Source organism: Triticum aestivum, chromosome 3D (genome assembly GCF_018294505.1).
Source record: "Triticum aestivum cultivar Chinese Spring chromosome 3D, IWGSC CS RefSeq v2.1, whole genome shotgun sequence".
Lineage (NCBI taxonomy): Eukaryota > Viridiplantae > Streptophyta > Magnoliopsida > Poales > Poaceae > Triticum > Triticum aestivum.
The window spans coordinates 586,952,887-587,024,975 of NC_057802.1; the positions used below are offsets into that span (position 1 = coordinate 586,952,887).

At 46.7% G+C, this 72,089-nt stretch overlaps 1 protein-coding gene and 1 pseudogene across 1 annotated transcript; both read right to left on the reverse strand.

Moving 5' to 3' along the window:
• Window positions 1–23,248: 23,248 nt before the first annotated feature.
• On the reverse strand, window positions 23,249–24,436 carry LOC123075671 (germin-like protein 1-4). The gene is made up of 2 exons (XM_044498225.1): window positions 24,228–24,436; window positions 23,249–24,127 (listed from the first exon to the last, which is right to left on the reverse strand). Exons 1-2 carry the CDS (start codon window positions 24,358–24,360, stop codon window positions 23,574–23,576), a joined length of 687 nt encoding a protein of 228 aa, XP_044354160.1. The 5' UTR covers window positions 24,361–24,436; the 3' UTR covers window positions 23,249–23,573.
• Window positions 24,437–28,154: 3,718 nt separating this feature from the next.
• Window positions 28,155–55,888, reverse strand: LOC123075672 (germin-like protein 1-3; annotated as a pseudogene).
• Window positions 55,889–72,089: the final 16,201 nt, after the last annotated feature.

The following is a 72,089-nucleotide window of genomic DNA, read 5'->3' on the forward strand; positions in this document are numbered from 1 at the left end:
TGGCGCTGGACTTGAAGGGAGGCGGCGACGGCGGCAGTGCATGCAGATCGAGTCGCGGGGGAGGAGGAGGGCTCAGGGTGAGGAGCGCTCGAGGGTGGGAAGGAATGCTTTACCGGTAGGGGGTGGGGGGTATCGAACGATCACTATCCCGGACCTGATTACGGAGGGACCTGATTACATAAGGTCGCCACCAAACGCACGAAACGTTGTCCGTTTACAACGTATAAACAGGTGATAGAAGAAAATTGCTGAAACAAACACCTCCTTAAAGTAATCTGTCCCACAGCAGTAAATATCCTACCTTAGAAACACGTAATCTAAGCAATTATACACTGTAAAAAAATGGATGGTAAAAGATAAGGTCTAGCAGTGCACGTGAAGTAATTACCTACTCTAGAAGCCATTGGAGATATGAGCTGAGAATTCTCGAAATAAAAAAAATGCGACAACCAGTCTCCAAGATCCGCCCGAATCAATTGAGCATAAGCCAGTATGAAGAACACCTGTACAAATTTTTGATTGAGAGGAAATTAGCACAATATAATCCTGTGATGGATGGAATCATATATGAATGAGGAAAAAAAAGGAAGATTATAGGGGAACCTAGCAGAGCACCATGTTGATGGATGTTTTGTCGCCAGATCAAAAAAGGTTGGGGAGGAAGCATATATACACGGCAGCTGATGGATTATTTTAGATACAGATTCTTTTGACAATGAGACGGTGAAAAGAAAAAATACAGCTAGCCAAATGGAGCGTGGTTTGTAGGCAGAAAGACCAAGGAGGGCTCGGAATTGATGACTTGCAGGTGAAAACTGAGGCCCTACTCAATAAATGGTTGTTCAAACTTCTTACTGAGTATGGTGTTTGGCAAACAATGTTGCGCAACAAGTATCTAGATCAAAAGGCGGTGTCGCAGGCATTTTGGAAACCTGGCGATTCGCACTTTTGGGCTTGCCTAATGGCGGCAAAGAAACATCTCTTTCGCTTTGGGTCTTTCGCGATAAAGGATGGATCGGAGATTCGTTTTTGAGAAGACATCTGGCTAGGCAATGCTAGTCTCGGAGAACAATATCCAGGCTTATACAACATTTTTGCGATAAGAATAATACTATTGCGCAAGTGCTCAATTCATCCCCGCCGAATATTTCGTTCAGGCGGGATTTGATAGGCCCCCGACTTGTGTCATGGCATAATCTTTTATCCCTACTGGATTCGATTAACTTCACACAAAGCCCGGGATGTGTTTCGCTGGAACCTTACTACATCAGGGTCTTTCACTTTAGACTCTATGTATCGTGCGCTCACACATTCTGAGGTACCAGTGAGTAATAACAAGAAAATTTGGAAGTCCAAGATTTCACTAAAAGTGAAAATTTTCATGTGGTATCTTCGCAGTGGAGTTGTGTTAACCAAAGACAATCTCGCATGACACAACTGGCAAGGGAGTAAGAAGTGTTGTTTTTGTACTCATGACGAGACAATCAAACATCTTCTTTTTCAATGCAAATTTGCATGTTCTACGTGGTCAGTCATCCAAATAGCGTCAAATTTGTATCCCCACAAGTGTTGCCAATATTTTGGTCATTGGTTGGATGGTATTTCAAATAGGTTCAAAACGCTAATAAGAGTGGGAGCGTATGCCTTAATTTGGTCGTTTTAGCTATGTAGAAATGATTTGGTTTTTAATGAAAAAAATACTTCTCCTCTACAGGTTATTTTCCGGTGTACGCAATTGCTACGTATGTGGTCTATGTTACAACGACCGGAGGACCAACCGCTGTTCAAGGTGGGGTGTATGCGATTGGAGCAGGTGGCTATGGAGGTTTTTTTCCAACATGGGTGGCAACATAACCTTCGGATCGATCCACCACCTCCATCGACATAGGCATAGTGTCGGTCTATAGGGCTCTACTGTTGCCGATTTGTCGGTTTTTTTCATCAATTTTTGTCAGACCTTTAGACTGGGCCGTGTGCATCCTAGTTATGCAGAAGCCGGATGTTACTCATAATGCTTTGTATCCACTTGATGCTACATTTTGAGATACTAATTAAAATCGCCCTTTATCAAAAAAAGACATCATCCAACATGAATTCCTGAAGAGAAACTGAAGAGTATTTGTTTGCCTTCAATTCCCGGCGGAGCAATTTCGCTCGACGAACAGCGAGACGAGATTGGCATGAACGTGCATTGGCGTGCTGTCCGGAGGCCCGAATCATTCCAATCCCGCATAGTCGTACGCCGTATCGCCTGGGCTAGGTCGCCATCTTGGCTGACCTCTCCAGCGCCTCCTGTTCGCTCACATTCAGAGAAAAAACATAGACGATGATGGGTTTGACTGAAAGATGGAGCACTCGGGTTCTGAAAAGTTTGTCTGCAAAATGTGTGTACGTATGTGCCACTGTACCTCTTGCCCAATAACGCCATCACCAAACCTTGGTTCCCTGTTTGGAGATGTGCATATATAAAAATCTAAGCACTAACATGAGTTCCACCGACAAAAAGCAGAGTTGGTGATCAACTCATCCGGCACTAACCTTGTCTCTGAAGCTCGTCAACCCACCTCTTCTTTGCTCGGATGTAAGAGTCCTGATGCCCACACAGGAAATATCGAATAGATTAACGTGAAACAGGAAGCAGGCGATCAACTCATCCGGCACATATTCACAGAAGATCACTAAACGAAGTACCAAAGAGAAGAGAAGATCTCTGTCACCGTGCTAGTGATGTCGTAGACGACTACCGCGGCGGCGACGCCGCGGAACATGGGGGTGAGGCTGTGGTAGCGCTATTGGCCGGCAGTGTCCCAGATGTCGAACCCTCGCTCGCGTACTGGACTGCATCGACTGGACCCGGATCCCGCTCCTCCTGTTGATCCCAGCGCACGCATCGACTTTCTCGATGCTGCACCTCCGGTAGATCCAGTGAGCGACGCACACCTGCCGCTCCTCTATCGCTCTGGGTCCTACGACTCCCAAGCCCAGTAGACCTCCTTTTAGTGTTGGAATGGGCTGGCGGCTGGCAGACGGCCCAATGCACCAGAGGCGTCCGTTTCGGCCCGGGGAGCAGTAGCCGATAGGACAGCTGGTCCAGATTAGCCACACTGCAAAACAGATCTCTTTTCACATTAAATCTGACGGCCAGAAACTCCCAGATTAATAAAACGAACGGCCAAAAACCCAAATCGCTATGAGGGCAGGGATTAGGTGCGTACTAGATCATCTAAGGCGCGTGTTGCCGCGCCCATCCATTGTTACAATATAATGATAGTATGTACTTAATACCAAATCCTCAGTGTATTATTAACAAGAACCGGAAGGTTTGGGACTAAACTTATAAGAATTGCATATAAATAAGATAGTACACGTAACATTGAGGTTACAATTACCGAGAAGTAAATATCAAAAATTTGAGGGCAAGATATTCAAGTGAAAAGTATTAATTATATATTGTTGTAACAGACTACTTTAAGATGAATTAATGCTACAAATTTTCCATGTCAAATATGTATCATGCAATCTCATAAATACAAAGCTCACTCCGGCCTTTATGCAAAATAAAGATCTGCAATTAGCTTGCTGACGTGCCAGGCTTCAAAAGACATCAAACATTTCACATGCCTTTTTTACAGGCCGTACTACCAAATCAAGCACTCAAAGAGACCTTTGAAAAGTAAACAATCATACATCGACAAACTTTGATATAGCCCCCTGCCACACCACAAATCGCAAGCTCTAATATATGTCAACTGCTGCTGCATCTGTTCTTAAGCAGATCATTTGAAGTTCAGTCTTCATTGGAGATTTGGAGTTATATCGTCTACCACCACAAAATTTTCTCAAGTCAAAAACACCAACTTCTGTTCCAAGGTGAACTTGATGTTTTCAGCCTGTTCAAAGAGAGGGAAAAATAAATGAATCCATTTGAACCTTGGTAACAGGATTAAAGGTGCATAAAGATAGTTGTATAATTTGCAACCTTTCAGAACCCATGAAGCTCCCCTTCATAAGCAACAAAACACATCACACAAAAAAGTAGTACCATATTTTCACGTTTCAACTGTGGTATTATAGGAGCATACCACATCACCTTGGCAGGAATCTTCTTCCTGGGGCGCTCGCCCTCGACATCACCAGGGTCATCGCGCCTGATCTTATAGCGCAATGCACCGCATACTGGGCAAGCGTTCAAATTCTCGTACTCACCGTGGTAGAGGATGCAGTCATTAGGGCATGCCTGTATCTTCTGCACCTCTAACCCTAGAGGGCAGACAACCTTCTTTGCTTCGTACGTACTCTCGGGCAATTCGTTGTCCTTTGGAAGCATATTCTTTATCATTACCAGCAACTTTCCAAATCCCTTGTCAGATGCACCATTCTCTGCCTTCCATTGCAGCAATTCATGTGTGGTGCCCAACTTTTTCTTGTCAGCTTTGCAATTCGGGTACAACAATTTCTTGTGATCCTCTAACATGCGCTGCAACTTCTTATTCTCCAAATCACTTGCGCAGTTTCTCTTTGCATCAGCAATGGCCCGACCTAGATCATCAGCGGGCTCATCTGATGCCTCTCCTTCAGCTTCTTCCCGCATTGCCGGCTCAGCTTCTTCCCCCATTGTTGTATCATCGTATTCAGGGAACCCATGGCCAGGATAGCTGTCGTCATCCTCTTCTTCTTCATTGTCTTCCATCATAACCCCTCTTTCTCCGTGCTTGGTCCAAACATTATAGTGGGGCATGAAACCGGACTTAAACAGGTGGACGTGAATGGTTCTTAACGTAGAGTAATTGTGATCATTCTTATAGACTAAACATGGACAAGGCATAAAACCATCCGCCCGCTTGTTTGCCTCATCCGCAAGCAGAAAACTTTGCACGCCATTAATGAACTCGGGAGAGCATCGGTCATCGTACATCCATTGTCGGCTCATCTTCATTACACAACACCGAAAAGACCAAATTAATACAAGTTCATACATAAAGTTCATACAAGACTTAAATGCAACAAACAAATAACTCTCTAACTAAAGCATTTAAATGCAACAACAAATGCGATCAAGATCGCAACTAAGGTAACAATTGATCCAACAGCATAATGATACCAAGCCTCACTATCAATGACATATTATCTAATCTTTCTAATCTTCAAGCGTATTTTCTCCATCTTGATCTTGTGATCATCGACGACATCGGCAACATGCAACTCCAATTCCATCTTCTCCCCCTCAATTCTTTTCAATTTTTCTTTCAAATACTCGTTTTCTCTTTCAACTAAACTTAACCTCTCGACAATAGGGTCGGTTGGAATTTCCGGTTCACAAACCTCCTAGACAAAAATATCTATGTCAACTTGATGGGCATAATTTGTCATAAACACGAAATGCAACAACTAGTTTTAAAAGAGAATATACCACATCCGAATCATAACAAGGACGAGGGCCGACGGGGACGGATATCAAAACCATGGCACTATGTATAACAAACAACGCACGGCTAAGATAATTATACGAGTAATTATATATCCAAATCACACAAACATCAATTTGGTAATGTAAAACATTCATGAACAAGAGGCTCACCACAAGGTGGTGCCGGCGACGGAACGGTGCGGGCGATCGACTGTGGTTACGACAGAGATTTAGAAGGCACTAAGTAAACCACACCTACATATGCAAACTAAGTGTTATTTTTGACCTCAAATTGCATATAAATCAAATACTAGCACATATATTTCCTCCCAAATTACTAAACTCATAAATTAATCACTATACAAAGCATTGCAAGAGCTAATCTAGCAATGAGAGATGAAAGGACAAAGTTGCTAACCTTTGTGATCATTTGAATGGATGGGGGCCTTCAAATCTTGACAAATTTTGGGCAAAATGTGTGATGAGCTCGAGAGGAAGAGGGGAAGAACCGAGAGGAGAGGGGGAAGGGGAAGAACAGAGCGAGCTCGGGTGGACGAAGGGTTTATGTAGGACGACCTTTAGCACCGGTTCGTGCCACGGACCGGTACTAAAGGTGCTGGAGGGGCCCCGGACTGACAACGTCCTGCCACCACTCACTTTAGTACTGGCCCGTGGCACAGACCGGTGCTAAAGGTTAGCCACGAACCGGTACTAATGAGAGCGGCCGGCTAGCCGTTGAAACCGGCACTAATGCACACATTAGTGCCGACTCAAAATCAAACCGGCACTAATGTGGTTGACATTTGACCCTTTTTCTACTAGTGTATCAATCCTAGGTGGACTTGGATACATGCACGTTCCGTGCAAGTCGTGCTTAACTCTAACACTACGATCCACTCACGAGCGAAACCAGCGTGAGGGGATCGAGCAGAAACGCCGGATCCGGGTGAACCGAGGGCAGGTCGATCCAGCCGTCGGACGATCCGCCTGCAAAGGTATGAAGGTGTGGGGGACGCGGGAGATGATGGCGCATTATCTCCTGGATACTACTCCACCTAGACTTAATTAACACAATCATACTTCAGTTTTCAAGCAGGCATTCATGCCTGGGGGCGATGTCTCGTCTGCACACTTCAGTTTCCAACTGTTGCGTGTATATATGCTTCCTCCCTGGCCACTCTAAGCTCACCCTCTCTACTCCAGCAGCACAAAATACTAAACATCATGCTTGGGTAGATCTCCCTGTGTTCTTCCTTATGCGTATGTGTCGTGGAGATTGATGCCCCAAGGTGAGCAGATCAAATCTTATTTTGTAGTATCCCAGTTCTTATTATATATGATAAAGATGGTGAATACCAATTCTTCGGTTTTGATCAAGATCTGAGAATGGCATATGTTCCAGCCTCCATGTGAAAAATTGTTAAACTTTCAACTTATTCAGTTTCGTACGTTTATCGTTCAAAGCTTATGTGTTAAGCTGTGTATAAGTAACAGTTTACTTGTACTACAACCGATGCTAATCAAGCTAAAGGATTTATGAGTCGGTAGCAGGTAAAATTGTTTTGTGAAAAGGGTTAGCAGGTAGATATGAACTCATGGAACATTTTTACAAGTATGATTTCATCCTCTCCGATGACTAACGAATATTAAGGTTTTTAGTCATATAAAAGAGCTATGACATCTTAACTGAAACAAGTAGATAGGATACTATTTTCTGTCCTTCATCTATGTCATCCTAAAATCTGTTCAGGACATCGTGTTACTAAATAACTAACATATATATTTTGAAAGAATGTAGGATGCATTTCCATTTTTCCTGATGGTGCATTTTTTTACTGTCCTAAATTTCTTCAGATTTAGTTTCATGTAATTTAAGCCTGACATATTCAAGGATTTCTGTTTAATATTATCGATTATTAATTTCAATGTAACTATATGTATACTTCACACGCACAAAAAATGGACGATCATGTCAGAACTTCATGATTTTCAGAACCTAATTAGATTGGGCTTGTACAAGAACAACACTTGGGAACTTGGAATGTCGGTTGTATGCTTGTCCACCCGTGTTTAATCCACATGGCCCCAATAACCTGAAATTGTTGTTGCTTCCAAATAACGATTTGTCGGCATGGGTACATGGTTTTAAGCTCACCCACCCACATTTGATCCACAAGGGTGCATCTTCTACCTAACAATGTACACTTAAGGGAGGGAATTTCCCCTTTAACCACGTTTTGTGTGTGTGTGTGTGTTTCCAGTCACTTGCGTGAATGAAGTTTGCCTTGAGATACCACAGTTGAAACGTTCGTTCCAAAACAAAGAGCATGCCAAGGCGATGCGATGGCACAGAGAAGACCGTAAGAAAGACGGAAAGTTGAGAGTACCCGCTGACGGGTCGCAGTGGAGAAAAATCGAGAGAAAGTATGGGAAGGAGTTTGCAGATGACGCAAGAAACGTATGGTTTGGTCTAAGCGCAGATGGCATTAATCCTTTTGGGGAGCAGAGCAGCAACCATAGCACCTGGCGTGTGACTCTATGTCTGTATAACCTTCCTCCTTGGTTGTGCATGAAGCGGAAGTTCATTATGATGCCAGTGCTCATCCAAGGCCCTAAGCAACCCGGCAACGACATTGATGTGTACCTAAGGCCATTAGTTGAAGAACTCTTGTAGCTGTGGAATGGAACAGGTGTACGTGCGTGGGATGAGCACATGAGGGAAGAATTTGACCTAAAGGCCTTGCTGTTCGTGACCATCGATGATTGGCCTGCTCTCAGTAACCTTTCAGGACAGACAAACAAGGGATACCGCGCATGCACGCACTGTTTGGATGATACCGATAGTATATATTTGGACAATTGAAGGAAGAATGTGTACCTAGGACATCGTCAATTTCTTCTGAGCAGGCATCCCGTAAGAAAGAAAGGCAAGCATTTCAAAGGTGAGGCGGATCACCGGACAAAGCCTCACCATCGTACTGGTGCTGATATACATGATATGGTCAAGGATTTGAAGGTAGTCTTTGGAAAGGGTCCTGGCGGACAACCTGTTCCGAATGACACTGACGGACGCGCACCCATGTCGAAGAAGAAATCTATATTTTGGAACCTACCCTATTGGAAAGACCTAGAGGTCTGCTCTGCAATCGACGTGATGCACGTGACGAAGAATCTTTGCGTGACCCTGCTTGGCTTCTTGGGCGTGTATGGGAAGACAGAAGATACACCTGAGGCACGGGAGGACCAGCAATGTATGCATGGAAAAGACGGCATACATCAGGGTCATGCCAGCTACGCTCTTACCAAAGAAGAGAAGGAAATCTTCTTTGAATGCCTGCTCAGTATTAAGGTACAGTCTGGCTTCTCGTCGAATATAAAGGGAATAATAAACATGGCACAGAAAAAGTTCCAGAACCTAAAGTCTCATGACTGCCACGTGATTATGACGCAACTGCTTCCGGTTGCATTGAGGGGGCTTCTACCGGATAACGTTCGATTAACCATTGTGAAGCTATGTGCATTTCTCAATGCAATCTCTCAGAAGGTAATCGATCCAGAAATCATACCAAGGTTAGAGAATGATTTGGTGCAATGTCTTGTCAGTTTCGAGTTGGTGTTCCCACCATCCTTCTTCAACATCATGACGCGCGTCCTAGTTCACCTATGCGAAGAGATTAACGTTTTGGGTCATGTATTTCTACACAATATGTTCCCCTTCGAGAGGTTCATGGGAGTCTTAAAGAAATATGTTCATAACCGTGCTAGGTCAGAAGGAAGCATCTCTAAGGGCCATGAAAATGAGGAGGTCATTGAGTTTTGTATTGACTTTATTCCTGACCTTAAGCCGATTGATGTTCCTGAATCGCGGCATAAGGGCAGACTGAATGGAAAAGGCATGCTAGAAGGGAATCAAAAAATATGTATGGACGGACATTCTCTCACTGAAGCACACTACATAGTTCTACATAATTCCGCCTTGGTGGCTCCGTATATGGACGAACACAAGAATTTTCTACGCTCCAAACACACAGAGCGGTCTGATGACTGGATTACACGTAAACAAACCAGGAGTTTCGCCGGCTGGTTGCAGACCCATACCATGCATGACGCCTCTATTGAAGATGACCTGTACTCGCTGTCCCAGTTACCATCTTCGAATATAATGACTTTCAAAGGGTACGAGATAAATGGTAATACATTTTACACGATCGCCCAAGATAAGAAGAGCACCAACCAAAACAGTGATGTCCGCTTTGATGCAACAACCAAGACGGGAAAGAAAACATATTATGGTTACATAGAGGAGATATGGGAACTTGACAATGGACGTGGTTTGAAGGTCCCTTTGTTTCGGTGCAAATGGGTCAATATGACACGAGGCGGGGTAACGGAAGACCCGCAGTATGGAATGACAACAGTGGATCTCAACAATCTTGCGTATGCAGACGAACCATTCGTCCTAGCTAATGATGTGGCACAGGTTTTCTATGTGAAGGATATGTCTACCAAGCCGGGAAAAAGAAAAGATAAGGAAGCGAATGCATCATACGATGAGCCAAAGTGCCACATAGTTCTTTCTGGGAATAGAAACATCGTGGGAGTGGATGACAAGACAGACATGTCAGAAAATTATGAAAAGTTTGATGAAATTGCTCCATTCACAGTGAATATTGACCCGAGCATCCAGTTAAATGATGAAGATTTTCCATGGCTACGGTGCAAAGGGACACAGGCGAAGAAAAAGTTTCACACCCAAAGATCTGGGATGTGATCGGCTTCACTATCCTCACTTTCTTCTGTGTTTCACACCCAGGAGGGAATCTCTGTAATAGTTAGGGTAGTTATGTGTTTTGGCATTTGAAACGCGAAGAAACTTTATGTGCAAACAAATTCTTTCGTGCATTTACTGATTTTTTCAGCTAAATGACCCTGAAATTGAAAAACATTTCAAATGAACTCAGAAAAGGTTGAAAGTTGGCATGATATCATAATTTCACCCACATAGCATGTGCAAAAAAGTAGAGTGGGTTACCGCAAAAACTGGATGCACTTCGTGTACAAAATGGACAATCTCTTTCGAAGTATCAGGGTTTCGGACGAAAACTCATCCATTACAAAGGCATTTCATTTTTTAAATAAACTAAGCATTACCAAATTGAATATAATGATAAAACGCACTAATATTAAACATAACAAAAAAGATTCAGTAAAAATTTATTTTCAAAGTTAAGTTATTCACAAACTAGTGATTCACACAAATTTCAAATAATTCAAAATATAAACTATTCAAATTTGTAAACTACCCGCACTAATAGAAAGTTTGTAATTTTTTGTACCTAAAGCAAAAATATTCCCAAAGAAACTCTAAATACAGCAAAAAACAACTCAAAAATAAATAAACCAAAAATAAGAAAATAAAAAAGCCCACCTACTGGGCCAGAGCGGCCTGCATATGACTAGAAATCCAACCTGTAGTTGGGCCAGGATGCAGGCCCGCAAGCCCAGTAGGACCACAGGCAGAGTAGGAGAGGTAGGCCCAGAAGGCCTGCTATTGAGAGGAGCTCAATGCAGTGCCCGCGTCGGGGCTTATAAACTGGTCCTGGCGCTCCTCAACTAGCGAGGTGGGACTAAACTTCTGCGCCCCTTGCCTGGCAGCGCACACCCTTTAGTACCGGGTCGTGGCTCCAACCGGTACTAAAGGGTGGGTCTTTAGTACCGGTTGGTGCCACCACCCGGTTGTAAAGGGTGTGCGCTTCCCGTCGCTTGGCCTGGCCAAAACAGACCTTTAGTACCGGTTGGTGGCTTCAACCGGTACTAAAGGTTCTTCTATATAAGAAAAAACTTCAAAAAAATTCAGTTTCTCATCTTTCCCTCTGCTTCTTTCTCCTCTGCCCCGTCGCCGCCGCCCCTCGTCGCCGCCCCCGTCGCCGTCCTCGTCCCCGTCGCCGCGCCCCGCCCCGTCCTCCCGTCGTACCCGCCCAGCCCGTCCCCATCCCCGTCGTCACCGCCCGTCTCCGTCCCCGTCGCCGCCCCCCGTCGCTGCGCCTCGCCGGTGAGCTCCTGCCCCGGCCGCCATGTCCACACACACACACACACACAGACACATTGTTATAGAAATGTTAGCAATTTTTCTGTTTTTTAGTTATAGAAATATTAGAAATGTTAGTTATATAGAAATGTTATAAATTTTTCTATTTTTTAGTTATAGAAATATTTATAGAAATTTTAGCAATTTTTCTGTTTTTTAGTTATAGAAATATTAGAAATGTTAGTTATATATATAGAAATGTTAGAAATTTTAGAGTTAGTTTTAGCTAGATGAATTAGATTAATGTCAAATTGCTAGAATTTGGATATAGAATTTTAGTTATCACAATCCAATCATTTAAAAAATGTTAATTTTTGCGGGCATATAGTATTTGTTCTCGACGATGCCCGGCCCACATCCTCGCCGTCGACCCGTTCGCCACGACGTCCGGCTGACCCATGTCCGGGACTGGGCTCCGCCGGGCTGGCACTGGGAGGTGCTACCTGGAGGGGCGCGTCGCTTGGTGAGGAACCCGGCCTCGGGTCCCGTCGTCGACCCTGATCTCCTTTGGTGGCGTTCGCGTGGGCCACATTCGGTGCAGAGGGAGCCGGCCCCGCCGGAGGTGGTGCGTCGGCGTGTCAGGGAGGAGGACGAGCACGTCCATCGCCACATGGCTGCTATGGACGTCAGGTTCTCCAATACCTGGCAGGTTCTCCAATACCTGGCAGGTTCTTTGGGCAGATGACCGGATATATGATCCTGTGATGGTTCCTTGTCTTTGGGTGTCCACCGCCCGCGCCCCAAGAACCGCTAGTGGCCTAGATTATTCTGTAGTATTCGATCTTTATTAGCTACCTAGCCAGTGATGTATTCGAGATTATATATTATTCGAGACGATGTATTCGAGATTATATATTATTCGAGACAATGCATATTATGTACTATATGATTCAGTTTTTCCTTATTGATTGCATCCATGCATTGTAATTTTAATACTAAATTGTTTTATATTTCTTCTGTATAAGTTAATTAAAAGCTATGGCGGACAATACCGGCAGAGAGGGAGAAGAGGCCCTGTTCGAGATCATACGCAGCCCTAAGAGGCCAGATGATCTGAATGAAGAAAATGACGGCTCCCAATATCTGAACAATACCGGGGAGGGTGATGATAAGATATTCGATCTCGACGACCGAGCTGATGAAGTCATGAACTATAATTATGATTATGATGCCGCAGACAATGATTATGATGACGAATACAACGTTGATCTTGAAATAACAAAGACTACCGGCGAGGTATATTTATATAAGCAGGCATCTAGTGATCATCACATGTTTTTTTAGTTGAAGATATATTAACAAATCGATCTTTCTTCTTTCAGCCCTCCGGATCGAGCAAATCTGCTTCTATAGACAGCGGGACAATGCGCGGCCCGGGCAAAAAGTTGAAGGAGGGTGTAAAGTACAACATCGATTCCATCAAAGCTAGTGGCGAGCCCCTCACGCCTAAGAACATTGCGTACAAGTTCGTTCGTCAGTGCGGAGTTCTTGTGAAGGATCAACTCCCGATCTCCATTCAAGAATGGAAAGAGCCAAAAACTAAAGGCCCAGATGTTACTTGGATCGACGACAGAGCAAAACAAAAGCTTTGGGAATCTCTGATGGAACATTGCACCCTACTAGATTATTTCACTGATGCAGATGTGCAGAAAGTCAAGGACGCTGCTCTTAAGAAGATGCCAATTGCATTCAACACCCACAAGAAAACTGTATGGGGCAACTACCTCGCTGCAGAAAGGAAGACTCCAGAATTCAAGGGAACACTGGAGAACCAAAGAGAACACTGGCCCGCTTTCGTGAAATTCAAGGAATCAGAATTATCTAAGGAACGATCGAGAAAAAACAAGGCCAATGCCGCAAAAAAGACGCAGTTCCATAGGCTGGGTCCAGGTGGCTACGCGGTGGCAATGCCTAAGTGGGATAAGTATAAGCAAGAGATGGAGGATGCAGGGGTCACTCCGGTTACTAGGAGCTGGCCCCCCAGGTGCAGAACTTGGTTCTATGCGCATGGGGGGGCGTTGGACCCGAAGACAGGCCTTGTTTCGAAGAAGGCAAGTCTAAAAGGAGCCGAACATAAGTTACTTGACACAATAGAAGATGCTCGAAAGGGGGTGTTCACGCCCAACAGAGAGAACGACGAGCTTACGCGCGCCCCGGGAAATCCTGAACACCCGGGAAGAACGCGAGGCAAGGGCGTTATTCCCTGGTATGAGGGCTTTTCGGAATGGAACGATGACTACAGGACCCGTGCAAGAAAGAAGATGGAGGAGGAGAAGAAGAGGAAGCTGGAGGAGGAACAGAGGAAGCAGGACGCGGAACGCCTTCAAGGCCTAGAAGCAAGGCACGCGGACTTGGCACTCAAATTCCAGCAGCAGCAGCAGCAGATCGACTCACTTAGCCAGGAAAGGGGGTCTCAGCAGCGGCAGCAACAAGCGGATGATCATCCAGCATTGGATAGCACCGTCCCATCCATGCCGAGAAGCAGCGTTGGTTCCGCCCTGGGCGACGCACTGCTGGATACATACCCTGTGGATGACAACATAGAGAACATTAACTGTGGGCTACACTTCAAAATGAAGAACATATCCATGAAGGTAGCAGACGTCGTTGCTTTTACAATTACCCCCGAAGCAACCTTCCATTGCGCCCCGATTCCAGCGAGCTATGTTCGTGTCTTGGTTGATGAGGTGGTGGACCCATATTCGGGGCTACAGCTTGACATTCCTGAAGGTGACGACGAGCACACACTGGGAGAGGCCATACATCGTATCATCCTATGGAGACAGGATTGCATCATCTTTCGAAGTCCACCGACACCGCGTCTGCCGACTCCTCCTCGAAGTCCGTCACCGTGTAAGCAGACTCCCGCTCCTCCAAGTCCCCGAACGCGTGAGCAGACTACTGCTTCAAGTCCGGCACAGCGTCAGGCCACTCCTCCTGTTTCAAGTCCGACACCGTGTCAAGCCACACCTCCTGCTTCAAGTCCGGCACAGCGTCAGGCCACACCTCCTGCTTCAAGTCTGACATCGTGTCAGGCCACACCTCCTGCTTCAAGTCCGGCACAGCGTCAGGCCACTCCTCCTGCTCCAACTCAGCGACGTCAGCCATCTCCGCCGCCTCAGCAATCGCAGAAGAGACCCGCCGCAGCTATGGTGCGTAGCGGTACGACTCGAGGTAGTACAGGAAGTACAGGCGGAGACAAGCGATATAAATATGGTCCAAGCAGCCTCGCTCCTCTTCCTTAGAGGCCTTACGACATGACCGAGGAGCAAAATGGTGCCATAGTGCAAGCCGAAGTGGATGCCCATTTTGGACCGAAACCGGCACCGCCGCCGAGGGAGAAAGTGCTTGACGAAAAGATTGACCACTTCATTCGTATGGCTAGACCACCAGCTCCCAAGCCTGTTGACTCAGACTATGAGCGCCAAATCAGGAAGGCACATCGAGCACGACTATAGAAAGAAGCGAGCTCGAGCTCGAGCCAACAAGCAACTATCAAAAAATGCGGGAAAACTGTACCCCAGCTGGGAGAACAGGCGGCAATGTGGTAATAATCGAGGATCATATAATGCAGGCTGAAATGCTCAAGATCACTATTGGACAACTCCTCGATATCGAGCCCATGTCTCCGCTTAGAGAGGAGGAAATAAAATGGAAATATGTCCGGGGCCAATCTTTGGTCGAGCCCGAGGAGGTCAAGAACCTCCCAACGAGAATGTATGAATTGCATGGTTGGTACATGAAAATTACCAAGAGTTCCAATCGAGAGTCCCTCATGGTGCAAGTCGAGGAAGATCATTACTTCCATAAGAAAGCTCTGTCCGTTGAGTATTTAGAACTATTTCAGTTATTCAATCAAGATGCACTCGACAAATCTATCGTCAGTTGCTATTGTCTGTAAGTGATTTCTTTCTGTAATTTAAGTCTCAAGCTAGCTCTAGTGCTCATTGATTGATCATTAATTACCTGTAATTATATATCCTCACTATATATTCTTTTCTGTGGTATTATGCAGGATAAAGATGTATGAAATGAAAAAAGTTGGACGCTATGGCATTGGGTTCATTGACACAAATACCGTTAATGAATACACATGGAAATTGAAATGGTGTAGACAAGATGTAGAGAAAAACATGCTAGAGTTCTTGAAGCACCTCAATAGCAATGAAGATATACTACTTCCTTACAACTTCGAGTGAGTCACACTGTCTTGTACTACAAATTCTGTTTTTGCTTACTAGCTAGATGTTAATAAGTGTATAGGGTTTAGGGTTATAGTTGATTAGTGTTATGCACATGCCCGCTTAATTTATACATCCAAACGTATGCGCATGCAGGTTCCACTGGATCTTGTTAGACATTAAAGTTGACATAGGAAAAGTTGAAGTACTGGACTCACTACTTAAAAAAGAAAGTGACTACAACATCGTAAAGGGGATAGTCAACAGGTAATTTCAATCATTATTAACTATATCTCGGCCTATTTAGTTCGTCATTTCCTGATATGAACTATTTTTAATAACCCCTTTATTAATTTTCTTTGCCGGCGGGCAGGGCTTGGGCAAAGTAAATCAAGGTGACTCCAGGAAAATGGCGAGAAAAGCTATTTTGGTATCGACCCAAGGTAAGTAATTAAGTAGTACTAGCTAGCTAGCTACCATCTCTTTAATTCTTGTTTCAATACCATTAATTAATTATCATGCTTGATTAATTATTATCTGATTAAATTCTATTCTCTTAAAGGCCCTGAAGCAGGTGCCGGGGACTGAAGTGTGTGCATACTACTTTGCGAGAACATTCGCATGATGGCATCCGAAAGGAGCAGATCTGATAGACAGCAATGGGTACGTTTGCCAGAACACTATTCACAAATCTTACATGATTGTCGATATCAAGTCACACAACTAATACACATGCATATTAATCTCCTTCTTAACAGTTCAAAGACGTGCGGACCAGCTCCTACCAATAAAGCGCATATGAGCACTTCAAGAGGAAATAGCGGGCTTTTTGCTCGACCAGGTCATAGATCCCAAAGGAGAATACTATTACCCGCTACCGCCCCCATGAACCACTTGTCATCGTGCTCCGAAGGCACCAAGGCAACATGTAGGAGAAATTGTATATATATATATACATGTGTACGTGTGAATAATTAAAGGTGGTTGTGAGACATTCGATTATATATATATATGATCGGTTCTACGAGAAAATCTATTTATACATATGCGTAACGTGTACAATATGTAGTATCGTAAAATACCAGCAAACAAAAAAGAATTAAATGGAAAACACAAAATTAATGGAAAAATAAAAATAAAAACCAACCCCCCCAAACATTTAGTACCGGTTGGTGCTACCAACCGGTACTAATGGTCTACCAATACCCGGGCCTGGCTCGTGCCACGTGGTGGCACTTTAGCGCAGGTTCGTGCCGAACCGATAGTAAAGGGGGGGCTTTAGTGTCCACTCTTTAGTGCCGGTTGTAGAACCGGCACTTAAGGCCCTTACGAACCGACGATAAAGCCCGGTTCTACACTCGTGATAGTCCTACTAGGATTAGATATCCTACACGCCTCGGTCATGTAATTAGCTAGCCTGCGTGCTATCTATACATGTACCTTAGCCCCTGTAACCTGAACCACAACGAGAAAAGATCAAAGCAATACAAAGAAGTATTCAACATGACCGACAAGGTCCTGTGGCCATCTCATCGATTTGTTTCCTGCCTAGTTACGCGAGAGTTCCGTCGACGACGCCAACGTAAATCGTTTCGATTCGAAGAGCCGGCGTCCAGGTCGCTACGTGCGTGATGCAAAATCGATCAAGCTGCTAGCTTGTTTGCTTGCTAGCTTTGCACTACACGTGTGTAAGATCCTCGGTGATTTGATCTAGGGATCAAAAGCCAACAATTGGTATCAGAGCCTCGACGATCTACGATGACGGACAGCGACAAGGAGTCGGTGAAGTCCGGCAACGGCGGTTCCAAGGCGAACAAGAACGATGACAAAGTGAAGAAGGGCGGCAAGTCAGCAACCAGTGGTGGCGGAACGGGCGGCGCTAACGTGTAGGCGCAACGCAACATCCCCATACAGTACCCGATGCTCACGGACGCCAACTACGGCGTGTGGGCGGTCAAGATGAAGATTATTCTCCGATCCCTTCGAGTGTGGGAGGCCATCACGGACGACGACGTCGATGAGGAGTGCGACGAAGGTGCCATTGCCGCCATAGCCCAGTCTATGGCAGATTCCGTGCTGATGACATTGGCGGAGTTCGAGACAGCAAGAGAGGCGTGGAACGCACTCAAAGAGATGAGGATCGGAGAAGATCGCGTCACGAAGGCTCGGGCACAAGTGCTGAAGCGCCAATTTCACTAGCTGCAGATGGAGGAAACTGAATCAGTGAACGACTATCCCATGCGTCTGACTACTTTGGTGGGACAGATCCGCACGCTTGGTGCAAAGCTCGAGGAAACCGAGATTGTGGAGAAGCTTTTCAGTTCAGTGACTGATAAATTCACGTACATCATCGGCACGCTCGAGCAGCTTTACGACATCAACGACATGACCATAACGGAGGCGATCGGACGCTTGCGGACATGGGAGAGAATGCTCGTGGCTGTCGAAAAGGCAATGGAGGAGGTCGTGACCAACTCATGTACTCGCGCGCAGATTGGGAGTCCCCAAGTAGCAACGGGAGGCGCAACGTTGGCGAAGGCTCAAGCAACGCGAAGCGCGGCGGACAAACCGAAGAAGGAAATGGAAAAGGCAAGCCACAAGGTCATGGTAAGGCGGACCGATCTAAAGAGCGGAAGCCACAGAATTTGGATATGTTCGAGGTCAAGTGCTATAACTGCAACGAGGTGGGTCACTTTGCAAAGGATTGTCCGGAGCCTAACAAGCGGGAGATCAAGGCAAATTTGGCAAAGCAGGAAGACGAACGTCCAGGTCTTCTGATGGCCGAAGTTTGTGATCTCGTCCAAACGGTGGTTGTGAAACCAAGCCGGAAGGTGCTACTTCATGAGAAAAAGTAACACCAAAGTTATCCGGAAGCCAGAACGTGTCGTGGTATCTAGACACGGGTGCCAGTAACCACATGACGGGGTGCAAGGAGAAGTTCCTCGAGCTAGAATATGATGTTCAAGGCTCGGCCAAGTTTGGTGATGGTTCAAATGTGGAAATTTGCGGGCAAGGTTCTGTCCTCTTCGAGGGTCTCACAGGAGAATATCGCCTACTCACCATAGTGTACTACATCCCACGGCTTCGCAACAACATCATCTCTATCGGGAAACTTGACGAGAATGGATGCAAGGTGGATATTGAGAACGGAGTGATGATGATCTTCGATAACCTCCGGAACGTGCTAGCGCGTGTGAATCGCACGCGGAACAAGCTCTATATCCTCAACCATGATCAATCTCAACCGGAGTGTTGGCTCGCCAAGAGTGATGATGATTCGTGGTTATGGCATGCTAGATTTGGACACGTTAACGTCTACGCCTTAAAGAAGATGGCGAAGATGGAGATGGTATCTGGGATGCCGTTTATCGACCATGTTGATCGAGTATGTGATGGGTGCTTGGTTGGAAAACAGCACCGCAGGCCGTTCCCTGCTCAGTCTACCTATTGTGCAAGTCATGCACTCGAGCTGCTCCATGGTGATCTATGTGACCCTATCACCCCAGCAACTCACGGAGGAAAGAAGTATTTCCTCCGTGTGGTAGATGACTACTCGAGGTACATGTGGGTCGTTCTCCTACGATCTAAAGATGAGGCGTTTGAAGCGTTCAAGAAGCTGAAGGCTGCAACGGAGATGGAACACAAGCTGAAGGTTCGCGCTCTACGGACAGATCGCGGCGGAGAGTTTACGTCGAACGAGTTCAATGACTACTGCGAGAAGATTCGCATAAAGAAGGTCCTCACGGCACCTTATACGCCACAGCAGAACGGGGCTGTTCAAAGGCGCAATCGAACCGCCGTTGACATGGCGAGAAGTTTACTCAAGAGCAAGAACTTGCCGGGGACATTTTGGGGAGAAGTTGTCTCGACAGCGGTCTATCTTCTCAACCGGGCTCCAACGAAGGCGGTGATCGGCAAGATTCCATATGAAGCAATTTACAGAAGTAAGCCGAATGTGTCTCATCTACGGACGTTCGGGTGCGTGGCGCATGTGAAGACGGCGGAGCCGCATCTCTCAAAGCTTGCCGATCGTAGCACCAAGATGGTGTTCATTGGGTACGAGAGGAGTTCCAGCACCAAGGCATACCGCTTCTACGATTCACGAACCAAGCGTCTACGGATTTCACACGACGTCGTGTTTGAAGAAAACCAAGCGTGCAATTGGAGCGCAACAGCCAACGATGCTCCAAACGGTAATATATTCACAGTTGAATTTCCAGCTGATGATGATGCAGGGGAGAACGTCCAGGTGGTTGGCAAGACGCCCAACCAACGTGACCGCAATGGTAATGATCACCATAGTGCCGACACCGATGACGACGCGCATGGGTCGCAAGGTGATAGCGACAATGACACGCATGACACGGGCGGAGATCTCGGGAATGACATCGACAACGAGGCGCATAGTGATGATGACAATCAAGATGATGGTCACGATCACGACGACTACGCCGACGACGCGGATGCCAACGACCCGGCATCTACCACGCCCGAGACTCAACCGTCTTCCTCAAGTGCATCGACACCAACACAATTTGTGTCACCTCCTTCGCAAGCCACAACGGATTCTTCCGGGCCTCGTCGCTACAAGACCCTCAAGAAAGTCTACAAGTACGCAAAGCCAGTTACGTTCGAGTACTCCGCACTATGTCTGCTTGGAGTTGAGGAGCCAGCGAACTTCGTAGAAGCGAGCAAAAGTTCAAGTTGGACGCACGCCATGGATGAGGAGATGAAGGCGATCGAGAGTAATGGCACGTGGACTTTGGTAACCCGACCTCCGAACCAAAAGGCCATAGGTTTGAAGTGGGTTTACAAGTTAAAGAAGGACATGAAGGGTGCCATTGTGAAGTACAAAGCAAGACTCGTTGCAAAGGGCTACGTACAACGTCAAGGAGTTGACTATGAGGAGGTTTTTGCACCGGTTGCTCGAATCGAGACGGTAAGAGTTCTCCTAGCTTTGGCAGCACAAGAGGATTGGAAAATTCATCATATGGATGTTAAAACCGCTTTCCTCAACGGCGATCTCATAGAAGAAGTGTACGTAAAACAACCCCTCAGCTACAAGAAGAAAGGCGAAGAAGGGAAAGTTTACAAGCTCAAGAAGGCACTTTATGGGCTGAAGCAAGCGCCAAGAGCTTGGAACTCAAAGTTAGACCGAAGATTGGTCTCAATCGGATTTAAAAGATGTCCCCTCAAGGATGCAAAAGACAGTCTACCAAGCACCGAAGAACAGGTGAAGGTTGAAGATGCGACCAAGGAGGAGCGCTGGTGTCAAGCTACGGAGCCGACGACAGCAAAGACGATCCCTAGGATGCTACGAGAAACGACAAAGACAATGCAAAGGGTAAAGCCTACGAGCAATCGTGTTTGGGATCAGGTCATAACGAGGATGTCGTGCTTAAGGGGGTGAATGTTAGAGTTAAGCACGACTTGCAGGGAACGTGCATGTATCCAAGTCCATCTAGGATTGATAGTCCTACTAGGATTGGATATCCTACACGCCTCGGTCATGTAATTAGCTAGCCTGCGTGCTATATATACATGTATCTTAGCCCCTGTAACCTGAACCACAACGAGAAAAGATCAAAGCAATACAAAGAAGTATTCAACAGGACTGACAAGGTCCCGTGGCCATCACATCAATTTGTTTCCTGCCTAGTTACGCGAGAGTTCTGTCGACGACGCCAACGTAAATCGTTTCGATTCGAAGAGCCGGCGTCCAGGTCGCTACGTGCGTGTTGCATGCAAAATCGATCAAGCTGCTAGCTTGTTTGCTTGCTAGCTTTGCACTACACGTGTGTAAGATCCTGGGTGATTTGATCTAGGGATCAAAAGCCAACACGTAAGCTCACGAGCGAAACCAGCCTACGATCCACTCACGAGCAGGTCGCCTGCTTCACCTGAATCGAGCGGCCGCCCCATCCGCTCTCGTTCGACCGCCCGTCGCATCCTCTCAACCGCCCCTGATTCGTTCTCGTGTGAGCGAGTTTTTCTCTTTTACAGAAGGGGAGCACTTGTAGGGGAGGGCCTTGGTTGCCTTGGGCCGAGCAGGAAAAAATGGCCCAATTAACCACAGGGGTAGCTGCCCATGCGACGTTAGGCCCAGTTCGCGGCAAACATAGTATCAACTTTAGATCAGACGGCCAGAAACGTTTAACAAATGAAATCAAACAGTCAGAAATGCCTAATTCCTGAGGGGGCAGGGATTAGGCTCAGTTTTACTGTTCTTAATATATGGATTTGGTTTTAATATTATTTTTACTCACCTGGAAATGTGTGAGAAGTCCGATCATAGGGTCACTAAATTATTCTTTTTGGGTGAGGTGAGGAACCGAAGGTCCAAAGCTATACGTTTTTAATACATGAGGGGTGAACAATGTTGGTTTTCAAGTTGAAATACCAAACCTCGACTTTTGAAACAACAGAAGGATCCTAATAAGGATACTAACCATACCATACAATTCACAAAATACTTTTCTTGCCATGCTGGAGACGGTCTTAACCAAACTACGCCAGGTTTTGCACGTGCGGAAGTCAAGTCAACAATTACGTAATAACAAACAAATACCCATGGATATTGTAAGAAATCTATTAAAAAAACTAAAAGAAAGGTATATAACCTAGATAAGTTGGACATATTTCTAAAATGGCACTAAGAGTTTGAGATTTTAAAAAGAAGGAACAACAAAAAGTTAGATCACACCATGAGTTTACTAGAAGGGTTTTATGCAATCGGAAATTCAGAAAAAGTTTTGATAGCTTCTCTAGAATATCTATGAACTTTCACCATTCTTGTATTTGGTTTTACTCACTAGATGTTTACTCACTAGACTACAATGTGTGAGAAGCATTGTCATGTTCTCATTAAAAACTACTCTTTGGGTGGTGAGGAACCTTATCTAGATGGTTTTAATAGATGAACGATAAAACTGTCCTTTTTTCTAACATCTATCCTTATAACAATACTAACCATATCATACCATTCACATGGATTTTTTTACGGTAATAATGGCGGTCTTAACAATGATCCGAACAAGTTTTGGCACACGCGGAAATCTAGTCAAGAAATTTGCAACAAAAAGAAGCACATGAGTAATTTGGGAAACTGATACTTTAAATAAGTCAGGCATATTTCAAAACTGATACTATAGATTATTAGATTTTAAAAGGAAGAAACAATGAACAGTTAGATAGCTCTATATGGTTTTACAAGAAGATTTCTGAATTTAATACAATTGGGAACTTGGAGATTTTTTATCACCTCGCTAGAATATTAATGAACTTCAGTTTCAATATTTGGTTTTACTACTATGATTTTATTATTTACCAGGCTGCTGTGTGCGAGAAGCGTTGTCGTGCCATCATTCAAAACTACTTTTAGTGATGCACGGAAATCAAAGCTAGATACTTTTGATGTATGAAGGATCAAAATTGTCTGTTTTTGAAAGTTCAAGTAGCAAACTTCGACTTTTGAAACAGCTGAAGGAGTAAATGGCATTTCTCCTCATAAGGGTACTAGCCATATCACACCATTCACAAAACTTTGTGTGGATTGGGACATAGTAAAGCAGGCTGAGTTACTGAACACCCGTGGACGCATTTATTTATTACAATTACACGTGTGCGAACATATTGCAATAAAACTTAAGACGTCATACGAAAAACCATCGATACCTGCATACAGCTCAACAACGAACAAAATAACAAGACGCTTTTCACCTAAAAGGCAGACGAGATGAGAAGACATATAGGACGTGTGGTGATAATATTACGTACGCAGGCTTTTACCGTGCAATCAAAGAGCCGAAATGAAGCACACGCTAAATCACGTACGCAAGCTTTTTTTTACACGCCTTTAATGTGCGTGTTACGCTCGGCGCACCTACGTGCTCGTGGCCTACTTTGGCTGGAACTTGGCCCTGATGTTCTCCACCACACCGCCGTCGGTCTGCAGCGCCCGGGCCAGCACGTCCGTCGGTACCCCCGGCGCCGCCCCGAACATCGCCTCGCCGAGCCTCTGCGTGCCGGGGAGCTGGCTGTCGAACGCTGAGATCGCCACGGCGGGCGCCTCGCCGACGCTGCTCTCGTAGTGCATCATGCCGCGCGGGAACACGAAGACCCCGCCCTTGGGCACGCCCCGGGTGATGTGCCTGCCGGCGGTCGTGACGAAGCCCACCTGCAAGGTTCCCTCGGCGACGAAGAGGATCTCGGTGGCGCGCGGGTGCGAGTGAGGCGGGTTCGTGCCGCCCCAGGGCGCGTAGTCGATGCGGGACATGGAGACGCCCAATGTGTTCAGCCCCGGGAGCCTCTCCACGTCCGCCGCGGTCACCACGGAGCCCATCGGATTGCCGCCGCCGTACACGTCGGCCGCGCTCGCCAGCCCACCATAGAAGAAGTCGTCGGCCGTCACGTTCTCCGCACGCTTGCACGGGTATCCGTTCACCCTCAGCGCTGCACACACACATACACACACGCATGCATTCCGGCCGGTCAGTGGTCGATCGTTCAAATATTGCATGCACGATGAAATGAGAATTGCTCGGTCACTCACGGCCCTGAAGGGATATGTAGTCGGCGACGCAGACGTCCTGGAGCATGTTGGGGTCGCCGGCTAGCGACGGCGCGGCACCGAGCGCCAGGAGGGCGGCGCAGGCGGCGAGGAGGACGGCGCAGAGCTTGGCCATGATTAGTCGTTAGTCTGCTTGGTCCTTGGACTTGGCTCGATGGCTAGCTGGCTGGTAGTTATCTAGCTCGTGAGAGCAACTTTCGGCTTGGTGAAGAGGGGGTGCTTGGGAAGTGGTATTTATAGATGTGATGGTACCCTAATGAAGACGCGTGAACGATGGGTCTATCTGTCATGTCTCATGTGATCAGTACACTTAATGACCAATCAAGTGTGAGCTAGAAGAAGAGGAGGCAACGTACGTACTACGAGCTTGATCGATCGTATGGGTTGGCGGTGTTTGTTAGGGATGTACGTAGTACGTGGGAGGTGCGACGGTGAGCAGTGCTTAATGCTTCCTTTTCAGGACAAACACCGTTGCTTGTCACGTTTTTTGACGGTGCAAACCATATCGTACGTACGAACTATCCATGCAAAACCCCCACGCATGCATGCATCTTGCACATAAGTGTCAGCACATGGCACACATCTTTAGTTATATAATACTCAACTCGCATGCATGTCTCTTTCTTTTTATTATATGATGGCGTGCACGCTATATTTGTGTGCACGTTCACATGTATTTTGTGTACAGGCCTATTCACGTAAACGCAAAACGTTCAGTATGTACTGAAGTCTAGCAGAGTTGCAATATTGGACCAATCGTCCTAATACCGTAAAAAAAATGGGGCTAAAACAGCACCCGCAAAGTCGCTATATGCCTTTGGATCACCAGAATTTATGAAAGACGCTCCATAAACAACCTCGTAACCTCTATATTTGGAGAATGTGAAGGATCGATATGAAGCTCGCTCAAAATCCCAACCGTCGGTGGGAAGTTTCAACTTCCTCCTTGCGCCACGACCAAATTTTGAGTTGTGCGGCCTACGATACACCATAGGCGAGCAACCACCTAGCTGTTAATGCCACACTCGCTCCATCGGATTTTCTTGGTGGCCCATCGGATGGACAAGTTTCTTACTGGGAAGCGTGCCCCTTGAAGGTGCCCGCAGTGGCCTATAGAAGGTTGCTACCCTCCCTTCTCTCCCTTACTCGAACCCACCCACCGGTCCATCCCAATCACTCTCTCCTCAATTCCAAGCCACCTTCACCCATGGTGCAGCAGTACGAACTGCCCCATACCTCCAGCTTTGGGGATGAGTAATCCGAGCCAGGCGAACCAGATCTCTTGTTGTCGCACTGAGCCTCCTCGAGGCGATGGACGAGGACCCCGTAACCGCGCTCGTCTCCATCTCCACGCCCGTGCCCAGCCCCATGGCATGAAATCCGGTTGTCGAGGAAGAATTCCAGGCCATACATGCCCTTGTTGAAGCATTCCCGAACGTCCCCGACAAAGCACAAACAACCAATCCCTTCACTGCAATCGCCATGGCTACAAGTAGTCTAGTATAATTAATTTAGTTTTATCAATGTAAAATCACTGATCAACTTTTCTACCCCTATGTAATGCAATATTATCTTAAAATGATGTTTTTGATCCATTCGATTGAGGGGTTTACCATTGAGTTAATGCAACAAGAGAAAAATAGATAGAGGCAGTCGTTTTGGTGACTCCACGTTTGTGCACGAGCCCGGCATCCTCCATACCCATATCAAGTGTGCTTCATAAATGATGGATGGTGATTAATTACAAATATGGCGGCTCTGGTAGAGTTGCTATAAGAAGTGAAGCTAATTGTGTATATGGAAGTGTTTAGTGTATGGTGTACAACATTAATTTACTGCTCACGTTCAACCTATGATTTCTGTTTTGTGTTTGTTTTTGCTGTTTTTATTTTGCTTTCAATTTCCTAAAGACGTAATGTTTTGTTAGTTCTTTCTGACATTGTGTTGTTCAATACTAAGCAAATATATCAATCTTATGGGAAATAACTTAGAAGGTCAGTTACGCAAATCCGCTTCGTAAAAGTCCATAGGTGTAGCATTGCTAGTACTTTTTTTTGAACACTGCATATATTAATTAGATTAAAAGATTACAATCGTTTGTTACAAATTTTGTAATGCATGACGGGTCATCCCCATTTACCAATCCATAACTCTATGATTTAAACAAAACCTAGGCCACCTTGTTCTTCTCTCGGTTGATTTCTCGTATAGTGCATTGAGGACTTGGAGCAAGAACTCCTAACGCTTCTAGTGCTTCCTTCTTCGGGTCAACAAGAGCCGGCCCATCTAAGGCATTATTGACAAGTAATATTCATGAACCGACAGGCATTCTTCAGAACGGAAGGCTTATGCAAAGTAACTGAAATGTACAATCCTGCAATACAAGTCTGGTTCTCCGCTTCCTCCACAGATGTGGAGCACGGCAGGAAGTCCCAAAATGAAGGGAGCACCACTCTGTCATAATCTCTTACTACCACATCAACGCTAGTAAGATTCTAAATTTGACCAAACACATAGAAAAAAAATATCATCCACAATACCTCTAGTACAAGGTCACTATCAAAAATATAATGTGCATCGATATGATGCCACTATCTCTTCTCGAGAAGAATTAATTAGTTTTCTACGACAATGTTTATAAATGCAAATGTTGCATGCAGCCATAGAAAAAGAGGTACCACATGTAGCATGTTTAATTAAAGTGAAATTAAATTATGTGCGAAGAATTTAAAATTTGTGTGGAGAAAGAGGCACCACTATCTCTTCCTGGTTTGCCTTGGAAGTGGGGCTGGGTGTGAGGAGAAATGGATAAGACACGTGCGTCGCGGGGAGATGGAATTGTACGCGACAGCCCCTTGATTTTCTGAGCGAAAAAATCGATGACGTGGCTGCTCTCACATGCTCCAAGATTCACGTTGGATCCAATGGTCCAGGATACGTTCGATCCCAACAGCTAAAAATCTGACGTAAGATTTTCAGTGATTTTGACAGTTAAAGACTACTAGCTAGTGAAACTGACAAGGCTCAATGCACTCAGGAAATTAACACCCACCGACACAATGAAGGGAACCAACGAATAAAAGCGAGTATACTGCATCCAGAACAATTAAAATCACACTTTTACGGGGTCCTTGATCATCATTATTACTTTATTAGTACAACACGAACAAGCCAGGTCATTATACTAGATAACTTCTATGGAAAAAACTGGAAACTGATGGTGCGTGGACGACCTAGCCAGCCGCGGCCTATCAAAAACCTAGGGTTCCTCTGCCTCCCGCCAGCACCGGCGCCGGTTCGCCTCGTCTCACGTGGCCTTAGGGCCATGGGGGCGGAGTGGATCCCGGCCCTTACCGGCAGGAGGGTTCCGGTTTTAGATCGTTTTTAAAGATTTGTTAGATTTATGTTCTATCGGGAAGGCGGGACGGTGGTGCCTCCTCGATGATGAAATAAATGTTTCCCTGCCTAGCCCCCGTTTCGGTGATGTGTCTTGCATCGTCGGTGGGTGTGTGAAGGTGTGCCTTCGGTGGATTTGTCTTTGGTAAATTTGCTTGGATCTGTTCGTCGTTCGTCTTTGTTCGTGTGTCTTCAGGTTGGATCCTTCTTATCTATTCTCATCGGTGGCGGTTGCTGTTCTGGTGTGTTGGTTCTATGGGGTTTTAGCACGACTACTTCCCGACTTTCTAGTACAACAAGGCTTGCCCGGCTCCGTCGAGGGAGGGGCGATGACAGCGACGCACCTTCGGCTCACTTCAGTGCGTATAACCGTCGCTAGGTGGTCTACGGATCTGGATGTAATTTTTATTATTTCTAGTGTTCGTTATACTACCATGATCGAATATGAATACAACGAAAGTTTATCCCGCAAAAAAAGTACAGCACCAATAACATGCAAGCCTGGCCGGCCCGCTACTGCTTTGGGAACTTGGACCTGATGGACTCCACCACCCCACCGTCGACCTGGAGCGCCCTGACCAGCATTTCCATGGGCATCGGCGGTGAGGCGGCGACATCGCCTCCGCAATCACACTTACGGCCGTCGAGGGATTTGTAGTCGGCGACGCAGATGTCCTGGAGCATGTCAGGGTCACCAGCGAGCCATGGCGCGGCGAGGGACAGGAGGACGGTCCAGGCGGCGAGTAGGATGGCTGGGAGCTGCATGGGTGCCATGGTAAAGTACTGCTCAAGAACTCGTGGTTGGTTCTGACACTACCGGAAAAGAGTCCTACCCCGACGGCCACAACAATGCCGTCGGCCGCCGTCGGCCTATATGGAGCTATGCCGACAGCCACGTCCTGGGCGTCGGCGTATCCTGGCCGTCGGGCTACCCCGAGCTAAGCCGACGGCGCCCGTCGGCACAAAATGGCCGTCGGCCTAGCTGCGAACACGCCGACAGCTGCCGTTGGCATAAACCAACCGTCGGCATACCCGTGGGCCCGGTGACCCTGCCCGTGACAAGCGGCTAACGTCTTCAAATCTATGCCGACGGTGGGGACGGGCGCCCGTCGGCATATCTCCGCATGCCACGTCACCGATCCGCGGCGCACCGTCCAGCACATATGCCGACGGCGGCCGTCGGCATATCCGCCACGTCAGCGATCCGCGGCACGCCACCCGCCTAAACCCTGCCATCTCTATGCCGACGGCAATGCCGTCGGCATAGTTTTTTTTAATAAATATGTTTTTATGTTTTTTTATGTATTATTATATCAATATATATGTAGTTTGTAATTTTTTCCATATATATATATATATATATATATATATATATATATATATATATATATATGACAAATGTTTCCTACAAGCAGTGGTAGTTACCACCACTTGTGTTTTGTATGTTGTATGTAGTATTTGTCGAAACCGAGAGTATGTACGTGTAGTATGTAGTATATAACAATGATTAAGTAGTATATATATTAATTTTTAGGTACTATGTACCATTTTTTGAGTATGCTCTTTTTTACGTAATATGTACGTATTTCATAAATATAACAAAAACTATGGGCTCATCTGTAATTTTTTCACGTAACTTGCTTTGAAATATCTTAGATATAGTATATGAACATATTTAAAATAATAAAATAGTATATATAGTACCACTTTGTTGTATATGAGATATGTGGAGTAACTACCACCGGGTGGTAGGATGGATTCATCACCCAGGGTGTAGAATAAGTTATTCTTCACCCGAGGTAATCTTACGATCACTTCATAATTAAATTACATTTGGAATTCAAATACTTACATTCCTATTGATTCACTACGTAAAATTTGGTATAAGAAAATAAAAATATAGATCATAAGACAAGAAAATTATATAGTTTGTAATTTTTTCAAGCACGTTAATAATGTGTCGTAATGTTCTTTTGAATATAGGTCCTTATATTTTATTAAAATAAAAAACAGCTCCACGGTTAGGCGGGACGGGGGCCCTGGGGGGGGGGGGTAGCAATGCGACCGGAGCGTCGCACCGGCCCCTCATACATGCGGGGGTGGTGTTGTGGCATGTCCGAAGAGGCAGCATGCGTCTCCGGGGTGTGGCCCCCCTCACGGACGGCGATGACACAGTAGTAGACGTTCTGCGGTAACGGTGCGGCGTGAATATTATTAAATACTCGGATCGCGATAAAATCATGAGTTTTTTACACGACGTGGGCACATCTGCTGTAGGAATGATGGTAATTTTTCATAATTTTTGGTGATGGAGAAGTATCCGAACACTTCCCTCTAAGCGGATTGCCCTTCGCATGTCTACGAGTGTGGTCGGCGGCCTCCCGGGGCTAGCATGCCGACAATCTTGCGTACGCGGCTTCTCACAATTCTGAAAGTGTTGTGGCGGTTGCAAATGCCCGGCACGCGTCTCCGGGGCGTGGCCCCCTCACGGACGGCGCCGCCGCCGGCACCTAGAGAGGGAAACGGACGCGTCGGGTCTACGCGGAGGGGATGTAGCTATGGGTTTGGCCCGGATGTTGCTCACAGGTGTCCCTATGGGCTGACCTGACACAATCGGGTGGAGAGGTCCACTGGTCAAAGCCCGTCCGTGGAAAGTCAAAGGGCTAGGTCTCGTGGTGAACCGCTCCACGGTTAGGCGGGACGGGGTCCCTGGGGGGTAGCAATGCGACCGGAGCGTCGCACCGGCCCCTCATACATGCGGGGTGGTGTTGTGGCATGTCTGAAGAGGCGGCACGCGTCTCCGGGGGTGACCCCCCTCACGGACGGCGATCACACAGCAGCAGACGTTCTGCAGTAACGGTGCGGCGTGAATATTATTAAATACTCCGATCGCGATAAAATCATGAGTTTTTTACACGACGTGGGCACATGTGCGGTAGGAATGATGGTAATTTTTCATAATTTTTGGTGATGCAGAAGTATCCGAACACTTCCCTCTACGCGGATTGCCCTTCGCATGTGTACGACTGTGGCCGGCGGCCTCCAGGGGCTAGCATGCCGCTAATCTTGCGTACGCGGCTTCTCACAAGTCTGAAAGTGTTGTGGCGGTTGCAAACGCCCGACACGCGTCTCCGGGGTGTGGCCCCCCTCACGGACGGCGCCGCCGCCGGCACCTGGAGGGGGGAAACGTACGCGCCGGGTCTACGCGGAGGGGATGTAGCTGTGGGTTTGGCCCGGATGTTGCTCCCAGGTGTCCCTATGGGCTGACCTGACACAACCGGGTGGAGAGGTCCACTGGTCAAAGCCCGTCCGTGGAAAGTCAAAGGGCTAGATCACATGGTCAACCGCTCCACGGTTAGGCGGGACGGGGGCCCTGAGCGGGTAGCAATGCCACCGAAGGGTCGCATCGGCCCCTCATACATGCGGGGTGGTGTTGTGGCATGTCCGAAGAGGCGGCACGCGTCTCCGGGGTGTGGCCCCCCACATGGACGGCGATGACACAGAAGTAGACGTTTTGCGGTAACGGTGCGGCGTGAATATTATTAAATACTCCGATCGCGATAAAATCATGAGTTTTTTACATGACGTGGGCACATGTGCTGTAGGAATGATGGTAATTATTCATAATTTTTGGTGATGGAGAAGTATCCGAACACTTCCCTCTACGCGGATTGCCCTTCGCATGTCTACGACTGTGGCCGGCGGCCTCCGGGGGCTAGCATGCCGCCAATCTTGCGTACGCGGGTTCTCACAAGTCTGAACGTGTGGTGGCGGTTGCAAATGCCCGGTACGCGTCTCCGGGGCGTGGCCCCCCTCACGGACGGCGCCGCCGCCGGCACCTGGAGGGGGAAACGGACGCGTCGGGTCTACGCGGAGGGGATGTAGCTGTGGGTTTGGCCCGGATATTCCTCCTAGGTGTACCTATGGGCTGACCTGAGACAACCGGGTGGAGAGGTCCACTTGTCAAAGCCCGTCTGTGGAAAGTCAAACGGTTAGATCTCGTGGTCAACCGCTCCACGGTTAGGCGGGACGGGGGCCCTGGGGGGTAGCAATGCGACCGGAGCATCGCACCGGCCCCTCATACATGCAGGGTGGTGTTGTGGCATGTCCGAAGAGGCGGCACGCGTCTCCGGGGTCTGCCCCCCCTCACGGACGGCGATGACACAGTAGTAGACATTCTGCGGTAACGGTGCGGCGTGAATATTATTAAATTCTCCGATCGCGATAAAATCATGAGTTTTTTACACGACGTGGGGACATGTGCTGCAGGAATGATGGTTATTTTTCATAATTTTTGGTGATGGAGAAGTATCCGAACACTTTCTACGCGGATTGCCCTTCACATGTGTACGACTGTGGCCGGCGGCCTCCGGGGGCTAGCATGCTGCCAATCTTGCGTACATGGCTTCTCACAAGTTTGAAAGTGTTGTGGCGGTTGCAAACGCCCGGCACGCGTCTCCGGGGCGTGGCACCCTGCACGAATGGCGCCGCCGCCGGCACCTGGAGGGGGGAAACGGACGCGTCGGGTCTACGCGGAGGGGATATAGCTGTGGGTTTGGCCCGGATGTTGCTCCCAGGTTTCCCTATGGGCTGACCTGACACAACCGGGTGGAGAGGTCCACTGGTCAAAGCCCGTCCGTGGAAAGTCAAAGGGCTAGATCTCGTGGTCAACCGCTCCACAGTTAGGCGGGACGGGGGCCCTGGGGGGTAGCAATGCGACCGGAGCGTCGCACCGGCCCCTCATACATGCGGGGTGGTGTTGTGGCATGTCCGAAGAGGCGGCACGCGTCTCCGGGGTGTGGCCCCCCTCACGGACGGCGATGACACGGTAGTAGACGTTCTGCGGTAATGGTGCGGTGCGAATATTATTAAATAATCGGAACGCGATAAAATCATGAGTTTTTTACACGACGTGGGCACATGTGCTATAGGAATGATGGTATTCTTTCATAATTTTTGGTGATGGAGAAGTATCCGAACACTTCCCTCTACGCGGATTGCCCTTCGCATGTCTACGACTGTGGCCGGCGGCCTCCGGGGGCTAGCATGCCGCCAATCTTGCGTACGCGGCTTCACACAAGTCTGAAGGTGTTGTGGCGGTTGGAAACGCCCGGCACGCGTCTCCGGGGCATGGCCCCCCTCACGGACGGCGCCGCCGCCGGCACCTAGAGGTGGGAAACGGACGCATCGGGTCTACGCGGAGGGGCTGTAGTGTGGGTTTGGCCCGGATATTGCTCCCAGGTGTCCCTATGGGCTGACCTGAAACAACCGGGTGGAGAGGTCCACTCGTCAAAGCCCGTTCGTGGAAACTCAAAGGGCTAGATCTCGTGGTCAACCGCTCCACGGTTAGGCGGGATGGGGGCCCTGGGGGGCAGCAATGCGACCGGACCATCGCACCGGCCCCTCATACATGCGGCGTGGTGTTGTGGCATGTCCGAAGAGGCGGCACGCGTCTCCGGGGTGTGGCCCCCCTCACGGACGGCGATGACACAGTAGTACACGTTCTGCGGTAATGGTGTGGCGTGAATATTATTAAATACTCGGATCGCGATAAAATCATTAGTTTTTTACACGACGTGGACACATGTGTTGTAGGAATGATGTTAATTTTTCATATTTTTGGTGATGGAGAAGTATCCGAACACTTCCCTCTACGCGGACTGCCCTTCGCATGTCTACGACTGTGGCCGGCGGCCTCTAGGGGCTAGCATGCCGCCAATCTTGCGTATGCGGCTTCTCACAAGTCTAAAAGTGTTGTGGCGGTTGCAAACGCCTGACACGCGTCTCCGGGGCGTGGGCCCCCTCACGGACGACGCCGCCGCCGGCACCTGGAGGGGGGAAACGGACGCATCGGGTCTACGCGGAGGGGATGTAGTTGTGGGTTTGGCCCGGATGTTGCTCCCAGGTGTCCCTCTGGGCTGACCAGACACAACCGGGTGGAGAGGTCCACTGGTCAAAGCCCGTCCGTGGAAAGTCAAAGGGCTAGATCTCGTGGTCCACCTATCCACGGTTAGGCGGGACGGGGGCCCTCGGGGTGTAGCAATGCGACCGGAGCGTCGCACCGGCCCCTCATACATGCGGGGTGGTGTTGTGGCATGTCCGAAGAGGTGGCACGCTGTGACGCCCGGATAATCAAGCTACAGTAACCCCTGCTAATGATGCCACGTCATGTCGATTACTGTTGCTAATCTCGCGTTAGTTCAAAACCGATTCAAAATTCAAAATTCAAAAACAAGTCAAACAATTAAAGTTTTCAAAAGTCAAAACTAAAATGTTCCAGGTGTGACAAATAATACCTAGATAATAATGGTGGAGAAACCAACATCCTTAAAAATGTTTGAATGTCCTAACATAAATAAAACAGTGGCAAAACAATTAATTAAATGCCTTTTACCATTTATAAAATATCAAACTATTTTAGTTAGGAGTGAAACTTTTTGTGGCAGTGGGTTAAACCATAACACTAATTTAGAAACTATTTTCCTAATTTATGAAACTAAGATAAAAAGAAAACAAAATAGAAAACTACTAAAAAAGAAAAAGCAAGGAAGAACCGCCCCCTCGGCCAAGTGGCCCAGCTGGCCACTGGCCCAACTGGGCCGACCCCCAGGCCCAGTCGGCCGGCCACCCACCCCCCACCGACACCTTATCCACCCCCCCACTCACCGACACCTCCACCCACGATCCCCACTCTCCCCGGTCCCCTCTCTCTCTCGCCCTTCCCCATCTGGATCGGGCAACTGCCCCGAGCCCATCGCCCCACATCGCCGGCGCCCTTCCCACGCGCCCGTCGCCGTCGACCGCCTCACCTCGCCGACCCCTCGCGCCGGACTGCACTTTCCCCGCCTCTCCATCACCGGCTCCACTGAGCCTCTCCGCGCCCCCCCCCAAGACGCCGGCGCCCGTTCTTGGAGCTGCCCCGCCGCCGCTGCGCCTCGCGGCCTCGACGCGCCGGGCCCCATCGCCGTCGTCTCCCCGCCTCGCCCCCGACACCCGCGGCGCCCTGAGGCCGTCGTCGCCGCGCGGAGCCCCCTATCGCCGGACTGCCCCGTCGCTCTACGCCGTCGTCACCTCAACGTCGTCGCCTCGCCTCCTCATCTCCTCCTCGTCGCCCGACCTGAGCCACGCCGGCCCCCTCCCCTTCAACGCTGTGAGCGAACCTCCCCCTCTCCTCATCTGTGCCTCCCTTGCACACGCGCCCCCGCCGCCCCGTCCGGTCACCTCGCTCCGGTCGTGCTCCGTCGTACACCACGCCGCGCTGGTGCGCGCTCACCCGCGCCCCGCCCGCGCCAAGTCCTCGCCCGCGCAGACCCCTCCGCGGCCACCCGCACTACAGGCCGCGCCCGCGGGTGCCTCGCGCCCCAGCCACTGCCGTCCGCGCCCGACCTCGGCAACCGCCGCGCCTGCCTTACTCCTCGCACCGGCCGCGGCCTCGCCCAGCGCCGCCCTTGGCCGCCGGCGCCCTACTATTGGCCTGGGCAAGGGCCCCGATGGGCTGGCGCCCGTCGCCCGTATCCCCCTCGCCGTTCGGGCTGAGCCCGTAGCCCACACCCGCTATGGCTCCTCCTGAGCCACTGACTAGGGGGCCCCACGCCCCTGAGAACAAAAAAAAAGAGAGATTAAAAAATATAATTAATAATAATAATAAATATATAAATAAAAATAAAAATAATAATAATAATAACAATAATAAAAATAATAAATTAATTAATAAAAATTAATGAATAAATAAAGAAAGAAAATAAAAATAAAAATAATCTTAATTAATTAATTAATTAACTAAATTAATTAAGTTAATTAATCTTGTTTAAATTAATCTAATTAGATAATTAATTTAATTATAGTAATTATTTAGCTAAACCCTAATTAACCTAAACAGAGAATGACAGGTGGGCCCCACTGGACCCACATGTCAGTTTGACTTAGTCAACTCCTGTTGACTGCTGATGTCAGCATGACATCATGCTGATGTCATAAATCCAAATTTCAAATTAAATTAAATAATTAATTAAATTCCAGAAATTAATAAAATCTTTAGGAAATCATATCTTTTAATCCGTAACTCGGATTAAAATATTTTCAACATGAAAGTTGCTCAGAACGACGAGACGAATCCGGATACGCGGTCCGTTCGTCCACCACACCTCCCTAACCTATCAAACTCGCAACTTTCCCCCTCCGGTTCATCTGTCCGAAAACGCGAAACACCGGGAATACTTTCCCGGATGTTTTCCCCCTTCACCGGTATCACCTCATACCGCGTTAGAACACGTCTAGCTCTGCCTGTTGTCCTGTTATGCACTTGCTTGCTATGTATTTACTGTTTCTCCCCCCTCTTCTCTTCGGTAGACCCCGTGACGATGCTGATCCCCCTGTGATCGACTACAGTGTTGACGACCCCTCCTTGCCAGAGCAACCAGGCAACCCCCCCCCCTTGATCACCAGATATCGCCTATTCTTCTCTATACTGCTTGCATTAGAGTAGTGTAGCATGTTACTGCTTTCCGTTAATCCTATCTTGATGCATAGCCTGTCTTTGTTACTACAATTGTTACCCTTACCTGCTATCCTACTGCTTAGTATAGGATGCTAGTGTTCCATCAGTGGCCCTACACCCTTGTCCGTCTGCCATGCTATACTACTGGGCCGTGATCACTTCGGGAGGTGATCACGGGTATATACTATATACATTATATACATGACACATGTGGTGATTAAAGTCGGGTCGGCTCGAGGAGTACCCGCAAATGATTCTGATGAGGGGGCTGAAAGGACAGGTGGCTCCATCCCGGTAGAGGTGGGCCTGGGTTCCTGACGGCCCCCGACTGTTACTTTGTGGCGGAGCGACAGGGCAGGTTGAGACCGCCTAGGTGAGAGGTGGGCCTGGCCTTGGTCGGCGTTCGCGGATAAATAACACGCTTAACGAGATCTGGGTATTTGATCTGAGTCTGGCCATTTGGTCTATACGCACTAACCATCTACGCGGGAGTAGTTATGGGTATCCCGGCGTCGTGGTATCAGCCGAAGCCTTCGTGACGTCAGCGACTGAGTGGCGCGCGCCGGATTGGACTGGAACGCCACTAGGCTAGGTCTGCTTCCGGCCGCGTACGCAACGTGCAGGTGTGCATAGGGCGATGGGCTCAGACCCCTGCGCGCATAGGGTTAGACCGGCGTGCTGACCGCTCTGTTGTGCTTAGGTAGGGCTGCGATGCGTTGATCTTACGAGGCCGGGCATGACCCAGAAAAGTGTGTCCGGCCAAATGGGATCGAGCGTGTTGGGTTATGTGGTGCACCCCTGCAGGGAAGTTTATCTATTCGAATAGCCGTGTCCCTCGGTAAAAGGACGACCCGGAGTTGTACCTTGACCTTATGACAACTAGAACCGGATACTGAATAAAATACACCCTTCCATGTGCCAGATACAACCCGGTGATCGCTCTCTAACAGGGCGACGAGGAGGGGATCGCCGGGTAGGATTATGCTATGCGATGCTACTTGGAGGACTTCAATCTACTCTCTCCTACATGCTGCAAGATGGAGGTGGCCAGAAGCGTAGTCTTCGACAGGACTAGCTATCCCCCCTTATTCTGGCATTCTGCAGTTCAGTCCACTGATATGGCCCTTTACACATATACCCATGCATATGTAGTGTAGCTCCTTGCTTGCGAGTACTTTGGATGAGTACTCACGGTTGCTTTTCTCCCTCTTTTCCCTTTCTATACCTGATTGTCGCAACCAGATGCTGGAGTCCAGGAGCTAGAGATCCCGAGGATGATTCTACATGGAGTTTGGCTTCGAGGAGTAGTTAGGAGGTCCCAGGCAGGAGGCCTTGCCTTTTCGATCGTTGCTACTTTTGGTGCTAGCCTTCTTAAGGCAAACTTGTTTAACTTATGTCTGTACTCAGATATTGTTGCTTCCGCTGACTCGTCTATGATCGAGCACTTGTATTCGAGCCCTCGAGGCCCCTGGCTTGTATTATAATGCTTGTATGACTTATTTATGTTTTAGAGTTGTGTTGTGATATCTTCCCGTGAGTCCCTGACCTTGATCGTACACATTTGCGTGCATGATTAGTGTACGGTCAAATCGGGGGCGTGACAAGTTGGTATCAGAGCCGACTGCCTGTAGGAATCCCCCTTTCCAACTCCTTGGCCGAAGTCGAGTCTAGCCGTTGAAAAACTTTTACTAACATGGCTGTGTGGCTTACGGGCCCACGTCGCCATTGGGTGGTATTAGGATCTTTTACTCCTTGCCTATACTCTGGGACTCTGATTTCTCTTCTATTCGGGTTAAGTGAATTTTACTAAATCTAACATTAGGATCTCGTTATCACTTTCACCCGGAGAGCCCCTTATTACTGATGATCGTCTGCTGCACGTGAAGACCCTGAAGATACTCTCCGCTGATAACCCGAGAACTTGTGTTCATCGCTTTTGCAATTCCCTTTCATCGATAAACTCCTATGGATAACCGTGTATACTCGCCATTCTTACAATATCTCCCAGTTGATCTTGTTATTACAAGATACCCCGAAGTTATCTCTGTTGTTTCGAGAATCCTTGAGCTTACTGCCTTGTTGTTCTTTGTCACCTGAGTACCCCTACGGATAATTTCTCGCCCTTATCGAGTATCCGGTCATCCCCAGTTGATTCAAGTATTCCAGATTAGTCTTCAAAATACTATTCGATCTTTTGAAAATCCTCAGGAGCCTATCACTCTTGAAATTCTTGTTTGCTTGCATTATGGTTAATCCCATAAGTCTCATAATCTAATTGACATCTCTTGTCATTATCATTTTGAGTCCGTTGATTCAATTTGTTGCGAATGCTCTCAATCCTCAATCATACCCTAGAATTCATTCTTCCGGCTCAGACGACATTTTAAACGTGAGCTGGATCTCGACCTATCAAATTGCCATCGATTGTACCCCTAAGCCTACTCAACTTATCCATCCTTGATCAGAGCGTTGCTTCTGACCCCATGATTTGGAAATCATAATTCTTTTGCATTTGAGCTTTGAGTTAGTCAGTTGCTTCTATAATCAGATCTCCTTGCATTCTTCTTCCTCTGGTTGAGTACCGATGCTCACATCAGATCCCTTGTGGACCATCGGTTCCTTTGTTGGATTTTATCTGACAGTGTCCTTCATATTGAATAACCTTGTAAGCCTTTCCATGGGTATATAATGCCTTTGGTAAATTGTATCCTCTGTTTTTGAACAATGCTCTTCTTTCGAGCTTGTAATATTTAGTCCGAAGTTTGTAGTATATCTTTCTTCGATGCCCCGATGGGTTGAACCTATGCCTTCCTTAATCTGTGTGGACCCGAAAGATTTCGCGGGACATACTTATCTGGTATTGCACCAGGTAAAACTTTCGACAACTAATGTCATTATCAAAATACGAGAGGCGAAGGGAAGGTTATGCATTGAAGAAGTGGGAGTCGACCTTGAACTTTGTGTTCATGCCCATGGACACGATGTAGATCTTATCATTAAAAGCTTCTCTTAAATTAATTATTCCATTGGTATAAGTTCATCTTATACCTGGGATCTGGCCTTTTTCAATCATGGTTCCGACCATGTTCTCTTTTAAATACCATTTCTCATACAAGTTGAGCACTTGTCTTCTGCAGAGCAATACCCTAGTCCAGCCTCTACCTTGATCTGTCGTCGAGTATTACCCCCTGGTATCTCGATATTATCATGGAACTGCATAACTTCTTATGAGTTCTTCATCAAGTGCTACATTCTCACTGGTTCCAATTTTCCACGGGCTCTGAGTTATTAGTCACTCGAGAACACCGACAAGTGAATCTATTCCGCACTCCGATTCAATAACTCTAGGTAATTTTCGTTGCTTACGAGTTTAATAATCCTTCAAGTCATTACTAGCCTTATCGGCTATATCCTTATCGTGAAAACTTTTTAACTGTGCTACCCGGTCCTTCTCGGAACACAACTTGCGATGATGAGCTAAGCTTACGTCGATCTTCCTCGTCATATTAGTTCGCCTTGAACAACAAGCTTGATTTCAAGTTTGTGCCGTACCCTTGGTTCCATTAACCTATCGCTTTCATCATTCCTCTGACTTGATGTCATCGCCGATAGATTACATCTTCATGAAATCTCTCGACAAATGTGTCGTGATCAGCACCAACATTTTGAGCTCTTCCAGGATATCAGTCGAAATTCAGGATGAGAAATACCATCCTTGCCCCTCGATGATTTGTGTTATCATCGGCAACGTTATTGCCCCCCCACTCCAATTCAGACTTGATCATGATATGGAGCTCTTTCCTATCTAGCTTATGTTATGTTCTACATTGAAGTATTACTGTCCTTCGTGTCAAGGATATTGTGAGAATTTCTCCACCTCTTGAGAATTCTTGATATAGTAATACTTCTCGCCACCTCCATTTGTTTTATGATCCCCGTGTTGTTTCTAACCTGAATACCGACAATTGAACTATGATGTGCGACTTCAAAACTTCTAGCAACCCTATTGCTTTGAAGTTAATGGTCGATATTTCATTCTTAGACCATTGGTTATCGAATCATCGTTCTAACATTGATCATTCTACCTAAGCCCATATTCGGGTGCACCTAACAACCAATGTTTAACTGTGTATGTTTTCCTCGAGCATACGTCATTAAGTCATTCGATCTAGCTAATGTTATCTCCTTGTTCACATAGTGGTGGAAATCCATCTTTTGGAAATCTCAATGGATTGTCGCTGAGTCAATCAGTCACCTCCTCACCTCTCCTTCATGAAATGAACCCTTGTTCGGAAGTCGCTTCCATAGTTCATCTCCCGAGAATCTTCGATGTTGTTTCGACAATTTGTGTTGCACCTTTCTTCTCAGGCATCCTGAGTCTGAGTTATCCTGACACCAATCAGATCTGAATCTCGGTCAGATATGATGGTTGGAACATATTTCCAAGAGTTATAACATTGGCCTATTTATGACCCGGTAAGGTGATGATACCCAGCACACCTGGCGGGAGGACCTATTGCTATAAGTTTTCCCTTTTAGCAAGGTTAGTTGTTGTTCCATGAGGAAATTGTAAGACTTATTCTATAAGTTGTTCCTGATGGATCCTTTTTGTTTCCAAAGTCTGATCTTCACCTGTTGACCATGTCAATGCTATCTCGAAGCATGTCTATGGTACTCCGCTTTTCAACAAGAACATTGGAAGCCCAATACTAAATGTTTCTTGCGCAATTATCCAAACACCGCTGTATGGGTTATGTCATGAAATTCCTTCCCCCTTACCTAAATGGTTTTCTACATTATATCCTGTCATGGATATCATGCTCAGCTTGCCCTTGGGAAGGATATAACCTTGAAATATGTGTTTAAACACATTTTCCTTTCCATTCTTCTGTTTAATCTGATAATCATATTTTCCTTTCCACTGTGTGGTTTAACCTTTCTGGTGAACTATATGATCTAAGCAGTAATATTCTCCTGCTTATGTAAACACCTCGGTATACAACTCTGTCAGTAAGACCCTGTTACTATTGTTGGTGACATTTCGGTAACCACCGATGGACGAGAACCTTGCCTAATGGTCCGCCTCATTTCAACGAGCAGGAAAATGGTTCTCTTCGTCCCTCGCCCTTGGTACCGACGATGTTGCTGACATATAACTAACAAGCTACCCTCTGACATGCCTTGCTATCATGATCGTGCAAGATGTCACCGCCCTTCCTATTTTTAACCCACATGGTGGGCCCATAACCCACAGTTCCACAGGATCGAAACCTGACTCTCTTGTACACCCTTGTTCCCAAAGCTATTCCTCGCGCTTGATTTCGTATGTAATTCGCGGGCCACCTTCCTAGTGATCAATTCTGGTATCATGCACAATACTTATTTTCGTTGCCTTGAGCCCCTTTCACGCCCTATTTCAGGCGTCGAACGATTGCCTGCCCGCTTGAAACTACCCATGGTACCTCCTTACTTTGCTCTCGGTATTTTCTTAGGTTTCAATTCGAGAGTTACTTTCCGCCACCTTCCCCGATGATATTGACCAGATAGTAAACCTTGTAGAGGTCCGTTCTTCCAGATACCCCCCTTACTCTATCGTAAGTACGATGGAGATCCTGAAGAAAGGACGCCGATTTGATCATGGTGACTTGAAGCAGAGTAATGAAGACATCAACGAAAGGGATCAACCTCTTCGAAAGGGCAGCCAAGACCGAGAAGACTCGTTAGGTTTTTGATACCAGCACCTTCCCCCCCCCCTTACTCCACCGCTTAAATCTCGGGACGAGATTTCTTGTAGTGGAGGAGAATTGTGACGCCCGGATAATCAAGCTACAGTAACCCCTGCTAATGATGCCACGTCACGTCGATTACTGTTGCTAATCTCGCGTTAGTTCAAAACCGATTCAAAATTCAAAATTCAAAAACAAGTCAAACAATTAAAGTTTTCAAAAGTCAAAACTAAAATGTTCCAGGTGTGACAAACAATACCTAGATAATAATGGTGGAGAAACCAACATCCTTAAAAATGTTTGAATGTCCTAACATAAATAAAACAGTGGCAAAACAATTAATTAAATGCCTTTTACCATTTATAAAATATCAAACTATTTTAGTTAGGAGTGAAACTTTTTGTGGGAGTGGGTTAAACCATAACACTAATTTAGAAACTATTTTCCTAATTTATGAAACTAAGATAAAAGAAAACAAAATAGAAAACTACTAAAAAAGAAAAAGCAAGGAAGAACCCCCCCCCCCCCGGCCAAGTGGCCCAGCTGGCCACTGGCCCAACTCGGCCGACCCCCAGGCCCAGCCGGCCGGCCACCCACCCCCACCGACCCCGAGCCCATCGCCCCACATCGCCGGCGCCCTTCCCACGCGCCCGTCGCCGTCGACCGCCTCACCTCGCCGACCCTCGCGCCGGACTGCACCGCCCCCGCCTCTCCATTACCGGCTCCACTGAGCCTCGCCGCGCCCCCTCCCCCCAAGACGCTGGCGCCCGTTCTTGGCGCTGCCCCGCCGCCACTGCGCCTCGCGGCCTCGACGCGCCGGGCCCCATCGCCGTCGTCTCCCCGCCTCGCCCCCGACACCCGCGGCGCCCTGAGGCCGACGTCGCCGCGCGGAGCCCCTGTCGCCGGACTGCCCCGTCGCCCTACGCCGTCGTCACCTCAACGTCGTCGCCTCGCCTCCTCATCTCCTCCTCGTCGCCCGACCTGAGCCACGCCGGCCCCCTCCCCTTCAACGCTGTGAGCGAACCTCCCCCTCTCCTCATCTGTGCCTCCCTTGCACACGCGCCCCCGCCGCCCCGTCCGGTCACCTCGCTCCGGTCGCGCTCCGTCGTACACCGCGCCGCGCTGGTGCGCGCTCACCCGCGCCCCGCCCGCGCCAAGTCCTCGCCTGCGCAGACCCCTCCGCGGCCACCCGCACCAAAGGCCGCGCCCGCGGGTGCCTCGCGCCCCAGCCAACGTCCGCGGCCACCTCCACCCGCGCCCGACCTCGGCAACCGCCGTGCCTGCCTTACTCCTCGCACCGGCCGCGACCTCGCCCAGCGCCGCCCTTGGCCGCCGGCGCCCTACTACTGGCCTGGGCAAGGGCCCCAATGGGCTGGCGCCCGTCGCCCGTATCCCCCTCGCCGTTCGGGCTGAGCCCGTAGCCCACACCCGCTATGGCTCCTCCTGAGCCACTGACTAGGGGGCCCCACGCCCCTGAGAACAAAAAAAAAGAGAGATTAAAAAAATATATATAATTAAAAAATAATAATAATAATAAATATATAAATAAAAATAAAAATAATAATAATGATAACAATAATAAAAATAATAAATTAATTAATAAAAATTAATGAATAAATAAATAAAGAAAATAAAAATAAAAATAATCTTAATTAATTAATTAATTAACTAAATTAATTAAGTTAATTAATCCTGTTTAAATTAATCTAATTAGATAATTAATTTAATTAAATAGTAATTATTTAGTTAAACCCTAATTAACCTAAACAGAGAATGACAGGTGGGCCCCACTGGACCCACATGTCAGTTTGACTTAGTCAACTCCTGTTGACTGCTGATGTCAGCATGACATCATGCTGATGTCATAAATCCAAATTTCAAATTAAATTAAATAATTAATTAAATTCCAGAAATTAATAAAATCTTTAGGAAATCATATCTTTTAATCCATAACTCGGATTAAAATATTGTCAACATGAAAGTTGCTCAGAACGACGAGACGAATCCGGATACGCGGTCCGTTCGTCCACCACACCTCCCTAACCTATCGAACTCGCAACTTTCCCCCTCCGGTTTCATTTGTCCAAAAACGCGAAACACCGGGAATACTTTCCCAGATGTTTTCCCCCTTCACCGGTATCACCTCATACCGCGTTAGAACACGTCTAGCTCTGCCTGTTGTCCTGTTATGCACTTGCTTGCTATGTATTTACTGTTTCTCCCCCCTCTTCTCTTCGGTAGACCCCGTGACGATGTTGATCCCCCTGTGATCGACTACGGTGTTGACGACCCCTCCTTGCCAGAGCAACCAGGCAAGCCCCCCCCTTGATCACCAGATATCGCCTATTCTTCTCTATACTGCTTGCATTAGAGTAGTGTAGCATGTTACTACTTTCCGTTAATCCTATCTTGATGCATAGCCTGTCTTTGTTACTACAATTGTTACCCTTACCTGCTATCCTACTGCTTAGTATAGGATGCTAGTGTTCCATCAGTGGCCCTACACCCTTGTCCGTCTGCCATGCTATACTACTGGGCCGTGATCACTTCGGGAGGTGATCACGGGTATATACTATATACATTATATACATGACACATGTGGTGATTAAAGTCGGGTCGGCTCGAGGAGTACCCGCAAGTGATCCTGATGAGGGGGCTGAAAGGACAGGTGGCTCCATCCCGGTAGAGGTGGGCCTGGGTTCCTGACGGCCCCCGACTGTTACTTTGTGGCGGAGCGACAGGGCAGGTTGAGACCGCCTAGGTGAGAGGTGGGCCTGGCCTTGGTCGGCGTTCGCGGATAAATAACACGCTTAACGAGATCTGGGTATTTGATCTGAGTCTGGCCATTTGGTCTATACGCACTAACCATCTACGCGGGAGTAGTTATGGGTATCCCGGCGTCGTGGTATCAGCCGAAGCCTTCGTGACGTCAGCGACTGAGTGGCGCGCGCCGGATTGGACTGGAACGCCACTAGGCTAGGTCTGCTTCCGGCCGCGTACGCAACGTGCAGGTGTGCATAGGGCGATGGGCTCAGACCCCTGCGCGCATAGGGTTAGACCGGCGTGCTGACCGCTCTGTTGTGCTTAGGTAGGGCTGCGACGCGTTGATCTTACGAGGCCGGACATGACCCAGAAAAGTGTGTCCGGCCAAATGGGATCGAGCGTGTTGGGTTATGTGGTGCACCCCTGCAGGGAAGTTTATCTATTCGAATAGCCGTGTACCTCGGTAAAAGGATGACCCGGAGTTGTACCTTGACCTTATGACAACTAGAACCAGATACTGAATAAAATACACCCTTCCATGTGCCAGATACAACCCGGTGATCGCTCTCTAACAGGGCGACGAGGAGGGGATCGCCGGGTAGGATTATGCTATGCGATGCTACTTGGAGGACTTCAATCTACTCTCTCCTACATGCTGCAAGATGGAGGTGGCCAGAAGCGTAGTCTTCGACAGGACTAGCTATCCCCCTTATTCTGGCATTCTGCAGTTCAGTCCACTGATATGGCCCTTTACACATATACCCATGCATATGTAGTGTAGCTCCTTGCTTGCGAGTACTTTGGATGAGTACTCACGGTTGCTTTTCTCCCTCTTTTCCCTTTCTATACCTGATTGTCGCAACCAGATGCTGGAGTCCAGGAGCTAGAGATCCCGAGGATGATTCTACATGGAGTTCGGCTTCGAGGAGTAGTTAGGAGGTCCCAGGCAGGAGGCCTTGCCTTTTCGATCGTTGCTACTTTTGGTGCTAGCCTTCTTAAGGCAAACTTGTTTAACTCATGTCTGTACTCAGATATTGTTGCTTCCGCTGACTCGTCTATGATCGAGCACTTGTATTCGAGCCCTCGAGGCCCCTGGCTTGTATTATAATGCTTGTATGACTTATTTATGTTTTAGAGTTGTGTTGTGATATCTTCCCGTGAGTCCCTGACCTTGATCGTACACATTTTCGTGCATGATTAGTGTACGGTCAAATCGGGGGCGTCATACACGCGTCTCCAGGGTGTGGCCCCCCTCACGGACGGCGCCGCCGCCGGCACCTGGAGGGGGGAAACGGATGTGTCGGGTCTACACGGAGGGGATGTAGCTGTGGGTTTGGCCCGGATGTTGCTCCCAGGTGTCCCTGTGGGCTGACCTGACACAACTTGGTGGAGAGGTCCACTGGTCAAAGCCCGTCCATGGAAAGTCAAAGGGCTAGATCTAGTGGTCAACCGCTCCAGGGTTAGGCGGGACGGGGGCCCTGGGGGGGGGGTAGCAATGCCACCGGAGCGTCGCACCGGCCTTTCATACATGCAGGGTGGTGTTGTGGCATGTCCGAAGAGGCGGCACGCGTCTGCGGGGTGTGGCCCCCTCGCAGACGGCGCCGCCGGCTCCTAGAGGGGGGAAACAGACGCGTCGGGTCTACACTGAGGCGATGTAGCTGTGGGTTTGGCCCAGATGTTGCTCCCAGGTGTCTGGGAGCGCCAACGATCTCCCTCCGACGGACTTGGATCCGCCGCCGCCCCACCCCCACTGTCGACGACCCCTCCCCCTTCACTCACCTGACCAAATAAGCTCCAGATCGAGCACGCGAGGCGGCGGCCATGGCGCTCCCATACCCGTGACCAGGCCACGGCCTTGGCGGACGAAGCTGCTCGAGTTCGGCGCCTCCCCTCCCCTCCCCTCTATGTGGTTCCGGGAGAGGAGAGGGCCGAGCGGTAATTTTTTTAAATCTATATGAAATAATAATACATAAAAAGGAAAAATATAACTATAATTTTTTTAAAAAATCTATATGAAATAAAAAAGGAAAAATATAACTATAAGAAAACATTAAAAAATCTATATAAAATAAAAAAGGAAAAATATAACTATGCTGACGGCTTTGCCGTCGGCATCGCTGCAGCCATACGGAATGTGGTACGCAAATCGGTGACGTGGCTAATAAAAAAATAAAAATTAAAAATAAAATTAGTAGTAGAATTTTTTTAAAAAATTAAATTTGTTGCTAATAAGAAAATTAAAATTAAAATTAAAATTAGTAGTACATTTATATTAAAAATTACATTTGTTGCTATAAAAAAAAAATGCCTACGGCTAAGCCGTCGGCATAGGTGCCACGTGGCATCGAGACCTATGCCGACGGCTTAGCCGTGGGCATACCTTCCCTTATCCATCCACGGGCCGCGCCCCTCCACTCATTCCGCCCTCACCTCACTCTCTGTCCCGAGCTTGCCACCGCACCACGACCCCCGTCGCCGCCATCGCCGCCCAATCCCGCCTCGCCGTCCCCGCCCCTCCCTCCCTCCAGCCGCCGCCACCCCACGACCCCCCAACCGCTCCCCCGCCCCTCCCTCGCTCCCGACCCGCCGCCCCCGCCCCTCCCTCGCTCCAGCCACCGCCGCGCCATGATCCCCAACCGCGCCCCCGCCCCTCCCTCGCTGCCGACCGCCGCCCCCGCCCCTCCCTCGCTCCAGCGCAGCCGCCCCCGCCTCGGCCTCCTCGACCCCGGCCCGCCCTGCGTGGACGCCGCCCCGGCCGGCCCACGCCCTAGCCTGGCCGGCCCCCTCTGCTCCGGCGACCGCCCCTTGCTGCTCCGGTGGTCATCCCCTGCCCCGACCTGAACCCCCTCACCCTCCCCTGCCCAACCGCCCCCTGCTCCGGTAAGAACATTTTTTTACATTTTTTGTGTAGTAATGTTGTAGATGAATGCATACATATAGTAATAAATGATTAGATAGATGGACGTTAGACAGATGAATGAAATGGAAGAGAGTATAAATGTGAAAAAAATTAAGTGCACAATGTGAGATAGATAGATGTTAGATGAATGGATATTTGTGTAGTTTTACTATGTTTTTACATACATACTCAATGTTATAGATATATGTATTGTGAAGATGAGATGAGAGGGAAGAGTACACTTTTTGTGAAGATAGATAGACGAAAGTTAAAATTTGGATATGATGAGTGGTTACTTCATCATGTTGATCTTGCTAAAAAAAGTTTGTGATGTGATGTGATGTGTGATGGTGCTTTATATGTGATGTGATGACCTAATTTTTTTCATTTGGTGGAATTTAGAGGATTTCTGGTGTTGTCTCCGGTGGAGTGATCGTTGACGTTGGAGCTCTTGGTCTTCAATTGTCCCTTCGCTGATCGACTACATCATCTACATCCGAGGGTGAGCTACAAATCCATCACCTCATACATTCTTTTAATCATGTCACTAGATTAAATTTTCACATCAAGCCGCGTAACCTAGGTCTCCCGTCCGAAAGGGTTGCATCGATAAATATGCATTCAATTGCATATTTATCACCGTAGCTCTTTCGGACAGCCCGAGGATGTGTAGGTTGGGTACGCTGTTCATGCTCTACCCTGTTCCGAGACAGGATTTCGGCGGCGCCTCCCTGTTGTTCTCCGGATGCACATTCTCTCGGCATTTTGCCAAGACGTGTATTTGGAGAACAGCGGGGAGGTGCTGCCGAAATTTTGTCTCGGAATGGGGTAGAGCATGGACACTCAATCTACACATTCTCGGGTGGGATTAGGACGCATCTTTACCTATTAGAGATGTAGGTGGATTAAATGTCGTTTCTCGTCAACCTTGTAAAAAATAAAATATTGATGTGAGTAATTTAAATGAATCCTTAATTTTGTTGTGTGGCTTCCAATAAAGCAGAGATGGCAGATAATCAGTGGATGTATAGTGGGTTTTTCCGTCGGAATCAAGTAAGAACAGAGTGGGTCGAGAAAACTGATGTGTTTTTGACAGAGATATTCTGTAGTCCAATGAGGATGGTGCCAGAATGCCCGTGTGCCAAATGTAAGAGACGTATGCGCAGAGATAAGAGTGAGATGACTAAGCACCTTCGCACGCTTGGATTTATGCCCAACTTTAATATGCCGATAAACTTTGCCTAGCGGGACCGTGGTAGAGAGGAGGTGATACGACAACGCGTCGCTGGTTATGAGGACGATGGGGTTAGAGATATGCTAGATGATGTCTTGGCTGCATAGCCGACACCTCCGTCACATTCAGCGAATGAACCGGAGGAGCCAGAGGAAACCGCAAAGGCCTTCCTGGATATCTTGGCCTCGTCAAAGAAACCTCTTTATGAGGGTCCCAAGCTATCTGTGCTGGATGCCAACTCGCAACTGATGGCAGTCAAGGCTGAGTACGGCTGTAGCTGAGGTTGCTTCGAAGCATTTCTGGGAGTATGGGCTAACAGTCTGCCTGAGGGCCACGAACTGCCGAAAACCATGTACGCTACGAAGAAAATCATGAAGGCGCTCTCCATGGATTATGAGAAAATACATGTTTGTCCAAACAATTGCCTTTTGTTTAGGCATGAGTATGCGGATGACAACTACTGTAGGAAGTGCGGTTCCTCTCGGTATATTGAGGTGGTCGATAAGCATGGTCAGAAGCAGCAGCTAAAAATCCCTGTGAAAGTTCTTCGGTATCTTGATTTTATAAAAAGACTGCAGTGCCTTTTCAAGAGGAACAAGATGACGTGGTCCGAAACAACGAGGATGATGACTCGGGTTATCTTGACCTGGACCCAAACGACGATGACGCACAGATTGATGGTGAGGCAGTTGTGAATCAAAGAGACATAATTATGCTTGAAAATTTAAATGAACACGCTGACGATGAGGAAGATCCTCCACCTCCGTCAGACAACGAAGAAGATATGCGTGATAGTGATGATGAGACCGGTCGACTAATAGATTACAATTGTGATGATTCATATGGGTTCTAGAAAATGTAAGTTCTTTTAATGATCATTACAATAGTATGATTAATGTGCTCTTCTGTTATTAATGTTTTTCCTGTATGCTTGTTTATTTGATATCCTTACTAATTGTTTATTCTCTTCTCAATGCAGGTTTGCTAATCATGGGCAAGTCCAGCGGCGCCAGTTTCCTCAGTAAATTCAAAGGACTTACTCGGAGTGGACGAGCCCACAAGGTTCCCTCCTGACTACGCGAGGATGACACCTCACAGGGAGGTGGAGGGGTCGGGGGAGGAGACCCAAGAGGAGAAGGGGGTGGGGGAGAGCCCCTAGAGGAGGAGGAGGTGGGGGGAGAGGCAGTCGGGGCAAAAAACTCCGGGCCGTGTCCGAAATAGGAGGGTCTTCTTCGATGCCCTTCTATACTGAGGCACCTTCTGAGTCTGAGGAGGAGGAGTAAGTTCCTGATGGCGAGGAGGAGGAGGGGCGAGGAGGAGGAGGAGGCTGAGGAGGAGGAGGCCGAGGAGGAGGGTGAGGAGGAGGGCGAGGAGGGTGGTGGAGGGGAGGTTGACCCCGAGTTGTGGGGTGACTTGCCACCCGGTGCTCCGCAGGGGTGGCTGCGTGGTACTGCCGGAGTACCTACACCACCTTCTATTGAGGCTCACACGTGGCTCATTGAACCTGCAGGGATAGAGTAAGTGCCTCTCAATCATATTTTGAAGACATGACAACATTTTCTTATTGTACACATGGCAATCCTTTGATTCTTTTGTAGTAACTGGATCCTTCACGGAAAGGGCCGTAAACCGAATGGCCTTATCACTGTCCTGTTGAAGGAGTTTTGGCCGGGCCTATTCTGCCCGCGGCCAGACAGGGACCCGCAGCTGCGGGTTAGGGCCACGAGCTGGGCCCACTACGAGGCTTACAGCCACGCGGAGTACGGGACGGCCGCTAAGGCCGTGATCACCAAATTTTGGGTAAGTTCTCTTATGAATCACTTGTCTTCAGTTTCATTCATAGTTTATCATTGAATCACTCAACTCATGCCTTGTTTGCTTCTGGTTTATGCATGATTGCAGCAACTCTATAGAGTTCTTGACGAGCACAAGGCCAGAGCCGACGTGGTCTTGCTTGCGGCTGCGAAGAAGAAAGCTCGTCAGTTGCAGTACGAGGTGCGCTGGGTTGCCGTCTCACAGTACTACCACATCTACCTGCACCAAAATATGACCAAAACTCAAGCGCAGAGGCAACGACTTACCTTGAACAGGGAGCAGTTCATGATGGTAACTATTACTGACTTTTCATTGTTTCAAGCAGTCAACTATATGTTTCGTGCTCACATGTCATGCTTCCAAAATTTGCATAGGTTGTTCCTCGTTGGTGCTATGGAAGGGATGACGGATGGACGAGTTTGGTGGATAGGTGGCTCGGCGACGATGCAGAGTTTGCTGCCAAGAGCAACAAGGCCCGGGTTAACCGTGGAAAAGAGGGGACACACGGCCAAGGAAACAGGAACCACTGGGGCTTCAAGGCCATGAAGGTATATCTATATGCATGATGCATTTTTGTTCTTCTTTACCATCATGTTCTTATGTATGGATAACTTCTGTTTGACGTTGCAGGAGGATAAGTTGAAGAAGCCGCTCTCAGACGTTGAGTCGTGGAAACTGGCCCGCGAGCGAGTGATCTCAAGGACGGCGAGAGCCAGTACTACGGCAAGACCGAGGAGCACCTGGAGTCTTACACTCAGAACTATCAGAAGTTGCATCCGGATGTTCCTGTTTCTGAGGTCGCCCAGTCTCAGATGGACGACACGGCGGTGGTGGCCATCCAGGGGAAGTCACATGGCAGGTATCCGTCTTTCGATGGCTTGATCACTCCTTCGATCTCGTACACAAGGCTTCGGGCTACCAACCCGAGCCAGTTAGAGAGTACGGGGCATTCGCAGCCTCCCTTAGCCCGCCAGCATGCTGTAAGTACTTCCCCTTTGTCTTCTTTCTCGCTAACATTCTCAGTTTATTTTCAGCATTGGTCACTTAGAAACAACCTAAATTATGTAGGCATATAAGTCCTTTGTTGAGCATAGGAATCTCGAGGTGCGGGAGTACTTGCAACGAGTGAAGGCAAACGATGATTACAACCGTCGGATGATGACGGTTAGTTTTGCCCTCTTAAAACCAAGCTAAAATTTTGCACTTTCATGCCTTCTGACCTTCTAGTTTGCTTGTTTAACTAACATCCAGGCTATGTTGGCGTCTTGGAGTAACCGCACGGATCCACCACAAATGGGACCCCCACCACCACCTGCGGGAGAACCCCCACACGTGCCCACGTTCGATGAATGGGTGGCACTAGGCAGTGATAGTCCGGTTAGTACATTTGCCTAACTACTGACAAACTAGTTCTCGTTCATTCAACACAATCATATCATATTTACCGTTAGAATCTTCTCTCAGACATGTAGGGGACCGGCGGCTCGACTCCTGCTCCGTCGACCCCAGTCACTCCGATCTGGCAGAGTGATGGTGGTCGCGATGGCAGTTTTGGCGGAGGTGGTCTTGGCGGTGGTGGTTTTGGCGGTGGTGGTTTTGGCGGCGGTGGTCTTGCTTGATGTCGATTATGATACCCGTGCATGTGGCCGTCGTGCCATACATTTCATGTTCCTACTTGTTAGTTTCTTCTTTGAAATGATGTTCATGTCTTGCACTACTTTTATGTTCATTAACTTTCGCCGGTGATGATCTTTAAATGATGAACTTGAGTATGTTTAAATGATGATGATGAACTTGAGTATGTTTAGATGATGAACTGTCATATTTCTGCATAAGCCCATATTTTCTGATTTGAAATGTTGTCCAAATGAATTGAAAAAGAGAAAACAGGGAAAATAATAATAATAAAATCTATGCCTACGGCAAAGCCGTCGGCATAGATGAGCCCAGGGCTTCCCAGGGCGTGCCACGTGGCAGGGCTATGCCTACGCCAAAGTCGTCGGCATAGATTTTCATCTATGCCGACGGAGCACCAAGGGACGACACGTGGCACAGCTATGCCTACGGCTTTGCCGTCGGCATAGCCCTGCCACCAGGAGGCACCACGGAAAGCCACGTGGTAGAGGTATGCCGTCGGCATAGATTTCCACCTATGCCGACGGCTTGGCCGTCAGCATACCTCTACCACGTGGCTTCCCGTGATTCGTCAGCGCTTTTGACGGCGCCGTCCGTTGCCGTCAGGCGAAAAACACTGCCGATGGCTAAACTATGTCGATGGCTGAGCGGGAGCCGCCGGCATAGGCTCCTATGCCGACGGCTAAACTATGCCAACGGTCTGACAAGACTACGCTGACGTGATGTATGCCGACGGGGCTATGCCGACGGCAGCCGTAGGCATAGATCTATGCCGACCGGAAATGACCTATGCCGACGGCCCTGGGCCGTTGGCATAGGCGGCGAGTCCGGTAGTGTGAGCTCTTGCAGATGATCGATGAGGATGGAAGCATGCAGCACATATACTTATAGTGCCGTGCAGCATGATGGAGACGCGATCAATCGATGGACATGTGACGAAAAGTTAGTTGGTGACGAAAAGTTATTTGGATGTACGCTTTCTGTATCTGGCTTTGATCCATGGCAATCTGTTTTATACAAATTAAGCAAAGCAAACATCGATTAGAAATTTATGTCAGTGTAATGTGACCATATACACGGATGATAACATGTGGAGGTTAGACAGTCAGCATTCAGCAACCATACATCGTAATTTTCCCCTCATTTTGGAGATGATAATGAATGCACAATTGCTAAGTGGGAGAAGGGTACAAGATTACACATCGATAGTCGAAGAACGACGCCACATTTTTTTTGTTAAAGCAACTGTTGTTTTTGCCAAATAGATACCATGATTAGCAACTTTGTGATTACTATTTTGGTAACAAAACGATTTCTTGATTTTATCAACAAAACCACCAAGCTCCTAGGAAACCGAAAAAGAAGGTTCAATGCAACCATATGCCTCAGACTTGTGATATCATATATTTTCTCTAAATAGTTGTAACTCATGACCTAATTTTCCTCTCCCCGCAGTCATACTACATCAGGAAGTCATGCATGCAGTATAAGTTACATTTATTGCATTGATCTATCCATGCAAACAAATGCCACCTCATCAACTCAAGCATGCCTTTCCTGTCGGGAAACAAGTCATGAATGTGAGTCACAAGCTTGGAGCAAATCTATGTACTGGATGCTTCACATTTTTATATAACATGGCCTTTCAGTGAAGTTCAATCCAAAAGCTTTATTTTCTTATAATTATTTGGTCACATACTACATATATTTAAAAAAAACTGAGAACAATTGTGCGCGGTTGCTTTTGCACTAGCTATACTTAATTTCAGAACATATTTATGCATTTCTTATATCAACAAAGGCGTGGAGTCTCTATCTAGTTGTGACAAAGTCGTGCCATTTCAAACAGAATGCCTCATTTCACCGTGGAACTTTTATTTCTTTTTCTATTATCCAAAAATGAAAAGACAGATCTAGTTATTAGTATGATATGTTAACTCAGACGCGTATTCATTATGGGTGTTTTTCTCAATTTTATCAATTTCAGTCAACTTCAATTCATGACATCACAAGGCGAAGGGTGAGCCTGCAGAGGAAGAGGGCGTGGGTGAGCGTTGGGTCAGGAGGCTAGAACCGTAGTAGAGTCGTTCTACGAGCACGAAGGGAGAAGGGGAAAACAGGCATGCGGACTAAAGGAGGCGGTCTACGCTGTCAATATAGAAAGAGAATGTGTGGGTCGCCATGATCTGTTTGGCAGACTGAAAACATAAGATCTTCCAAGACTGCACTCAAATCACCTATTCACACGAGTTGAATGACCTGTGCACCCTGTGCTTCTAAGATCTAACCCAATTCTAACCATATACATCGCTTTGGGCCATTGGATCTTCACGAGTAAATAGCCTGTATTTATTATAGGGTTCTCTAAAGTTTAGTCCAAAGGATAAAACCAAATAGACAGCCAAAATTGTCCAGCTCCAGTTCAAACACATTTAGAGTTCTTTTTCTCTTACCAACTCAATGAACTAAAGATTTACCGGTTTAGTTTGAAGGTGCTCATAGGGATATAGGGATAGGATGTGTGAGCATGCGTTCATGGCGTGAGTGTACGTCTGTTGTTTATAAGCATGGGATCTGCATTTGTATTGTGTTTCTAAAAAAACTGTTTAGTCAAGCATACTCTATGATTTTCCATGCTACCTATGTTTCATAAAGTTATATTTTGGTCAAACTCTCGACACAATCATTTCAAAAATAACAATTAATAAAGTCTTGGGTAGTACATATATATAAACCAAAACCATGCATACATATATATCACCAGCAAGCCATGAAGAAAAAGCAACAGTAAACAGCGAAATGACCAAAAATGGCATAATAAACATCATAAAGTATACAAAAAGGTGACGATGGAATTCAAGTGCTGCGACGAGATTAAGTTGTTAAATTACGCACGGCTCGACCATGCAGCCGTCGAGATCGAGCGCCCATGCCAGCACGTCGGCTGGAACCGGCGGCGAGGCAGTGTACAATGCCTCAGTCAACTTCTGCGTGCCCGGAAGCTGCTGTTGAAGGCCGATATGGCGGCGGCGGGAGAACCATTGTTGTTCCTTTGAAAGTGGACGAGGCCGCGTGGGAAGACAAACATTTCCCCTTTGCAGACGGTGCGAGCGACAAACTTGCCGGAGCTGGTGAAGAAGCCGACGTCAGGGAGCCCTCGAGGTCGAAGAGGAGCTCGCTGGCCCGCGAGTGGGTGTGCGGCGGGTTCACTCCCCACGGTGCGTAGTCGACGCGAGACATGGACACGCCCAGCATGTTGAGCCCCGGGACCTTGTCTACAGTCACCGTCGTTACCACGGAGCCTGACGGGTTGCCGCCCGTGTTGCCAGGGACGGACAGCACGTCGGAGAAGAAGTCGTTCGCCATCGTGCTCTCCGGCCTCTTACACGGGTACCCGTTCAGCCGCAGCGCCGCACATTCTGATCCGTTCATTATCCATAGAAGCAAGTAGGAAAGATAGTGTACATGGACGATCACACTTACGGCCGTCGAGTGATTTGTAGTCGGCGACGCAAAGGTCCTGGAGCATGTCGGGGTCGCTGGCGAGGGCCAGGAGCACGGCGCAGGCGGCGAGGAGGACAGCCGGGAGCTGCTTGCTCGCCATTGTCAAGTACTGCTAGAATACTTGGTCTTCACTCTTTAGCTTAGCTGTGTGGGTGTAGCGAGTAGTTCTGCTAGCTCGACTAGTGAGAGTGGAGATGAGAATGGAAGCATGCAGCGCGCATGCACATATACTGCCGTGCAGCGTAACGGAGACGCGATCGATGGACGTATGCGAAATTAGTTGGTCGACAATCTTTTGCATCCAAATTAAGCAAAGCATGTATAACTAAATGCAACCATCGTGTCAGTGTAATATGAACGTACGAACGATAACATGCATGTGGAGGTTGGACGTACAGTTTGGACATGACAATGCATGGCAAGTTTCTAAGTTGGGAGAAAGGTATATATGTCAGATCAAGGGTTTGTGGAAGAATGGTTACCAGTGACAAGTCACCAATGGAAGGCCAGTAGTGGTCGGTGATTCACTCAGGGGTACCCCACCAGTTAGTGCTAAGGCCTTACCGCTCAAGCTGGCCGATGTACCCGTAAGTGTAGTGACTTATGATTGTGGCAATCGCACCATGGCACACATCATCAGTGGTTTTTTTACCAGTGGTGGCTGAAGTTTTTGTTGCCTATCAGTCATAATTTGTTAAATGCTCTTTTACTGAAGAGTATACATCACATTTTGCATTGTAACCATGTTCTGTTGTATCTTCTTTTCTTAAGCATTATGTTGATATAGGCATGTGTCCACTTTGACAAAGACGAGAACAAAGAGAAGGCAACGACATAACCAAGAAACCAACTGAGAATAGTGTAATGGGCGACCTAAATTTAATTGTCTTTCTTTCTAAGACTTCAATGTCTCTCTTGACTAACATCGATGTATGAGTCACAGACTCACAATAATGTTGTCTTTGTCATGCGTGTCAAATGATCAATGTGAAATGATGATGTGAATGTGACATGCAATTGTATTTATAGTGATGTGTGCAGAGGATATGGCTACAGTTTGACAATTTTCATGTACCCTGAATCCTAGTCCACTGGAGATTCATCCACCTCATATAAATTTATAGCTCTTGGAGTTAATACGTATTACAAATGACATATATAGAATACCTATTTCTGGCAGGTAAAGGAGATGAACATCTAGAGATGCACTATGTGTCAGGCGGTTTAGCATGACGGTTTTAATGTGCTGATCTATCACTGGCCTACATTGTCTGTCGGGTGGTACAACTGCCATAGATTGCCAAATTGCGAAAAATATGAGCCTTTAGGAGAATAGCACGTAAACTGATTAGGAACTCTTGGAAGCACCATACTTATCTTTCCTATAGGGATTTATTGAAAGCTCCCAAAATCCAAAAGCAAATTCCGGTATGCCCCTTTGGTCTAGTTATCTTGTCCCAATATAGCCAATGAGCTTTCCCACGCTCTTTATCACTCCACATCAGAACTCATTAACGATATGAACCAGGTAAACACAAAGGCATGCAGGTGATTTTAAAACTCCCGCACATATATTAGAGGAATGAAGAACTTATTTGATCAATACTTGTTTGCCCCCAGAAGATACGTATTTCTCTATCCAATTAGCTAACCGCTTCATAAACTTGCCTTTTATGCACCGAAACTTCTCCAACTTTCATATTTCCCTCTAGAGAAGGTAAGCCCAAGTACTAATCCGCAAAACTTGGAGTCACGCTTTGAAGAGCTAAAATGAAAAAAAGCTGGTTATTGACACTGCATCTGCTACCAGGCAAAACTAAACACATACCTTGAAAGTTGTTATTAAGTGTTAGTTGCATGCAACCTCATTACTTGTTTTGATCCAATAATAAGAAGGATTTGTTCCCAGAGAGATGGTGAGAAATCACTAGAGCTTGTGTGCAAATCTTAAACTCTTGAAGCAAGTACCTTGCAAAAAAACAAGTACAAAGAGAGAAGGATAGAGTGATAAATGAATCAATTTGGGAAATCCCTCATGTGAAGGAAAGCAAGTCGAACATTTGGCTATTACAGTGCATGAAAAACTTGACAGACGCAACACATTGCATGATCACCAAGATAGTAGACAAACCCAAAGTAGTAAGTATTCGTCAAATAAACAATCAACACAATCATACCTCATCATGTCAGGTTTGTAAGAACAAAACTACATTATATCATCTATTCATCTTCGAACCCTAGTTGAATGGAGAGCATGAAATCACTAAAAGGCAATGAGTTTGAGTAAGAGATATTGTATCATCCAAAACAGGTATAGACTGTTCACCTTATACTTTCATCAGTTTTTATAGGACAAAGCATACACTAATGAGCCTAGAATCTTTAAGCTCCACTTGACTTCTATTATTGAATTATGCCGTTGGCAGTGTCATTAACTCCCTCCGACATATAAACACAGGTAAAACTTCTTTACTGCACAAATAATTCCCTCCCCCGCACCTCCCAGTTGAGAGAACATCGCCAAAAAGACATTTGTACTTGACGCCTTTAGCAAGCCAACTTGGAATATGGCATCACTAATTTAACTATTAGTTAAATGTATACAAAGCAACACATGCATATATTCATCCAATTTTGGATGAACATGGTGCAAGATTGAGCAACATTTTCATCAGAAGTATCCATTATCCTTGAGTTGAAGTATACATATTTTTGAAGTAGTGAGTTTGGGCACCTTTTCTGCCATTTGACAATTATGATTCCGAAGAGACGTGGTATTACTTTATTTGTTCCCAAGAGGCTTTCAGGTGGAAATAAGTCGTGTTCTGTCTCCTTCTTTTGATAACTCCAGCCTTGACCATTGCTTCCAAAACATCTCTTCCTCATAAAATAGTTGATTTGTTTGTGTTAATAATATGTTTCTCTTCCTCATAAGTAGTATCACGAACTTTCAGTTTGATGAAGAGGAGGAGCTTTGGGAGGTGGCTATGTATCTATATTTATATTTATATTTATATTTATATCCGTATCTATACCAATATAAAAAGACAGAAGAAGCATATCCAACTAACACGACCATCAAAGCAGGGCAATCCAATGACCAAGACTGCTCCATTGGCGAACGCTTAACATGTTTACATGCAATTTATATCATAACAGATATCAATGCCAGTGCTAATCATATAATTAATGCAGAAATAATATCCATCAAATATATACATGCAATTAATATACTGCCAAATATTAACTATCATATACTAATTTTCCTAAAGCACATCCAAATGTGCCCTAAGTATTGCACATCTAAGTCATATACCATTGCTTTTACATGAAGATTCGAGCAGACAATTTCTTTTATCTTTTTTCTTTTTCTTTGTAGTGTGATTGGGTCACTTAGATGTGCAATAACTAGGGCACATCTAGATGTGCCCTAGACAGTACCTAATATCTCCATGCTGCCTAATATCAATGAGCATTGCATGTACACATTTACTACACCCTCCTCCTCAAATTATAAGAAGATCTAAGTTTTTTTTGAGTTGGATATATATAGACACGTTTTACTATGTTTGTTCACTCATTTCAGTGTGTATGTAGTCCATACTGAAATATTCAAAACATCTTGTATCATGAGACGGAGAGTAGTAGATGTAAAGACCCCGCGTAGTAGGTACTCCTACTTTAATTAACTTGATGATGACATGATCGATGGCCGGACCAGTTGATCACCTGACCAAGTTGGCTAACCAATTAGGTGTGAGAAGAGGAAGGCTCTCAGCTTGGTGTACGTGAGAGGTTGGTAGAGCCAGCTACCCAAGTGATGTATGATGAGAGGTGCGATAGTGAGCAGTGTTACTTCTTTTTCGGGCCAAACAGTGTTGCTTGATACGCTAACTCTCGGGCCAAATCAATATCGTATTATCCATGCAAAGTAGCACACATGCAATTTAATTATATAAGTGTCAAAAAATGACACAGATTTTAATTGTTCAACTGCATGCATTTTCTTTTCTTTATCACGCGATCTACGATACTGCACATATTATTTTGCATAGGTTTTCAGCCACCCTAGCTGTTGTTATCTTTTCCCCATTGGTTGTAATTTTTTGTTGCTAGCATACCAAGGTGGCCGCTTGGTAAGCTAGCTGTTGTTTTATTGTTCTCCTTCGGCATTTGAAACTTAGATCCGAATCTTTTTGCAAAAAAATAAGAAAAAAAATTCAAGCTTTGCGACCGGATCTTATTTTCTTGTTTAACCTCAACTGTTTACTGTTGGGGATCGTAGCAGAAATTAAAAAATTTCTACGCATCACCAAGATCAATCTATGGAGTAACTAGCAACGAGAGAGAGGAGAGTGCATCTTCATACCGTTGAAGATCGCGAGTTGGAAGCGTTGCAAGAACGCGGATGAGGGAGTCGTACACGTAGCGATTCAGATCGCGGCAGAATCCGATCCAAGCACCGAACAACGGTGCCTCCGCGTTCAACACACGTGCAGCCCGGTGATGTCTCCCGCGCCTTGATCCAGCAAGGAGGAGGGAGAGGTTGAGAAAGAAGGCTCCAACAGCAGCACGACGGCGTGGTGGTGGTGGAGTGGCAATTCTCCGGCAGGGCTTCGCCAAGCACACGCGGAGGAGGAGAGGTGTTGGGGAGGGGAGCGGCTGCGCCTTGGATGTGGTGCTGCAGCCCTCCCCTCACCCCTCTATTTATAGGGAGAAGGGGGAAGGGGGCCGGCCCCTCTAGATGAGATCTAGAGGGGGGCGGCGGCCAAGGGGAAGGGAGCTTGCCCCCCAAGCAAGGGGGGCGCCCCCTTTAGGGTTCCCCCCAAACCCTAGGCGCATGGGCCCTAGGGGGGTTGGCGCCCAGCCCACTTAGGGCTGGTTCCCTTGCACCTACAGCCCATAAGGCCCTCCGGGGCAGGGGGACCCTCCCGGTGGACCCCCGGAACCCCTCCGCTGGTCCCGGTACAATACCGGTATACCCCCGAATATTTCCGGTGACCGTAGGATGACTTCCCATATATAAATCTTCACCTCCGGACCATTCCGGAACTCCTCGTGACGTCCGGGATCTCATCCTGGACTCCGAACAACATTCGGTAATCACATACAAACCTTCCTTATAACCCTAGCGTCATCGAACCTTAAGTGTGTAGACCCTACGGGTTCGGGAATCATGCAAACATGACCGAGACACCTCTCTAGCCAATAACCAACAGTGGGATCTGGATACCCATGTTGGCTCCCACACGTTCCACGATGATCTCATCGGATCAACCACAATGTCGAGGATTCAAGCAATCCCGTATACAATTCCCTTTGTCAATGGGTACATTACTTGCCCTAGATTCGATCGTCGGTATCCCAATACCTCGTTCAATCTCGTTACCGGCAAGTCACTTTACTCGTTCCGTAATGCATGATCCCGTGACTAACTACTTAGTCACATTGAGCTCATTATGATGATGCATTACCGAGTGGGCCCAGAGATACCTCTCCGTCATACGGAGTGACAAATCCCAGTCTCGATCCGTGCCAACCCAACAGACATTTTCGGAGATACCTGCAGTGCACCTTTATAGCCACCCAGTTATGTTGTGACGTTTGGTACACCCAAAGCATTCCTACGGTATCCGGGAGTTGCACGATCTCATGGTCTAAGGAAATGATACTTGACATTAGAAAAGCTTTAGCAAACAAACTACATGATCTAGTGCTATGCTTAGGATTGGTCTTGTCCATCACATCATTCTCCTAATGATGTGATCCCGTTATCAATGACATCCAATGTCCATGGTCTGGAAACCGTAACCATCTATTGATCAACGAGCTAGTCAACTAGAGGCTCACTAGGGACATGTTATGGTCTATGTGTTCACACATGTATTACGATTTCCGGATAACACAATTACGATTTCCGGATAACCATTTTATTATTGCCTCTAGGGCATATTTCCAACAGTCTCCCACTTGCACTAGAGTCAATAATGTAGGTACATTGTGATGAATCCTACACCCATAGAGTTCTGGTGTTGATCATGTTTTGCCCGTGGAAGAGGTTTAGTCAACGGATCTGCGACATTCAAATCCGTATGTACTTTACAAATATCTATGTCTCCATTTTGAACATTTTCACGAATGGAGTTGAAGCAACCCTTGATGTGCCTGGTCTTCTTGTGAAACCTGGGCTCCTTGGCAAGGGCAATAGCTCCAGTGTTGTCACAGAAGAGAGTCATCGGCCCCGATGCATTGGGAATAACTCCTAGGTCGACAATGAACTCCTTCATCCAGATTGCTTCATGTGCTGCCTCCGAGGCTGCCATGTACTCTGCTTCACATGTAGATCCCGCCACGACGCTTTGCTTGCAACTACACCAGCTGACTGCCCCACCATTCAAAATATACACGTATCCGGTTTGTGAATTAGAGTCATCCAGATCTGTGTCGAAGCTAGCATCGACGTAACCCTTTACGACGAGCTCTTCATCACCTCCATAAACGAGAAACATATCCTTAGTCCTTTTCAGGTACTTCAGGATGTTCTTGACCGCTGTCCAGTGTTCCATGCCAGGATTACTTTGGTACCTTCCTACCAAACTTACGGCAAGGTTTACATCAGGTCTGGTACACAGCATGGCATACATAATAGACCCTATGGCCGAGGCATAGGGGATGACACTCATCTTTTCTTTATCTTCTGCCGTGGTCGGGCATTGAGCCGTGCTCAATCTCACACCCTGCAATACAGGCAAGAACCCCTTCTTGGACTGATCCATATTGAACTTCTTCAATATCTTATCAAGGTATGTGCTTTGTGAAAGACCTATGAGGTGTCTCGATCTATCTCTATAGATCTTGATGCCTAATATGTTAGCAGCTTCTTCAAGGTCCTTCATTGAAAAACACTTATTCAAGTAGGCCTTTATGCTTTCCAAGAATTCTATATCATTTCCCATCAATAGTATGTCATCCACATATAATATGAGAAATGCTACAGAGCTCCCACTCACTTTCTTGTAAACACAGGCTTCTCCATAAGTCTATGTAAACCCAAACGCTTTGATCATCTCATCAAAGCGAATGTTCCAACTCCGAGATGCCTGCACCAGCCCATAGATTGAGCGCTGGAGCTTGCATACCTTGTCAGCATTCTCAGGATCGACAAAACCTTCCGGCTGCATCATATAAAATTCTTCCTTAAGGAAGCCGTTAAGGAATGCCGTTTTGACGTCCATTTGCCATATCTCATAATCGTAGAATGCGGCAATTGCTAACATGATTCGGACGGACTTCAGCTTCGCTACGGGTGAGAAGGTCTCATCATAGTCAACTCCTTGAACTTGTCGATAACCCTTAGCGACAAGTCGAGCTTTATAGATGGTAACATTTCCATCCGCGTCCGTCTTCTTCTTAAAGATCCATTTATTTTCTATCGCTCGCCGATCATCGGGCAAGTCTGTCAAAGTCCATACTTTGTTTTCATACATGGATCCTATCTCGGATTGCATGGCTTCAAGCCATTTGTTGGAATCTGGGCCCGCCATTGCTTCTTCATAGTTCGAAGGTTCACCGTTCTCCAACAACATGATTTCCATGACAGGGTTGCCGTACCACTCTGGTGCGGAATGTGTCCTTGTGGACCTACGAAGTTCAGTGGTAACTTGATCATGATCGTCATCATTAACTTCCTCTCTAGTCGGTGCAGGCACCACAGAAACATTTTCTTGTGATGCACTACTTTCTGGTTCGAGAGGGGTCATCTCATCAAGTTCCACTTTCCTCCCACTTACTTCTTTCGAAAGAAACTCTTTCTCCAGAAAGGACCCGTTCTTGGCAACGAAGATCTTGCCTTCGGATCTGAGGTACAAGGTATACCCAATGGTTTCCTTAGGGTATCCTATGAAGACGCATTTTTCCGACTTGGGTTCGAGCTTTTCAGGTTGAAGTTTCTTGACATAAGCATCGCATCCCCAAACTTTAAGAAACGACGGCTTAGGTTTCTTTCCAAACCATAATTCATACGGTGTCGTCTCAACGGATTTCGACGGAGCCCTATTTAAAGTGAATGCGGCAGTCTCTAAAGCATAACCCCAGAATGATAGCGGTAGATCGGTATGAGACATCATAGATCGCACCATATCCAATAGAGTGCGACTACGACGTTCGGACACACCATTACGCTGAGGTGTTCCAGGCGGCGTGAGTTGTGAAACAATTCCACATTTCCTTAAGTGTGTGCCAAATTCATGACTCAAATATTCCCCTCCACGATCTGATCGTAAGAACTTTATTTTCCTGTCACGTTGATTTTCGACCTCACTCTGAAATTCCTTGAACTCTTCAAAGGTCTCAGACTTGTGTTTCATTAAGTAGACATACCCATATCTACTCAAGTCATCAGTGAGGGTGAGAACATAACGATAGCCACCGCGAGCCTGAACGCTCATTGGACCGCACACAGAGTATGTATGATTTCCAATAAGTTGGTTGCTCGCTCCATTGTTCCGGAGAACGGAGTCTTGGTCATTTTGCCCATGAGGCATGGTTCGCACATGTCAAATGATTCATAATCAAGAGACTCCAAAAGTCCATCTGCATGGAGTTTCTTCATGCATTTGACACCAATGTGACCAAGGCGGCAGTGCCACAAGTATGTGGGACTATCATTATCAACCTTACATTTCTTGGCATTCACACTATGAATATGTGTAACATCACGTTCGAGATTCATTAAGAATAAACCATTGACCAGCGGGTCATGACCATAAAACATATCTCTCATATAAATAGAACAACCATTATTCTCGGATTTAAATGAGTAGCCATCTCGCATCAAACAAGATCCAGATACAATGTTCATGCTCAAAGATGGCACTAAATAACAATTATTGAGGTTTAAAACTAATCCAGTAGGTAAATGTAGAGGTAGCGTGCCGACGGCGATCACATCGACCTTGGAACCATTCCCAACGCACATCGTCACCTCGTCCTTCGCCAGTCTCCGCTTATTCCGCAGCTCCTGCTTTGAGTTACAAATATGAGCAACCGCACCGGTATCAAATACCCAGGAGCTACTACGAGCGCTGGTTAGGTACACATCAATAAAATGTATATCACATATACCTTTGGTATTGCCGGCCTTCTTATCCGCTAAGTATTTGGGGCAGTTCCGCTTCCAGTGACCGTTTCCCTTGCAATAAAAACACTCAGTCTCAGGCTTGGGTCCATTCTTTGTCTTCTTCCCGGCAGCTTGCTTACCGGGCGCGGCAACTCCCTTGCCATCTTTCTTGAAGTTCTTCTTACCCTTGCCTTTCTTGAACTTAGTGGTTTTATTCACCATCAACACTTGATGTTCCTTTTTGGTCTCCACCTCCGCTGATTTCAGCATTAAATATACCTCAGGAATGGTCTTTTCCATCCCCTGCATATTGAAGTTCATCACAAAGCTCTTGTAGCTAGGTGGGAGCGACTGAAGGATTCTGTCAATGACCGCGTCATCCGGGAGATTAACTCCCAGCTGAGACAAGCGGTTGTGCAACCCAGACATTTTGAGTATGTGTTCGCTGACGGAACTATTCTCCTCCATCTTACAAATGTAGAACTTGTCGGAGACTTCATATCTCTCGACCCGGGCATGAGCTTGGAAAACCATTTTCAGCTCTTGGAACATCTCATATTCTCTGTGCTGCTCGAAACGCTTTTGGAGCCCCGGTTCTAAGCTATAGAGCATGCCGCACTGAAGCAGGGAGTAATCATCAACACGTGTTTGCCAGGCGTTCATAACGTCTTGGTTTGCTGGGACGGGTGCTTCACCTAGCGGTGCTTCAAGGACATATGCTTTCTTGGCAGCTATGAGGATGATCCTCAAGTTCCGGACCCAGTCCGTATAGTTGCTACCATCGTCTTTCAGCTTGGTTTTCTCTAGGAACGCGTTGAAGTTGAGGTTGACATTAGCGTGGGCCATTTCATCTACAAGACATATTGTAAAGATTTTAGACTAAGTTCATGATAATTAAGTTCATCTAATCAAATTATTAATGAACTCCCACTCAGACAGACATCCCTCTAGTCATCTACGTGATACATGATCCGAGTCAACTAGGCCGTGTCCGATCATCACGTGAGACGGACTAGTCATCATCGGTGAACATCTTCATGTTGATCATATCTGCTATACGACTCATGTTCGACCTTTCGGTCTCTTGTGTTCCGAGGCCATGTCTGTACATGCTAGGCTCGTCAAGTCAACCTAAGTGTATTGCGTGTGTAAATCTGGCTTACACCCGTTGTATGCGAACGTTAGAACCTATCACACCCGATCATCACGTGGTGCTTCGGAACAACGAACCTTCGCAACGGTGCACAGTTAGGGGAACACTTTCTTGAAATTTTAGCGAGGGATCATCTTATTTATGCTACCGTCGTTCTAAGCAAATAAGATGTAAGACATGATAAACATCACATGCAATCAAATAGTGACATGATATGGCCAATATCATTTTGCTCCTTTTGATCTCCATCTTCGGGGCGCCATGTTCATCATCGTCACCGGCATGACACCATGATCTCCATCATCATGTCTTCATGAAGTTGTCTCGCCAACTATTACTTCTACTACTATGGCTCACGGTTAGCAATAAAGTAAAGTAATTACATGACGTTTCAGTTGACACGTAGGTCATAAATAAATTAAGACAACTCCTATGGCTCCTGCCGGTTGTCATACTCATCGACATGCAAGTCGTGATTCCTATTACAAGAACATGATCAATCTCATACATCACATATATCATTCATCACATTCTTCTGGCCATATCACATCACATGACACTTGCTGCAAAAACAAGTTAGACGTCCTCTAATTGTTGTTGCAATTTTTTTACATGGCTGCTATAGGTTTCTAGCAAGAACGTTTCTTACCTACGCCAAAACCACAACGTGATATGCCAATTTCTATTTACCCTTCATAAGGACCCTTTTCATCGAATCCGATCCGACTAAAGTGGGAGAGACAGACACCCACTAGCCACCTTATGCAACTAGTGCATGTCAGTCGGTGGAACCTGTCTCACATAAGCGTACGTGTAAGGTCGGTCCGGGCCGCTTCAGCCCACGATGCCGCCGAATCAAGATAAGACTAGTAACGGCAAGTAAATTGACAAAATTGACGCCCACAACAACTTGTGTTCTACTCCTGCATAGAAACTATGCATAGACCTAGCTCATGATGCCACTGTTGGGGATCATAGCAGAAATTAAAAAAATTCTACGCATCACCAAGATCGATCTATGGAGTAACTAGCAACGAGAGAGAGGAGAGTGCATCTTCATACCGTTGAAGATCGCGAGTCGGAAGCGTTGCAAGAACACGGATGAGGGAGTCGTACACGTAGCGATTCAGATCGCGGCAGAATCCGATCCAAGCACCAAACAACGGTGCCTCCGCGTTCAACACACGCGCAGCCCGGTGACGTCTCCCGCGCCTTGATCCAGCAAGGAGGAGGGAGAGGTTGAGGAAGAAGGCTCCAACAGCAGCACGACGACGTGGTGGTGGTGGAGTGGTAGTTCTCCGGCAGGGCTTCGCCAAGCACACGCGGAGGAGGAGAGGTGTTGGGGAGGGGAGGGGCTGCGCCTTGGATGTGGTGCTGCAGCCCTCCCCTCACCCCTCTATTTATAGGGAGAAGGGGGAAGGGGGCCGGCCCCTCTAGATGAGATCTAGAGGGGGGCGGCGGCCAAGGGGAAGGGAGCTTGCCCCCCAAGCAAGGGGGGCGCCCCCCTTTAGGGTTCCCCCCAAACCCTAGGCGCATGGGCCCTAGGGGGGGTTGGCGCCCAGCCCACTTAGGGCTGGTTCCCTTCCACCTACAGCCCATAAGGCCCTCCGGAGCAGGTGGACCCTCCTGGTGGACCCCCGGAACCCCTCCGGTGGTCCCGGTACAATACCGGTATACCCCCGAATATTTCCGGTGACCGTATGATGACTTCCCATATATAAATCTTCACCTCCGGACCATTCCGGAACTCCTCGTGACGTCCGGGATCTCATCCTGGACTCTGAACAACATTCGGTAATCACATACAAACCTTCCTTGTAACCCTAGCGTCATCGAACATTAACTGTGTAGACCCTACGGGTTCGGGAATCATGCAGACATGACCGAGACACCTCTCTAGCCAATAACCAACAGCGGGATCTGGATACCCATGTTGGCTCCCACACGTTCCACGATGATCTCATCGGATGAACCACGATGTCGAGGATTCAAGCAATCCCGTATACAATTCCCTTTGTCAATCGGTACGTTACTTGCCCGAGATTCGATCGTCGGTATTCCAATACCTCGTTCAATCTCGTTACCGGCAAGTCACTTTACTCGTTCCGTAATGCATGATCCCGTGACTAACTACTTAGTCACATTGAGCTCATTATGATGATGCATTACCGAGTGGGCCCAGAGATACCTCTCCGTCATACGGAGTGACAAATCCCAGTCTCAATCCGTGCCAACCCAACAGACACTTTCGGAGATACCTGCAGTGCACCTTTATAGCCACCCAGTTACGTTGTGACGTTTGGTACACCCAAAGCATTCCTACGGTATCCGGGAGTTGCACGATCTCATGGTCTAAGGAAATGATACTTGACATTAGAAAAGCTTTAGCAAACGAACTACATGATCTAGTGCTATGCTTAGGATTGGGTCTTGTCCATCACATCATTCTCCTAATGATGTGATCCCGTTATCAATGACATCCAATGTCCATGGTCAGGAAACCGTAACCATCTATTGATCAACGAGCTAGTCAACTAGAGGCTCACTAGGGACATGTTATGGTCTATGTGTTCACACATGTATTACGATTTCCGGATAACACAATTATAGCATGAATAATAGACAATTATCATGAACAAGGAAATATAATAATAACCATTTTATTATTGCCTCTAGGGCATATTTCCAACATTTACTTGCCAGTGCCTCATACTTTTGACTGCAGGCCTTAAATGGTTTGGAAGGTATGTGAATGTAGCATGTCACTTGACTGAAATCCTCAAAAACAAAGAAAAGTTTCTATGCCCATGAACTAGGCACAAGTCTTATCAATTACACCCTAGGCCCATAAATAGTAAAATTGTAGAAAGTGTGTGTACTCAAACGTTTGTATTCTGAAGACTAATAGGTTCAGGGGAGGTGTTTTGTCTCCCGGGAGCAATGCTCCCGCGTGAACAATAACCAGAAAAAAGTAGTAATTATTTTCAATAAATTCTGATTTTCTTTTGCGGATGTTCGTATTAGTGTCACAAGCATCCTTGAAATTTTTCATGCAAAAAAGAGCACCAATGCTTTGTCCGTGAGAAAAAAACAAATTTGGGGTAACAGTTGGTGTTCAATTTGTTTTGCTTTTTGCACAGGATAAAATGCTTACATCTTTGCCTAAAAAAATTTAGGTAGCAATTGGGTGTGACTATGAACGCATATAATTTTTTTTCGAATTTTTTTGACATTTCGAAAATCATTTTCGTGCGCAGGAGCATGGCACCCAGGAGCCAAACTTGATTTCAAAATAGGTTCTCCCTATATCTTACATTTTATAAAGTTTATAAGTTTTCTAAGACGTTGAACTTTTTCTTTATCTTTGATCAAGTGTATAGATAAACTAACATCATCTACTATACCAACTTCAGATTATTATGGTTATCATGAAATATATTTTCATATTTTATTTATTTAGTATTGTAGTTGTTGATAGTTTTTCCTATAAATTTGAGCAAACATGAACAAGTCCAACTTTCCAAAATCGTAATACACCTAAAAAAAGGAATGAAGGGAGTATAACATGATTTATACTAGTAAGATCAAAATACAACCCTCGCAAAAAGGATAAACATTCTACCAAAAAAACCATGAAAAATATTTCCACAATCCAAACTTTTACCTAGTTACTTGAGATATATCAAAATATCAACCAATTCTCTCGTATGGTCAGCACAAGAGTTACCTTAGCCCTGAGAGAGAACTAAAGGACAAGTCCCAAGACAAAATCTCACGCGATTGCCTTACGAAAATCTAGGTCAACTGAGCAATAGCAAATTTTAAGAAACAACTATTCCTGATTACATAACGGTCCACTGGAATGTTGTTATACAATGTGAGGTTGGAACTAAGCATAAGAAGGATTTTTAGCCTTCACATTAATGCCCACTCGATAGATAAATGCATTTTATTTCTGCTTCACAATGTTTAGAAACAAAATATCTAGGACAAAAAGAAACTTATAGCAACTTACATATACTTTAATAGAAAGGGCCAAAGGCCAGAGAGCTTAATATGTATTGGGGATACAAGCTACAACCAACAAGTCCAAAATCTTCTAGCTAGCCGGTACTTACAATACATTGTAGTTGTTCAAGATGCATCATGTTGTTTTTATGTGGACACATATGTTCATAATTTTGCATACAATCTTAAGTCAATATATTAACTATCATAATTTATACTTGAAGTTTTTGACACATTTCAAAGCCTTTTTTAGATATTGGGTAGACACGTAAAAAGTATACTTTCGAACTATACGCAAATGCGAAACTCCACCGAAATAACGCTAGCTATACTCAATGTGCTACGATGAATACACGAAAAGTTTGTTCCAGTGAGATTTTTCTTTCAAAGTTGTACATGGGACAAAAACCCACCCGAACAATATGTCTATTAGACGAAAGATGAAAGCTGAACCTTGCGAGCCCGACTCATGGCAACACAGTGAAACTTTGAAATAAAGCCTTGGGAGATCGAGAAAAAGTGGGATCGAGATTGACTATATCTTGTTCATTGCCTAAAATTTCATGAAAATTCAAGCAATGAGGCACATTGATTCACCAAGAACGGACACATACAAATTAGTCACTAGTAGGTTCATGAAGAAAACGCAATAATTAACAGTAAAACTGACGAGGCCCTTCACAAAACATGCACGGACACAAAATAATCAGAATATACAAAAGATAGTTTCAAGCAAATGAACTGAAACTGCACTTTATGTGGTCCTTCGTCATATTTAGAAGCACGTACGAACATAGAGCTGACCCAACCATATCTTCTCTTCACGCTCTTCTCCGCGGCTCTGGCCACCTACACAGTGATGTGCAAGATCAGTCGCCCTCTGGGGCGGAGAGAGGGAGGGGCGAGCAGGGGCTAGACCCCTGCCAATGGCTCGCCCCCCTCAATATTTTTTTTTTGAGACAAACGATTTGTAGCAGGTAGTCCAGTGTATATACGCTAATGGCCGCAGCTAATTACCTAATTAGCCCATACTTATTAGCCCATATACGTGAATAAATAATTTAGACGTGTTGTACCGAATTACAATAGCCCAAAGCCCACAATGCGGGTGGTTGTTTTAGCCCAGGCCAGTGCCTCTGGACGTGAATACGTGCTCGATCAGATCGATCGATTGATCTGATTCTAGGGCGTTTGTCTTGTCAGCAACTCAGCATGCGTGTTCCTCTAGGGCGTTTGTCGCCGACGCCGCTAGCGCGTCTCCTGGTCAGGCGTTTTCGGCTGGCCGCCGTTTGTGCGTATACTGTTAGGACGCTTGCCGCCGGCCGAGGGCCGACGCTTGTGCATATGCACGACGACGAAACCTTCCACTGTTCTACGGTTCGTAGATGGCAAGATGCAAGCAGATGACGCCTGGAGTTAGGATATAAGCAGGTACCATTATGCACTAAGCTATTTTTATTACTTCCTCCACTCACAATATAAGATGTTCTACTATTTTCTCATTTAGATGTATACATGCGCATTTCAGCGTGTTTGTCCAATCCTTTCACTCTGCATAAAGTCTATCCATTTGTCCCATAATATAATATCGTTTTGAAAACTAAAACAGCTTGCAGAACAATCTTATATTGTGGGATGGAGGGAGTATATTGAAATATTCAAAACATCTTATATTTGTGAACCGAGAAAGTATTATTTTTATAAATCATGATTTTAGTCGGGTTATTTAGCATTGTGCATAAAACAGTAAAAAATAGTCAGACACGTCTCCACACAAAATGGGAGACGACTCTCATAGGCGTTACACTATTAGGAAGAAAAAGCCTTAAAGATCAGATGAGATAATCAACTTGTTGGATGTTGGTGATCATACAACTCAATTTATAATCTGATATATATAAATGTAATTTTATTTTATTTGGTAAGTACCAAACATATATTTGTATATGCATTGACATCAAGGCCAGCATGATGTTTTGTCTCTTGTGTGATCACTGGCTTTTCGCCCCCCTCAAGTTCAAATCCTGGCTCCGCCCCTGGTCGCCCTCGACTAGTAAGATCAAAATAAAACCCTCAGAAGATGGATTACTACTAGG

What these genes read in the sequence shown, in the direction of transcription:
- LOC123075671 (XM_044498225.1), bottom strand. Translation starts at nt 24,360, where the DNA reads ATGGCCAAGCTCTGCGCCGTCCTCCTCGCCGCCTGCGCCGCCCTCCTG. An exon ending in CTACATATCCCTTCAGGGCC is followed by an intron (nt 24,128 to 24,227) that starts GTGAGTGACCGA and finishes GTGTGTGTGCAG; the next exon opens with CGCTGAGGGTGAACGGATAC.